The 60,948-nt window shown below is 43.5% G+C and overlaps 1 protein-coding gene across 1 annotated transcript; it reads right to left on the minus strand.

The window, feature by feature from the left end:
- Positions 1-10,568: 10,568 nt before the first annotated feature.
- LOC133349274 (angiopoietin-2-like) lies at positions 10,569-54,779 on the minus strand. The gene is made up of 9 exons (XM_061562635.1): positions 54,093-54,779; positions 38,870-39,010; positions 36,619-36,740; positions 34,597-34,829; positions 33,445-33,572; positions 30,205-30,306; positions 28,985-29,151; positions 13,921-14,051; positions 10,569-11,971 (listed from the first exon to the last, which is right to left on the minus strand). The coding sequence occupies exons 1-9, from the start codon at positions 54,393-54,395 to the stop codon at positions 11,811-11,813; spliced, it is 1,488 nt and encodes a 495-aa protein (XP_061418619.1). The 5' UTR covers positions 54,396-54,779; the 3' UTR covers positions 10,569-11,810.
- Between the last annotated feature and the right edge of the window lie 6,169 nt (positions 54,780-60,948).

Here is a 60,948-nt window from a genome sequence, read left to right on the forward strand (position 1 = left end):
AACTCCCCGCCCATTGTTAAGTATAGTGGAGCGCGTGGATGAGGTTTACATTGAGCCGACTCTTGCTGGATCAATGACACGTCTGCTCGAGTTAGGAAATTGTTTTATAGGATGACTTCTCGTATTAGGAAGCCGTTTTGCAGCTGCCAACTAATTGCCAGTAAGATTACATCCCGCCAGACACCCAGGTTTACACTTTTTCTTTTTAATCCCCAGGCCCAAAATTGCGCCAGAATGTCATTCCTGAATCCTCGGCTCCCAGTGCAGTCGCTATGTTTAATTAGGCAGCTAACGAGTCATTCTGTCACTAAATGATCTCTCCCTGTCTGTCAGGGCCTAAGCCTCACTCTGCGCCATGTGTGGGTTAAATTTCTGATATGAATGCGCCGCATTCATGAGTTGTTGTAAGCTTTCTGCCAGGAAGAAAAAAAACCATTCTCCCTCTTCTGCTTCAGAAATATGAGAATCGTTTAGTTGCTACTGAGGCCACCCTCAAGATTTGAATTAAATACCTGAAACTGTGGGTATGAAAATTAAGGGGGGGGGGGGGTGTTGGAAACAATAATACCGTACAAAATAAAAACCTCTATGTTTTGTAAGAGTGTACAGTTATGAATATTTTAGCATAGAACAGTTTAAAGACTGCTTTATGCTCAAACTTGTATTATATAGAACCAGTTGTTATTAAACAGTCTATAAACTGTGTGGGCATCTATATAATGTATTGTCTTTTAAAATCACTTATTTAACAAAATATATATATTTTTGCATTCTGACCACAAGTACTGTGGTTAATGCAGACAAGGTTCACTTTGGTGTTTTAACATCTTAACACCTGTTTTGTTGCCAGAAAAAAAAGGGAAAACCTATTCTCAAACTATATTCCTTAAGTGTTTTGTTTAATAATTTAGGAAGTCAGTAAATACATTCAAATACCTAGTAGATTAAATATAAATTACAATATTAACTATTTTATTATAGAGCAAAACAACCTCTCATATTTAATATTTTTGGTTTTCATAAATAACATAAGACAAATGTCCAGGAGAGATAACATGTTTTTTCCATTTTATTTGAGATTTTGCAAAAAGAGTCATGTAAATGGCATATGTATTAGAAAAATGCAATAATAACACTCGATATTGCAGTCTTAAAAGATTGATGTTGGCGCTTAGAAACTACTGGCATGGTACTTGGAATTTTGTAATAACACAATGGAGAATATGCTTGTTTTATGCAGTAAATCTGGATCCGTTCGCAGACGACGATGACAGTAGCTCAGCAGCAAATCAGCGTCTCGTTTTCCCAACAATCATACTGTGGGGATACAATTTGACAGCTTAGATAGATGCACCCACTTTAGCAAGCCCCTTTCTTGCCTGCAGGCAGCCGAGCAACAGTTGGGTTCAGTTTGCAACCGTGCGAAGTTGATTCGAAAAACAAAAGAAAATGGCATCTTGACCAAGAATGTGAGTATACACAGGGCCTATGGTGGTCCGCAGTGTTCTTGGCGCGAAGTTGCACATTGTGTAGGGCACCGCTCGCTGGCCGAGTGTCCTAAGATGTGTAAGACGATGCGAGATGGGCGCGGCCATGGGAGGGGGTGGTGGGGGGGGTGGACATTTCGTGCTGTGAAAATAAAAAAAAACATATTAGAAAAAAAGTTGAGGGTAAATTGCAATCTAATTACCTCGCACCGACGCTAATTGACAATTAAAGAATGAAGGCGCTCCAGTGGGCTCCTTAAGCCTGTCTGGCTAATCCATGTCTCTGTTTGCATTAACTTTGCAGAGGATTATGCAGGGGATCGCAGTAAATGCCAAATGTCATTAGGTTCGGCCTGCTTTCAGCCACGATTCCGGCATAATCTGGGGGGCCGACACTCCGGTGCTCGCATCGTGCCGGCCAAGCAATGTGACCCACGTCTAGATTAAACAGCTGATAAAAGATTTAATGAATATCTGCAGACAACTTTTGTCATGGCTTCTCAGGCGTTCTCAGCCCAGATTTATTAGATTCCCCGGTGTTCTTGGGCCTCCTTTCTCGCGAAAGGGCCCTGCTGTGAATGAAATGAAAGCAATTCAGGGTCAACAAAGGCTCATAATCCCGTGCAGTGGTCCTTTAAAAAGCCCTAATTATCTCAGTATTAGTGCAGCGAATGGAGGAATTCCTTTGTCTGTCATGGAACCGGCTATTTCGCCTGCGTTTTCACGCGGTGCGAAATGCGCGAGTGTGAAAAGCGGAGGCAAAAGCACAATGTCTCACAATATGAGCCTTAGGCACTTTCACCATTGAGTGTGATCATTGCTGCTGAATCGATAGTGTTGGGGGGGGGTTAGCTGGTTGTTGTTGTTGTGTTTGTTTATTTATTACTATTATCACTGTTTTTTAACTTTTCAAAGCATTCAATTAATTGAGTACAAGCAAAGGAAAGGAAACGTTAGGATGTGCATGCAAGTGAAAAATGCCAAGATAAACCCTTTTAAGTTTGCAAAAGGTATGTTGCTTCCACTTTATACGTGTCATTGTATGGACATTGTATAACGCCGTGTTTAAGCTGTATTAAAATTGTATTATCGAGAGACTTAAATATATTGCAATCGTTTGTCATATTCAACTCTATGTTTGTATATTGAACTTCTTTTGCAGCATATGTAGCCAAGCGTGCTAATAAGATGTGCGGGGGAAGGACAACAAACTAAACACAAAAAGCAGTTCTTAAGAAATGAGTTTTCAATCTAGATTTAAAGGTACATAGCTCCAGTGGCTTCCTAATATCGGAAGCAAGAGCGTTCCAGACGGCGCATCTGCAAGCGCGTGATGCAGTGACCGCCTTTGTTCGATGGTTAGCCAAAAGCCGTTGCGAGGATGAGCGGAGTTCGCGATGACCGGAGTCTCGGGGAGGATTGTTTCAGGGCGCGTGATGATGGTTTATGCTCCTTGACGACATCAGCAAGGTATTGGGGTTCATCACACACACACTTTGTGTAGAATGCATTCGTTCGGCAACCGGAAGCCAATGCAGCTTCGCGAGCCACCAGACGGAGACGGTCGCATCGTGCAGTGCCCGTCACGACAAGTGCCAATGAATGTTGTACAAGTGTTCAATGTTCGCATATGCAAGGAATACATTTGCTGTAATGTATGTACTGTTTAATTTAAGTTCGGAGAATGTTGTGCCTTCGTGGTGTTTCATTGAATGTGAATGTATAGAGGAATTTGTGCTTCAGATTTCAGACCATCCACACAGAGCCAGGGCTTACGCAGTTTCGCGTAAGTCTCTGTGGGCTTTGTGCGCGTGTGTGTGCGGCGACAATTTTTGTGAAATATTGACAAGAATATAAAAGAGTAAAATTGCAATTGAAATGGAGATGTCCGCTTAACAGATGTCCATATATGGTGCTCATATCCGTATACATTGTGGCATGTGCAGTACGGTGTTATACTTAGGTATTGATTTTTACTTTAACTCATAATTTTAATTTGCGATTCTACCTGCAATGTGCTGTGCACTTCTCCTTGGGGATTTCAGAATATGTTGTATTATCGTTTCAAACGTCCTGACAGAAATAATCATTTATAATAAAATAAAAATATCTAAAATTGGTCTTTTCTGCGATAAATTGTTCGGTGTTCTCTGATAAATTTCAATAACCGGAAAAGCACATTTACGATTTCACACGTGGTCCTTTACTTTCCCGCTTGAGATTAAATAAAACAATTGGGGACACGATTGCTGAAGATATGACCGCTCGATTGCCCATTAGGGGTTAAGAGTAACTTGGGATGCTATCAGTTTCAAAAGGTCAACACAAACATCATTGCCCCACAGGACCAACAGCGACATAAAGTGGGCTAGCATGCCACATAATGTGTGTATAAATATAATATCGTACACATGTATACATGTACGCGGCATACAATTCATGTTTTTGTATACCCATACTGCCGATAGTATATTGTCAATTTAATATTTTATTAAATGCGATATCTTATATTTCCAGACTATTCTATTCTCCTGTATGGAAATATGTTGAGGGGACAAATGCCAACGTTGAGGTCTGCGAGCCACGAGAGGGTTTCATGAGAGAGTTTGTGTAGTTTTACGAATCCTCGTCCCTTGAAGGAGCGCAGACGACAGTGGTTTACTCCGTGGGTCCATCGCTTGGGTTGCAAGGCTGATGATAAACAATACAATTGTTTTTTAATTGTACATTTTCTGGATAGTTTTAATTGTAATAGCTTTTAACGTCGTGTATGCTGTTAAACAAAATAAATGTTTCTGGGAATGTGATAATGGAGGTACGTGATATGGGAGTGCACTGAATATGTGATCATGACAGAAGGATTTTGTTTAGCCTTGTAAACAAAAGCCAACAACAGTATGTCCCAACAACAGTGTAATTAATTGCCAAGTGGCGTTACCATTGCAACATATCTACGATGTTGTGTGGCACGGATGAGTTAAAGATGAATTAAGGTGGGTCTCTAAGTCTGATGGCAACATCACAATGTGATTTGCCGGTCATCCCAATGTGCACTTCCACGCAGTCTGTCGCCACCTAGTGGCCAACACACGTTCAGTCAGTCCAACGGGCACATTTGACAAATAGGACATTTGAAATATGTTCGTCGTATACTGTAGTTTTTTGTTTGTTTGCGCTGTGCGTGTGAAATAAATGCCATAAAATTATAGTAATACTTTCATTGTTTTATCTGCATATTTTAGAGTATTTTATAGTTTGTGTTTAAGATGTCAATGACCAGACCATCCTGAATGCGCTCGCCTGGCCTGGGGTCACATCGCAAAAGCTCCGCACAGTTCCGCCAGGATAGTGTTCAGATTGGCAACCACCGTATACTAACGGGTGTTATGGGCTACGTGGTGGGAAGCAGAGGGCATTGTTGTACTGTACTTCTGTGCTCCTACATCATGAATGATACCTCCCTTAACCAACCTGCACGGAACAGCGTGATAAAGTATGGTCAAATAATACCCATGATGTGGGAAGCTCCTCATCCATGTACATGAAGATGTGTTTTAGAACCTGATTTTTTTTCTACATTGCTGTTAGCTTTTAGGTAAACCGAAGCAGCTGAATTTCAAATAGAATAATTGACCGCAGCTTTCAAAAGAAAAGTGTGACATTATCCACACGTGTCGGCACATTCTGTTTGAAATCAGCGCTTTCCTAAATTCTCAAAATGCTTTTCCATCCTGCGGTGCTGCCATACACTATTCCCGGAATAAAAGCCGAGCCCCCCCCCCCCCAAAGGGGACAACATGTCCAGCTCAGACTCGAACACATTAAACATTTCGGCAGCATCTCCGCAACATATCAATGGGGTTCCAACCACCCAGGCTGGCGGTGCTGTCGACAAAGAAGTCCCGCGCCTGGACACCTGTACTTGTTCAATTCCGCTGAATGGAGTTTCATTCATCGTGCGCATGATGTAAGAAACAGACTTGCTCCTTCGCGCTTTTCTCTCTGTGCATCCGTGCACACTCGACCGGATTAGCGCACTCGGTATCCGGAGTCACGGTGCCGCGTCTGCACGCAGTGGCCTTGTAATCCCAAGTTTTGACTGCGGCTGCAGCCGCGTTGAGCTTTCGCGCACACAGAACACACACAACGTCTCCTTCACATGTCTCTCCCGCACCTCCGGTTAGCACGGTTGGCTACGCACGGTGCAAAAGAAGTTCAACCTACACAACCATAATAAAAACGTGTTATTTTACACAATTCGTGGCTTTCTGGGGCAACGGAACTTCATCCGACATTGATTCAGCCCAAGCAAAACCTGGACTGGCCTCTACGTTTGTAGCGCTCGTTTACTCAGGGAAGCCTCACTGAGTCTCAAGACTCTTTCGGGAATCGGGGGGTCAATGTTTCTGCTGCGTGTAATCCCAATTGAATTAGTTTGCAGCTGATTGTTCAGCACTGGGATGTTTGACCAATACCACAGTTACATTGCAAGTATTTATTTATTTGTAGCTACGAGAGAAAACAGGAAAACACGGAGGAAAACACGAAAACAGGAATACATGGAGGAAACTCATGCAGAGCAGAGAGAGAAACTCCACACGGAGAGGTGCCCAAGTCCATAATTAAACGCAGGCCCTCCTTGCTCTGTGGCGAAAGTGCCACCCCTGCATCTGACCAGTCGTCTTAACAATTAACATGTTTGGTTTTCTCTGTTAATACTGCCCTTGGTTCTTAAGGAGGAAACCCATACAGCTACTTTGTTACTTTGTATGGAGTACGAATGTGAAACAAACAAACCACGCAGATTTTAAACCTACTTACTCTACTGCCTCGTCCAGGCACCCTGTTGGCTTGCACGTGGGCTCCATCTCTCTGTGATACACCAACTCTGACAAATCTCTTTCCACAGTGTGGGACTGCATGTATGCAGTACCTCCAAAGGGTAGCGAGCATGTTGAACGAGAGACGAAGATTCATGTTCGTGTCTTTGAAATCACGCAGAAGTGAAGTGGCCACTTGGAGGCAGCAAAATCAAAGCTCTGCGCTTTGCTGAGCAGCAGTGGCTCTGGCTTCTAAGTGCAGGAAGGAAACGAGTCATGAGTAATTCATTACATTCTGCGCATGTGAGTTTTAACTTCTGGTGAAGAGATGTGTCTGTTCATCATCATCCATGATGCTCCACGGTGGCCAGATGTTAACGACCTCGCCGGGTATACGGGAGGTCGTGGGTGCGATCGCGACGCTGACGCCTGTATATTTGGAGTTTGCGGTGTTTCTCTCCGGGTCCTCCGGTTTTTCCCTCCACATAGGACAAACGTGCATTTAGAGTGATACATTTCCACAGGATAAGCCACTTCGTTGAGCTATCGTTTGCGGCAAGGTCGCTTCTGATAAAGAGCTGTCCAGTATAGCTCAGTGGGCCTTACCTGGTCAAATAAAAAAAACATTGTTTAGTTTTTGTTGTTGTTATTGTCTATCGATTGCTGGATGCAGCTCCCCCGCCCCCTTCACCTTCCCCCTAAGCTGCCTGCACGCTTCACCATCCCCGAGTTGTAATTCTACGACTGCCATCTGCACATGAACCGATTTCTTTGATCCATTTCCTCGGCGGACGTCCTCTCGGATGCGCTCCATTCCTCGGTGCCCATTGCCCGTTACGTTCCTCGAAGTTGCAGACGTTCGGACAAAGTCACGTGCATTCGGGTCGTCTGCGTAAAGAAAGAAAACACACATCTGAGTCAACTTCCTCCTGATTTTCTGTGAACGGTTTCGTATTGAAAACCAGGAGGGCTGTACTGCGTTCTGTTTCATCCCTGGCATGGCTGATAATTTACGGCTGAAAGTTTGTGGAATGAAGTTACGGAACAATTCCTCACTCCCCTGCTTTGGTAAACGACGGTCCAAGCACGTACGACGATCGCGTCATTTTATTGAGATGGTCCCCCCCCCCCAGCCCCGTTATGGCTTGATTCCCCACGTCCCCTCCTGAAAAATAACAATAACTCGGGAATTGTGTGGCGAACCACGCCGGTTTGCTTGACAATAAGCAGCGTTGACATGACGAACCCAGCGGTCTCACGCACAGCTGGCGAACTCTATCTCCTTGCGTGTGCGGTGATAGCCAGAGGCCGGCACGGGAACTGGGCGACATTGAGTGGGTTCCGGCGTTTATAATGATCTCTAATAGCCAGCTACACGATCCGCACGGTTTTCCAGGCACTGCTGCGTCACGTCTCAAGCCGTGGCCAGAAACAGTCACCTTCAAGCGCGGTGCATGGACGCATAGAGACAAAGGTCCCCCGTATAAAATGAACAGACTCCTTGGGGCAAGTGCCCTTAACGAGCACCTATGAAGGCACGACACAAGGGGGTGGTTGGCCAACGCCACGCCGAGTCGATTTTGCCTCCAAAGATTCAAAACTCGTTTCTTTAGAACTCATTTTTGTGTTGAATTTGTTGTCCTTCCCACAAGTTAGCACAATTGGCTACGTACGGTGCAAAATAAGTTCCACATTCATCCGTACGAAGTACTAATTTGAGGCTGAGTCGACCTAAGGGAGGCTCAGATAATCGTCACTGGTGTTGGCCGTGAGCCGGAATGGAACTTGGGTCGCCGGGGGTTCGTAGCGCGAGGCGCTAACCGCTGCACCACCGCTCCCACGCACGTACACTGGCTCAAGCCACACGCGCACCCCTTCCCCTCTTAACCCCTCCAAGGAACACCCCCGACCCCCCCCCCCCCCCCCCCCATGGGAAAGTAATGAATGTGCTTCCTCCACGCAGCATCTTTAGCTCGGGGCCCACTCCATTCATTCATCTCTCGCTCTCTACACACATGGGGCATTAACTCAAGTCCCAACTCAAAATAGCAGCCTGCGTGGGCTCACACAAATTATTCCCACTGTCTGTCCCAGGTATGAGGTGATGGGTTTCTTTTTTTTTCTTCACAGTCTGTTTATGTGAAACATTTTAGATAAAAAAATTTTGAGAGATTTGTGTGCATTTTTTTGGGTGACTTTTCACGTAAGTTGCAACGGCGTTGGTTGTAGCCACAGTATACAGACACGCTTCAGTGACCCGCAGCGACCAGCGCAGTGAAGTATGGTCAAAATAAGCCTCATGACCTCGACAGGCCTGGGGAGGGTCTCATCTAGCAGTGGATTGACGATTGTGCTGTGTATGCTTGTCCATTGGTTTTTAGTAAACACCTTGACTGCCCCTCAAACACATATTAATACTCTTCCTACTTAACGCTACATTACGATTGTGGGTGTACAATGAAGAGCTTACATTTTGCATTGTGCCGCACAATTTATCTCTCAAGTGCCATACACTCTGCAAAGTCACTAAACAATGCGCAGCGCAACACCGATGTAAATTTTTATCCAGAATAACCCACTACGTGCGTACCTACTGTATCGATTACATATTGCTTAAGCCAGGCGTAATCAACCGACGGTAATCACAAGACCGAATTGTAGACCAATTTGTGCTTTCACCGCGAATCATTTGAGCCACACCTGGTGCAGAGAATGTGAGAAACTCGTGTTGAAGCGCCCCAGACTTGGTTTGTAGTTCAGCGTCGGCCCCGAGGGGCAAGAACTCCGCAGGCCGGAGCCGTCTCGGGTAAAGCCAGGACACGCGGTCCACCCAATTGCCGAACTCTCGCTGTAAAATGCTGCCCTGCGCCTGCGATCCAAACATTGTGATCGCTATTGCAGCCTGCAAGGTGTTTCTGATGTTTTATTGCCAACATACGAGAGGGCATAAACTCTGTCCACTGGGGTCCTTTAGTCTTCCCAGCAACATTTTCAGAAGTCTAAGGCGCTGGACTTTAAAGAAAAGCAGATGCAATGATTTGGTCTAACCGCGTACATTTTGGTTTCCTGAGCATTTTATTGATTTGGAAAACATCCAAGTCATTCTCAATGTAATTATTTACTGATGTTATTTTTTTTAGATGTTTTATAAACTATCATGTTACTCTCGTACTATTTGACGTTCGTTCTTGGAAGATTGATTGTATCTGCGAGCAGATGGGACACTGATTGCTTCAAGGATTAAGGCATTCTGGAAACCACAGAAGGCAATATTGAAAACATTTGGTAACAAAAAAAATATTCACTTACCCCTGCATTTAATATTTTTGTCGAGGTAAAATTAACCCTTGTACATCAAATAAGGAATGCCATTTATCACCCATGTCCTTTACTAAAAGCAAGACACAAATCTCACGTAAAATAACTTACATCAGAACTTGACTATCACCGGAGTCATCTTAGAGCGGTGGTTCTTAATCTTTACTGCAGCCTTGCAACCGCTATGGTTCTTGATCGTAGACAAATTTTGACCTTAAACTTTCGTGACTGCAGAAATTCATATTCTATGTTTTCTTTCGGTAAAGTCAGGTAGATAGAAGAAAAAATTACAATACAATAATAAAAATAAAAAGTGAATAAAAAATAATACAAATATCACGACGTTTCGATCGCAACACAAGCAATCGTTATTTTGTATATCTACGTGACTTTACCGAAAGAACCATAGACTAATCGTAAACAAATTATGTTAATAAATACATTTGGGGTTTTATGAAACAACGCAGTAGTCCTTATGTGCCCTTGCTTAATTTTAGTTTTCAATGATTTACCTTCTAAAAAATCTGGCCATGTCTCGTAGCCCCAGAAGGCATCTTGCTCTCCCAGGGGGTGCTTGCACCCCAGGTTAAGAACCACTGGCTTAGAGCAATGATCTCATCTCTTTTTGAAAAAGTAACACGCTGAACAACCTTAAAAGACATATGTGGTATTACTTCACTCGGGGGTGGACCGGCGGCACAGTGGTTTGCGCAAGAATCTGCCGACCTGATGTTGATTGCCGGGCAATTGCTAACATCAGTGGTGAGTGATGTCTAAACCAGTCCTGTGCCCCCAACCTTCACCCACATACACCGACTGGTGTGGTGGTGAAGTATGGTCAAACGACTGCCACGACTGAAAAGCCAGGGAACGCCTTCATCCAGCAGTGGATTGATAAAGACCTCTAAATACAATAATTTCACAATGACAAACTTTATATATTATATATTTTTATTTCTTTACATATTTTTTATTTTGCATTTCGTCAAAAATGTTACATTTTAACTTGTTAATTGTCACTACATTAGAGCAAAGGTTGTTTTAAAAAGTAAAAAAAAATAAGTTAAAAGCAGGCAACGTGCTTCTGGAACTGGCTGGCTTCAATAGTCAACACTTTAATCACGAGATTTCGAAATTGCTAAATTCTCAAAGAAGGAGTCGAGGTTTACTTAGATGAACATGCATCGCAAGATGAGGACACCCATCAGGTGCAGCAGAAGGGCTGAAGTCCCCAGCAGTCAACCTTTCTGTTCTTGTTCCTTGATACACAGTTCCCGAGCCCAGGCCAGATGTCTCACTTGTCGGTACCACCTGTCAGTTTATTTGACCAATAACAGTGAATTATGTGAAATGAGTGAGTTATCAAATAATTCACTCGTATTAGTCATGTAAATCAATCGGTACTGCTTACGTTTTTAGGCGGTATCAATTTCTGCTCCGGCCCATGGGCTAACAGTACATGCTGAACTTGCAATAAGTGCAAGGCTCACATTGTTTATTTTGTACAAACATGTGCACTTCAGTTTGCTTTCATCCAGAGAAATCCACGTGTTTAAAATTAAGAAGGACCTTTGGAATATGCTTGAAAACGTTCATGCGTTAATATAATGTAACCCCAAACCACAAATTTAAATAAACAAAAATTTAAAATGTATTAAAGCTTCCACGTCGTGGGATTAATAATGCAATCAGTATTTTTTTGTTTGTTTTCATTTAATTTTGCAGTCCCACAATGCCAATGTAAGTGCTCGCAATTACAGGAACGTGAAAGCATTGCACTGCTCTTAACACAGTAAAAAACAGATCCACGCACAGACCAGTCGTGATGTCCATGAGGTTGACACGCAAGTGTGGCAGATAACCTCACGTTAAGGCTGGACATGTAAACACAGTAGCTGCTAAAATAGCATGGAAAGTGTGCGTGAAGCTTACAAACAAGCAACGAATATTCATCTATAAATTACAATGTGTGCATCGTTAGTAATGTCAGATCTATAATACGTATCTTTACTTCGTGTCAGACTTCAACATTATGTTTTAGTAATGTACATACAGTATATACCTTTATTTTTAAATATTTTTTTCATGAACGTAAATGCTTCAATTTTTTTCTTTAACATGTTATTCGCCTGAAGTGTTTAAAAGTTTTGCTCTTTGTCGAGGTAAAGGGCAAATGGAAGACTGCTTAAAAGTCCTTGGGCCGGATCATCATGGCCGTCTCTCTCAGGGAGTAGTTGACCCCTCTCCAATAATGCCACTTGACCCCGTTGATGCGACCTCTGTACTGGCCACCACCGTAGTAGGCTCCGTTGAGGTTGGAGGGGCCGCAAGCATCAAACCACCAACCTGGAACGAGAACACACAACACGCGTCAGCCGGCTGGCTGGACCGAATTACCGACCGGGATTATCCATTCGCGTCAGGCGCAACGTGTTGCCGAGTGCGGGCTCCTTGTTCGACGATTAGCGGGAAAGGGAAATTTTGCACCGATACGTGACGGACAGACTGGTAAAGATTCTAGATTTGAAGCTTTCGTGACTGCAAGGATTCATACTCTTAGGTTTTTTCGATAAAGTCACGTCGGTAAAAAATAAAATTAAAAGTTAATAAAAGTAATAATGGAAATAAAATAAAATAATAAATCACGACGTTTCGGAAGCAACACAAGTCTCCGTCATCAGGTGGGACCGTCACAGCTAAAATTACTGCATCAAGTGAGGAAAATTCCAAAAGACCAGCCCTTAAATACAAGTTAACGGTCCCACCTGATGACGGAGACAGAGACTTGTGTTGCCTCCGAAACGTCGTGATTTATTATTTTATTTTATTTCCATTATTACTTTTATTAACTTTGAATTTTATTTCTTACCTACGTGACTATACCGAAAAAACCTAAGAGTATAGACTACTAAAGCTCTGCTAAGTTTAACAAATGTGGTTACTTTTTCACCCATTATCCACTTCAGCTTTTTTTTTTACTTTCCACTTGCTCTGTTTTTGATTCGCCTTTTTACTTTTCTAGTCCTGTATAATTCCACAGGTACATTTAAAATTAATAAGTGGGAAATTCAAAGCGACATCAGTAGTAGTAAATCTGCAGTTATTATCTATTAATAGTTACATAGCACACATAGTAGAAACATTAACAACAAACCATAATAGCGTTAGGCATATATTGACATTTTCTATCAAATATTTTGTGGAAAGCACCTCAGCTACACATAAATTGGGCATCAGCGTTCTATTGGATGACGTGGCTTCATGACTTGTACTTCCACTTCCTGTTCAGAAGAGTCCAGGGTTGGAACAAGACTCAGCAGGACCCTGTTTGGCCAGAAAACGATGAGCCCTAGAAGGGGCAAAGCTGGTTCTGAGTTTGCATATTTAAGCAAATGCTGCTGACGGACAAAGATAGAGAAGGTCAAGAGGTCCATAAACTTAAACGTATTTTATATATTGACGTGGAGATTTACAACTTAATGTGATCAAATGTATTCTTTGTTTGGTAGGGCTTGATGAAGACGCCTTCCCAGTACTCACCCTGCGGTACTAATTGTGGTGTCCATCAGATGGTGTTCATTTTACTGACCCCTGGAGGGACTACACCCTGACTTGGACTTCAACTGAGACATTCGCAAGTGTTGTCCTCTACCAATTGTGCTACAAGAATCGCTGCGATCTACAGCCCTTTGTCAACACACTGCTTGGTGAAGACCCCCTCAATGCAGAGTTTGACCAAGCGTGACCGCTAAGGGATGCGGGATGGTGCAGTTAGGGATATTTGCTTCACCCATCACTCGCCCACCGATGTTACCAGGGCCAGGAATCAAACGCGGGATGCTGGGTGCATAGCACAGTGCGATAATTACTGCATCGCCGCTCCTGAGCTACACGTTGGTCGTAAATAAGTTGTAAATCAACAAATGTTGTGGTAGAGTGACGATGCAGTGGTTGGCCTACTGGACGATGAACCTGGTGACCTGAGTTGTGTTCCTTGGTGGTTTCCCATCTCACCATTCCACACCAATCAGCACTTTGAAGTATGGGGTCAAACAACCCCCCATGCCCAATACCGCTTGGGGAGGCCGTCATCCGAAGGTGCACTGACAATGGCTGACGACGACAATTACAACACTCCTTATTTTTCGAGGAGTGTCTCATCGAGTCTAAATACCGCGATTAGCGTGGTTGGCTACGTACGGTGGGAAAGAAGTTCAACATACACGCACACACACGCGATCCGAGCGGCCCCGGACCCGCTGCTGTGTTCTTTTTAAAGAGGCTCTTGCGCTCACCTCCACTGCTCATCTGGGAGCACTTGCAAGCGCAGGCGTCGTTGTCCGCGTCTCTGGTGCTGAACTCGGGGTTGCTCATGCCCAGGCTGCTGAATTTGCCGGCCGTGCCCGAGTAGCCTCTCGCGTGCAGCCTGGCGGAGCGGAGGCACGCGTCGAATACGTCACACCAAGGGTACACGTGCAGCCCTCTTTGTCAATCCACTGCTGGATGAGCGAGCGAGAGAGAGAGAGAGCCTCCCCAGTAACGGTGGGACACGTTGGGCCAACGTGACCACTGGGGCCCCCATGCCGTGCGAGTCGTAGATGTTACTCGGTCACACTGAACAACGATTGGTACAGGTCGGCTGAGGGGCCATACATTCAGTAGGTACGCATGGAGGGGGGGGTCTACTGACAATGTACGTACGCATAGGTAACGGGGGGGGGGTGAAGCCTCGATAATAATGCAGCCATCTGGGACTATCTGTTTGCTTAAACACGTTAATATTATTAATCATTGATCGATTAGATATTGGCCGTTCTATAGGATTCGGGGGCGGGGGGTAAAGCGTGCGTACGTACGCAGGTGGGGGGGGGGTGTAAGACGTACGCGTGCGTACAGGTTTTTGCGTATGTACTAAATGGATGGCCCCTAAGACGAGGGGCATTGATATTGTCAGAATAAGTACTGTAAAAATGATGTTTTTTGGAGCACTGCCCTCTGCTGCCCACAACTTAGCACGACAAAATATAACTGCCTGACTCAAGTACCGTGGTCACCCACGCAAGCATTATCCAAGCTCAAACCTGCTTAGCTTCCAAGCTCTCACGAAATCAGGCAACTCTTATACATTCATTGATGGCTTACAGCTTTTGCATTTTTGTAACGGTAATATCGAAATGTATTACTTTAGTGATCGCATCATTCTGTTAATATAAGTTAATTCTTTTGGTGCATGATGGTAATTCATGAACAGGTTTTGCTGTACGCAAAACTGATTTGAGTAAGCACAGACCCCTTAGACACTTCTCACATGTGTATCATTTTTTTACAAAGATAATAGAGAACCACGTACATTGCTCAATTGGAAATGTCAACTACTCATTGCTTACGAATTGCTCAATTTGAATATACATAGCAAGCATTGGCCCCTGGAAAAGAGTCGTGAGACTCAGCGAGGTTTTCCTGAGTAAGCAATCATAAGAATACATATTATTAATAAATAAAAATAAATCAAATGGTCGATTTAGTACATAACCAACTATGACAGCAAACTGGTTTTATAATCGTTATTTTTTTACCATTGAACACGCATACTGTACCATCAAGTTCTAGAAAAGACAATCCATAACCTACACTATCATGCACTGCTTTTATGGACCAGGCAACGGCATTTGATTCAGTGGAAGCTAATGCAGTCGTCCAAGCTCCACATGGAGCAACACCTTATAAAAAAAAAACATAACCATTCATGAAACATGAAGTAATAAAATGTAAGTTAAAAGAGGAGTCAAACCATTATATATTATCTCACCAAGGCTATTCACAGCAGCACTAGCAGTTATATTCCGAAAATCTCACCCAGTCAAGAGCGATGAGCCACATGCAATTATTGATAACGTAACAAAAAAGGCTACAAAGAGTGAAGAGGTTCAAAACGAAAATTTCATCAAAAGAAAAAAGACAACTGGAAAATGGATCAGTGCATGTATAATACCAAGGGGAATCATTGCAGATGGACAAGGATCTAAGTTATGAAATAAAGATGTGAGCTACGTCAGTATGAACTCTTTTGGAAAATGGAAATAGGAATGAAAAACAGCGTACCAGTGCACATAACGAATAACGCTTTCCATCAGTGCGTATTATGTGCCATAACATACGGATTGCAAACCTGGAATGTGAACATGAATTATTATATACACAGTGTGTGTGAATGTATTCTATAAAAAAAAAATGAGAATTCACATGGTCACGTTTCGGATGCCCGTGCCAGGTCTTTGAAGTGAATTGTGTGAGACGCTATCGATTCAGTGACAACTTAACAACATATTCAGAATCTGTATTTACACAGGAGGAGGAGGAATCCGATGAGCTATGAAGTTCTTTGCCACATACGTCCAGCATGGGCGAGTTAGCAAGTTACAACGGCGAACATTACACAAATGGTATTCAAATAAACAATAAAACGAATACTTATTGTTCACTCGGGAATTTTAATGATACAGAAAATGGGTCAAGTGCATCGAACAAAATGCAAACTTTAATTGCAGCAGAGCTACTACATCTCAGCGATGCGAATGGTGAAATGTGTGTTGGCAAATTCGCCTTTGTTTTGTAACAACAAAGGCCCATGGACAGTGAGTTGTATGAATGAGATCATACAACTCGCTGTCCATTTTAATTATTCAACTTGTTCACGTTTTAGTTGGCGGCATTTTGTTAAAAGATCAAAAAATATGCGACGGCTGTAATAGGTGTTTTAAATTACAAATTTACCTCGTTATGCCTATAGTTATGATTTTCATTACATCCATGAATCTCAATGTCATTATATGTTAGGCTGACGGACATGTCATTTTATTTTACACATTTTGTTTGCATGTGTAGTGAGTCATTTCAGAGACACTATTTAGGAGGCAACAACGTTTATTCTACAATTACGTAACACCGTTACCCACGGGACTAAATACACCTATCTCTCACTCTTGTTGCACACGGGACCACGATACACCTATTCCTCTCGTATGCGGGATAACTATAATCGGGTCAGAGCAGCCAGCGTGCTGTCTGACCCACGATGTCGGAGACGTAGACGTAGCACTTGGGTTCCACTTCACCTGCAGACAGCCCCGATATACGATCGGAGCTTCCCTTTTATCCTTCTCGGCGTGGCCTGGCTCCACCCTTGGCCGTGCCTACCTCTGGAATATTCGCGACGGTTCCAGGCGACACCGCACCTGTTCCCTCTCTGGCACCGCCCTGAAGCACGCCCCCTTCGGGAGCCCTCCAGACGTTTCCCAGCTACTCTCCCCGTGTCCCCTCGTTCACCCTTGGCCCACTTTGCTCACCCCGGCCCATCACGTGCCCCACTTGCCCCCCCTACCGCCAGCCGCCCCAACCACACTCCACCAGTGACCGACTCTGTGGCGATTCCTTGCGGCGCTGGCGGAGGCTGTTATCCCCTACTGCAGGGGTCCCCAACCCCCGGGCCGCGGACCGGTACCGGTCCGTGGTCTGTTAGGAACCGGGCCGCACAGCAGCAGGAGGTGAGAGCGGTGAGTCCGCGCGTGGCCCGCCCCCATGATTGTATTATTCACCACTTCCGTCCGCGCCTCTTTCCGCACTGCGCACTTGTCTCAGTCACAGTTTTGGTAAGCCCCCAACAAGCTGCTAACCCCTAGTAGCCACAATGAGTAAAAAACAAACGTCGCTGGAGAACTTCTTTGAAAAGAGGGAAAGACCCAATGATGACCCCCCCCCCCCCCCCCCGGTCCGTGAAAAAATTGTCTTCCACGAAACCGGTCCCTGGTGGCAATAAGATTGTGGACCGCTGCCCAACTGTGTCGGTTGGACTCATCTGGCTTCCTCCTGCGAGCACCCAGTACCATGGCCCGCGTGGCCCACGGAGTGGTCCTGCACGGTGTGTTCGCCTCTGCGCCCGTTTCTGCGGCGCCGCAGTGATCCATTTAACATCACTACACATGTAATAGTGTGCGTATCTGCTGGTTACATCTGAATATGATTTAAACACTTGCTCCGTCATAATATAATCCTCATGTAAGTTTCATTCACACTATAATTTTTTTCCCAAAGAAGTTTTGGCTATACATGCACGAACACCCATGAACAAACACGCATGCACATATTAGCATACTTCCACTTAATCAAATCCTGAATCATAGATGAGCCCTTGTGGAAATACAGAAAATATGAGCTTTTTGTTGTTGTTGGAATTACACTCCAGGCATGATATTTAACATTCATGCGTTATGGTGCTAGATAACCAGATGGGACAACGTTTTAACCCTTTACATGTTAACAACTGCGTTTTGCTATTACTTTGTGTAACCGAGTTAGATTAACGAATAATGTTTCTTGCAGAATTTAAGAAGTATCCTGTAAAATTGAGGCTGTATTGAAAAGCAAGAGAAAAGCCTGCCAAAAACAAGACCCAGTTCATGTCATGCCAAGACTAAGGCTATAGAACCTCACATATAAGGAAAAGAGATGGTAACAAATAGCTTCCAGACCCCAAAACGAGTGTATCTGTCAATGCAAGCTCATCTTCCCAGTCGACACACATATTTTATTAAAATCAACCTCAGCCAGGCCCTCCTAAAAGGAGACCAGAGACAATGCAGATGATTTTTCGGGTAAATACATTTACTGATATTTATGTTTGCGTAATATACGTCCCTCTGTTAATCCACTGCTTGATGAGGGCCTCTCCTCACCGTGTGGACCGTGGGGGTTATTTGACCATACTTCACCGCATGGCTCACAGGGTTATACCTAATACATGAAACTGAAATAAATTAACTGAAACCACGCTGATCACTGCAGATTTGGTGAAGGTGGGGAGGATTTTTGTGGGAACAGAATCCAATGCAATAGATGTTGCTGCACTGCTCTCTACTGCCCACAGCATAGCCCTTCGACGCACGGCAGCCGGCTATCCAAGCACGATCCAGGCTCAGACCCGCTTAGCTTCCAATATCTGACAAAAATTGGGTGCATTTCAAGTGATCCGGTCAAAGGCATTATTATTGAATTGGTCCTGAAGCTTCTTGACCAATCTTCACCTGGCTGGTCAATGCAGGATTTGTGAAGAGAAGGTTGGGTCCCAGGACCAGCACGTGCATCACTTGCCACTGGTGTTAACTGTGGTTGGGAATCAAACTCGGGTCGCGAGGTTCATTTGCGCAGTATGCTAACCACAACGCCACTGTTTCACTCCTTCCATCTAAACATGTACCGTCTTAGACTTGCCAAGTCCCCATGTGTGCAGTATGCATGGGACCACGATTAGAAAATGACTTATGATTGGTTTGCTGTGACGTAACATGTATTATGCAATTATTTTAAATGGAGTGCTCTACAATAATTTTAAAGGGACAGGCGGTGAGAAAATATGTACAAATGCAAGGGAAAATATGTACTCATGGAAATCATCATCTCAGGCATTTTAAGAGCTTACGTTATGAGGCCTCCTTTGCCAGTTCCAAAACATAATAATAGGCTTCAGTTTTGTTGCCAGAAAAAAGGGGAAAACACCTATTATTATTTTAAGATATTCTCCATACTCTCTGGTTCTTTCAGTAAAGTCACGTAGACAGAAAAAAAAACACGACGTTTCGGTCGCAACACAAGCGCCCGTCTTCAGGTGAGGAAAAATTATCTGCTGTAGGAGTTAGGACACAGCCAAACTCCTTCCCCCCCCTTCCCTCTCCTCTCCCCCTCCCCTCTCCCATCCCGTGCCTATATAAAGCCACAACAGCAGATCATTTTTTCTCCCCTCAAGACGGACGCTTGTGTTGCGACCGAAAGTATGTATTCCTGCAGTCACGAAAGCTTCAAATCAAGATCTTCTCCATGTTTTAAATATTACGTTTAGCGAAATATATTGTAATTTTAATCATGCATATCACCATGAATGCGCCCGATCTTGTCTGACCTGGGGAACTAAGGTGTGTTGAGCCTGGATAGGACTTGGGTAGGTGAGCACAGTTCACAACAGGTGCTATAGGCTACTGCGGGGCTATTGTGGGCAGCAGAGGACAGTTCAGCACAACCCATTGTCACGTGTTATGTGTTATGTTATGTTCCCACATACATGCCCACTTGCTGTAGCCAACTCGCACCGACCAGCATGGTGAAGTATGGTCAAACAAGCCCCCACGACCCACATGGCAGTGGATTTACAACGGGCTGTCCTTGTCAATAATATGTAATGAATATTACAATATTGCAACCTGCCATAATAACTATTATATAACTCAAAACATAATTTGCGTTGTTATGGAGAATATAAATAACACATTTAAATAAGCAGGCAATATGTCTCCTTCACATATTCAACTCTCCACATCAAAACTAAATACGTAAATAGTTTCCTACATCACCCATAAGTCACATGGTCTTCTGAGAGTACATCGTTTCAGCAGCGCTGATTTCAAAACAAGCAAACTATGGACCGGTTTTGACACACATTGTCTCATCAGAGGATCCAGGCTTGCTTGACTCAATGCTGGTGAACTGTTGATCTTAGAGGCAAGGACCCTCGCTTTCCGATATGGGTCCGAGTTCGACGCAAAACGACATAATAACCATTCGAGTCCCCTAATACTGAAGCTTATATCTGCAGTACCTAGGCTGTGTGTCGCAATCTGTCCGCCGTGAGTGTGAAGTCTTGTGAATGACAAATGCTTTAAAGTTACGGTCATTTATGTCATGGTGGCACTCTATGGATGTCTAGACTCCTCCCATGAAATGTTACGCGGTGTTAATGCAGTGATGTCACTAGAATGTTATGACAAAGCAATGGCCAGTGAATTTAAAGTATTTATTTTCTCATTTAAAAATGGTGTTGAACTTTCAAACTTTGTGTTTGTACAGCCTGGGACACACAGCCTGGGGACGTATCTGCACGACAGCTTCACTTATGTAGAATAAATAATGACGAAAGAAACCCTGCAAAGATATGTCCCCCCCAATATATTGCTATAAAAATGTCGATGCTATGTAAATAAAAACAACAATTTGCTAAACCTTGGCCACACTATCTGGACTTGTCTTCATATAAATCAATGCATAGATTTCTGTTTATATTGTTGTGGTTATGGTTGTACTTTATTAATCTCTCATCTCTGCCATTACATACAATGAAACAAGAAATGGTAAAACAAGTAAAAACAGAGCAATGTAATACAATACACTATTAGACGGTATTGTAAAAATAAAATAAAAGTCCACCTCACGTGTAGTGAATTTTTTTTATATTTTAGGCAGGAAATTAGTTTTAAAATTTAGATCTTTTTCTGGGTTGGGACGCCCAGACACCCTGGAAGATTTGGTCCCCCTCAATGTTGACTCCTTGGCTACGGCCTTGCGTAAATGTATGAGTACCTGTTGATCTTTGTTTTTACTATTCATATAGCTCCTTTTTCAGAAGCAGCCTGGCCACGAATGATAGTTCAACAAAGTGGTATCTCATGTGGAAATGTATTCTGTAACGATTCCGCACACATTATAACATGTTGTTAAAAGTTACATTTAAATGTGACTTAAATCTTCTGTCATGGACCAAATTTGCCCTACATTGTAAAGTGTTTGTCACCTATAATAACACTGTGTAACCATTTTTTTTGTTTTGTTCCTGGGTAGTAAGTGTTATTTACTAATTTCTTATGCCTCAAAAGTACAGAAAATGGCTATTATTCCCCACAAACTTTGGTTTGTGACCAGTACAGTGATATTTAGAAATTTACCAATTTTTCAGAACATTCCAGATAGATTCAGTGCTGAGTAACTTCTAGAACATTCCAGAACTTTCCAGTAATATAAATAGTAGTATAAATACAGGAGCCTTAAGCCCACCAGTTCAGTTTCATTCCAGCTGCCTAAGTGGATACATATCTGCATTTTTCTGAGATGGCATCAAGAGGCTGCAAGCATCCAGCAGATGCATTTTGCTATGTCTGCGGCCAATTTATCAAGACAAGAGCGAAAATGTACTCTGTAGAAGCATCTGCTAAGATGTGTGAGGCCTACAGGGCATATTTCGGCATGCCTGTCGGGGATCAAGACAAACCCTGGACACCTCATTTCACCTGCAAGCAATGCAAAACAATCTCTGGAAGGTAGGATGTACAATTGTTGCTCGGAATTTATGTTATAAAATTTGTTAAAAATGTTCAATTGTAAAAGTTTTTCATTTTAAAATGTGAATTTTCAATATTATTGAAAAAATATATCATATAAAAAATGTTGCGAGAATCTCTTACACATTAGTCATGGGTGAAATCAATTTATTTTTGTAGGATGGTACAGAGGGGAAAAGAGAGCCATGAAGTTCGTTATCCCAAGAATTTGGCGGGAACCCACTGACCACTCAAGCAGCTGCTACTTCTGCATGGTGGACCCTTCCAAACGTCGGACTGGCAAGAATGCACCTGCTATCACGTATCCGGACCTTCCTTCATCAATCGACCCGGTGCCACACTGCCATGAGCTCCCCATACCCACTCCTCCGGAGAGAGAGTCTTTAGAAGAGAGCAGCAAGTCAGAGAGTGAGGAAGACGTTATAGATCCAGATGACAATTTCAGAGGTGGAGTTGAGGAGAGAAACCCATACTACTCCAACCAAAAAGACCTCAACGACTTGATCAGAGATCTTGGTCTCACCAAGTCCAATGCCGAGCTTTTGACGTCTAGGCTCAAGCAGTGGAACTTGTTGGATGAAAGTGTGAAAGTCGCAGATCAGAGAAAGTGTCACCAACCTTTTTGCAGCTTCTTCACCCGTCAAGATGGGAAAGGTCAAAGCTGGTGTCTTCGTCAGACCACAGATAAAGAAGATCCTGGAGTGCAATGAATTCCCCAAGAAGCTCACTAGTAAGGAGAAAGTGGCTTGGAACAGCTTTGTCGCAGTGGTTCGTGGCTTCATGGGTAATCACAAGATCGAAAACTACGTGGAGCTGGTTGAGACTGGTGAAGAACTATGGCACAATGGGCTGTAGGATGTTCCTAAAAGTCCATATCCTTGATGCTCATCTTGATAAATTCAAGGAGAACATGGGAGCGTACTCGGACGAGCAAGGCGAGTGCTTCCACCAGGATATACTGGACTTTGAACGCCACTACCAAGGACAGTATAACGAGAACAGGATGGGAGACTACATTTTGGGGCTGATTCATGAAAATGATTTACAGTATAATCGTAAGTCTCGAAAAACTACTCACTTCTAAATCTTGTGTAGTCATTTTTGTATTACCTTAGTATAAATACATGTTAATTTTGATTCATATGTTGTTTTTTATGACTTTATGTGAACAAAAAGACACAAATTCGCCCGTTTTCTCATTGAAAATAGTAAAATTTCTGGTCACAAAAGCAACGTTTGTGGGAAATAATAGCAATTTCTATACTTTTTAGGCATAAGCAATTACGAAATCACATTTACTACCCAGGAACACAAATTGTGTTACATAGTGTAATTTATTTTAATTATTCTTTGGGTCTTTTGGAAAAGCCACGTAGATAGAAAAATTATAAAATTGATACAATATCACGACGTTCCGATTGCAACACAAGCAATCGTCATCAGGTGAGCTCTATGGTATAGAGTTTTGATGGAATTCTTCTGGGATGGTGGTGGGAGTCAGGTTTTAGGTAGGCATCCATATGGGTGGCTTTCCTGTAGACAGTGTCCCATTGAGCCATCAGGTCTCTTTTCGATAAAAAAAAAATCGCAGAATGGTAACTTGCCATCCTTTTCCACCTCCATGGTGAATTTGATGGCTGGGTGTATGGAATTGATGTGGTTGAAGAATTGGTCCAGAGCTGGTAGGCCATGTGGCCAGATGACGAACGTGTCATCTACGTATCTCTTCCACAAGGAAGGACGTAGGGTGGATGCCTGGATGGCATCTGTCTCAAATTTTTCCATGAAAACATTGGCTAAAACTGGAGATAAGGGAGAGCCCATTGGGGTACCTTAACTTGTTTGTAGAATGTTGATTTTTTTAAACTCGATTTTGTGCATTTTACCATATCTAATTATCCCATTTAAACAATATACCCATTAAACAATTATGGCTGATGTTCCATGATCCAACATTTTGCCCACACATAACATTCTAATTGACCAGTCCCTATAAGAAAAGCACATAAGAAAGTAAAATAGTCATTGTAATCCTGCAACATTTGTGTACTCGTTGTGAAGTATAGATATTGCAGTATAACTGTAAGTCTTGCTTGTTGTTTGCCCTACTTTTATCAACTCTACCTGAATCCTCGTGTAGTTTTATTCATTTTCCCTTCATCTTCCCCGTGTTTTCTTTCTAACAAAAAAGTTTGTGTTACCTTATTGCAGTCTCGCCTGATTCAAATAAAGTCTTCCACTCGGTAATCTACGCGGGGAGCATTAGCCAATTTAACACGAATTAAACCGCACTTGCGAGTTATACCCAAAGCACCAGCATGGCCAAACAACCCCCATGACTGACGCGGCTTAGCAAAGCGTTCGTACGTCACGTGATCGACCGAGCACTGTGCGTTACAGTACTCGAATAGTTATTGTCATCATCATTACTACCTCACTCGTACTTTGCGTTGCATCTGGGAAGGGCTGTCTTGCTTGATGCCTATTAACTAAGGCGCCTGTGTGTGCGCACTGATGTCAAGCACACTTCCGTTGGTACACGCTGCAGAAATTCAAACTTGGAGCTTCTCGCCAGAGCGTGTTGATTTACTTTTCCCCACGTGCCCTCCTCTCTGGACTGAATTTGTACTTGCGAACTAGCACCTCGTGCCGGTCGTAACAGAGATCATTTGTTATCTCTCCATGCGAGCGCGAAGAGTTAGTTTTCGTTGCCAATTGTGTTTCATTATGTAAGCTTATTTACCGTTTAGATTTGTTTTCCATTTCGCTGTACTGTTTTAGTTTCCAAATTCCACATTGCATTCGTATTAACTCCGATCTGTTACACCATCAATAACGCAATTTGTTGCTGGCTTGGCGTTTTTAGATTATTTAGAGTATTTGGCTGCTATAAATGTCCACGTGATAAGCCACTTTGTTGAGCTATCATTTGTGTCCATGTCGCTTCTGAAAAAAATGCTAATAGCTCAGTGGGATTTTCCTGGTAAGATATAAAACAGTTTTATTTGTATATATTTCTTAAGAGTTGCTTATCTTTGCTTTACTTTGCACTCCGATCTTGTTTTGTATTATTTGATGTTCTGACGTTTTGACCCCCTGCCCGCCCCACTGGACATCTGTACAAAACGCTTTATAGCTCATCAGATTCCTCCAGTCTAAATAAATATATTCTTTGGGTCTTTCGGTAAAGCCACGTAGATAGAAAAAAATATAAAAATATCACGACGTTTCGATCGCAACACAAGCAATCGTCATCAGGTGAACAAATTGCGGGAGAGCTGCTGAGGCAGGATGTTATAAAGGTTTGAGATGGGTGTAGCCCAAGGGTGGTCATAAGTGAAGTGGGCGGGGCTAGTGGTGACATTAGCATGTCAATGTAAGACGACGCTGCGGGGGTCGCCATTGTATTGTGAGAGGTTAGCATGTCAATCCTACAGCAACACCTTGTGATGTCACCCTCGTACATATGAATGCAATATCCAGGTTTTTGAAGAAACTTTGGCTTTTTGTAGAACAAATTCGTCTCAGAAATCAGGTCAACCGTCGATTGTCGAGGGTGATGCAGAGGAACGGTGGCTCGGACAAAAATTAAATAAAATAGGCATAGATGTGTTAACCACCCTTCTGCGCTCTTGCACAATGTGTGGGGGGGGGGGGTTACTGAAGCAACGTACATTATGCATTTGCATTATGCGAGCCCTTTGAACTTGTCCTTCATGTCTATTGTGTTGATTAAAATTGCCCTAGCAACGGTAATCCCTATTGAAGTAGGCAAGGCATTTAAATAATGTATTATTTGATTATTCACTTCCACGCAGCACTAAGACCATAGCTATCCTTTATATAAGGAAGGAAACAGTAAGCCTTCTCCACAAATCTGGCTGTCGCCTGATGAAGCTAGTTGTAATTACTGGTGAAACGTCGTACTCTGTTTGTAAATGTTGTGGCTTGCCTCTCCAACACACAACCGGTTAGTGCTGTAATCGTGACGAATTGGCCACGTTCTATTTACGTGACAACCCTTACTAGTCGGCTGTGTCGGGTGGTGGGGGGTTTTAACGACACATTTATATATTTACGCGATCTAACCCAAAAACCTCTATTATGGATATTGGTTGCGAAAGCTTACGTGTTAAAATGAAAAACCATGTTACGATATAAACACAGGTGTATTGTTTGCCTACGTAGAATAGGGGTGCGAACATACACAGAGTGGTTTATTTTGATTGCCTCTTCAAGCAAGTGGCTTGCGTGTTGACAAGTTTGCGGTCATGTTGGTACTGAGTTACTAATGTTCCCACGAGTCAGTTGCAGATAATGAGCCAGTTGTGTGCATACACATGTTTTTATTCTTCTTGTAAACACGGTTGCTTAGTAACCTGGATAACGAACCCACGGGTAATCGAGAGTTAACTTTTATGAGAAGCAACGTACCCTGATGTCTGTGCATACAAAGTCCCAAACCACTGGACCGAATCAGCGTTGCAGAGCAGTTATCCACAAAATCTGAGCGCACCTCAGGGCCTCCCGTGACTCAATGCTTTCAATGCAAATTGTATTTTATTAACGCGAGAATATTGTACATCTTGGTTTGGTTGAGTTTGGAAATCTGCAAATGTGGGACGATAGAAAAATTAACCATAAACTATGCGGTGTTGTCTTCTTGGGCGACCAACAATGCCATGTGTTCTACATTTGGCAATCCTATGAGATATTTAGTTTGGCCATGAAAGTCGATGCTCCAGTCTCTATTTGCACATTATTTCTTGAGTTAATATGCAATGGCAATGACACATTTGATTTCTTTCAAAGATGCGTATGGCTTAATGTGGAACATACTGTACAGTTTTTTTAAGACAGATCCAACAATGACATGTATCTATATTTACACCTGTTGAATCAAAGGCATAGTTTCGTCTTCTATTTTGTCTATCGGGTAATGCAAAGCTTTAAAAAATGTGCAACTTTTCAGAATGCAGTACCATTAGATCGAAGAACGTTGCTTCCTGTGCAAAATGACAGTCTCAACGTATCTACATCATTAATTACAACACACTTGCAAAACATTTTGCAGCTGCTGCAGCTAAAGTACATTCCCACACGATTGAATGAGCGGTGCGCACAATTTAATCATATATATGTGTACGTGTTTCACAGGGTGCGATATTCATTGCGTAAATTCATCCTGAACAAGTTGTGTATTTAAAATGCCCGTACGTGTGTTGTTACGTGTTGGCTTTGTCCACGTCAACTGCAACCCTGGACCCCCTTGCGAATGAGATGTTCCATCTCAAGGGATTTTCCAGGTGAAACATTGTTGTAAAAAAGTAGTAGTAATAATCATATGAAACTTTCCACAATGTACGTCAAGCAATGTATATATATGTAGTGGCATCGGCGGATGTCACTGCATGTTGTGTGAAGCCGGCCTGTGTGAGGCACGACACACGCCGCTCACACCACCTACAACGTTGCAGTGGGAATGCAGTACCGGCCTTAGCGGGGGCCGGCTGAGATCGCCGACCAAGGATGGATGGCACTGCAGGTTAGGGGGCGAGAGTGCCAGGGACGGTGCAGGGGTACACAGGGGGCCATGGCACTCCATGTGAACCCAGAGGCCTGGTGACCAGAAGTGGCTGGGGGACCACGGGACCAGGACCAGGTCCCTCTCGAAGGCTCGAGAAGGGGGGGCATGGCTAGGGGCCGGGTAAGCCCCGCCACGGGCAATATAAGCGGGAGCCCTGAACGGGTGCAGCTGGCTGTTGCAATAATCAAGACCGAAGCCGTCACCTGGAGAAGAGCTGCCCGACTACAAGACCCGGACCCGAGCCGGGGTCCGGTCCGAGATAGCCACCCCGTGTGAGCGAGGGTGAGCTAGACCGGAGGAGATAACCCCCTAAGGTAGCTGGTGAAGGGGCAGATGTACCACTTCGTGTTTGGGGCTTTATTGTTAAATAAACGTGTTGCATCTAAGAAGTCTCTGCCTCGCTGGTGTGAACTACTGCATATATATGGTTGGCTTCACTATTCTGGCAAATCGCCCGATGATGCTGGATGTAATTACCAGCGAAACGTCGTACTCAGATTGTAAATGTTGTGGATTCACTCTTCAACATACCGGTGGGTTGAAGTAGTAACTATTTGGCGTTTTGTTTACGTGACAAATCCCTTACTGATTAGCCGTGTCAGGTGGCGGAGGGTTTCGACACATTTATACTTATGCGATCTAACCGAAAAAGCTTCATTATGAAAAATATCTCTAAGTATTTCATGGAGCCAGTGATAGGTCATTGTAGGAATGGTATCTAACCACTGGCAGTGCGATGATCATGATGTGTGTGCATGAAAATGTTATTGCCGTAGTGTATACCGAATGCCCAAGCAGCTTCTGTTTGGCCGGTTAGAGGGGGCTAAATGGCCGCGGCACGGGCGAAAGAAGAAAGGGACTGATGTGGTACAGAAGGATGTGGAGGTGATTGTACTTTCCGATGACTGGTACCAGCAGTGTCAAGATCGGCCTCTGTGGAAGAGGTTCATGAAGGATGCTACTGGGGAGTTGGAGACAGTCACCCTTTAGCAACAACGGAGGGCAGAGGAGCGACGCTCACAACAACGAGCAGAGCGCTGGGCGGCTAAAATGCAGAGAGTTGCCACAGTGGGGAGCACAGTCGGTGCATCTGCCAGTCATCTCAGGCAACCCATGGTACCTGGGTCTGTTCCGTGACCTCATGTCAGTAGGTCTTCAAACACTTGACGTGGCTTCAGAGTGCACCTAGCATGGCACAAGGGCGTGATGATGTCACTGCCACTTCGTGGTGAACGGTTGTTGTTGTTGTTGTTGATGCCCGTAGTGCATGTGAGTGGATATCTCTTCACAATTATACTCGACATCACTGAGGCCAAATTATCCGCAACTCCTATTATTCACACCTAAAATCGATCCACAAACATTTTTCTTTATCTTTTTTCTTCTATTATCCGCACTTTTTCACAGGTAAAAAAGGAGCCATGCAGAAGTGGTCAAAAGTGAATCCTCTTCTGTGCGTGTTTCCACAGACAACTGTGTAGGTAACAGGAGGAATTCACAGAGTTGATGACGCATAACCGAATCCGCAACATTGCCCCCTACATCTCCGCCTGAAAAAAGGGGAAGTGCTGCATTTGTGCACAAAGACAACGTTGTCCCCTGTGGCCCTCTCACCTGAAGTTGTGTGCCTCACTCTCGATCGCGAAGCTGTTGTAGAGAGAGAACGCCTCGTGGCCTTCCCAGTCTTTGAGTCCGACCCTGAGCACGTACGACTTGTGGCTGGTCAGCTGATGGACCACCTCGTTTCCTAGCCAGTGCTCGCCCACGGGGTCTCCAAATCCCTGTGTGACACGTGGAAAATACGTTCCTAATTTAGCCTTGGTAGATTCAATGCAAAAACTTAAAATTCACACAAGGAAGGTTGTGGAGATGCACGCTTGCAATTGCATTGCGAGATAGAACAAAACACATAGATTAGACAGCAGACGCTGGTTAAAGACAATTTGGGCATATTCTTTGGTTCTTTCGGTAAAGTCAAATTAAAATAACAAAAATAATTATATTTTATTAACGTCGTGAGTTTTAATATTTTTTTATTTTTTTATTTTTATTTTAATAATTTCTATCTACGTGACCATACCGAAAGAAGCAAATAATATGAATTCCTACAGTCACGAAAGTTTTAAGTCACAATTTGAGCAGTTTAGAAAAGAAAGAGGGCTTAACGGCAGGACTCGGCACTCGAGGGGGGACGATAGCCGGTGGTCGGGACTAACGACAATGGCAGCCGATGGTCGAACTGCACCTGGGAGGACGTCCACTGTGGAGAGCGAGCGACGGGATGAGCATTATAGTAGTAGGTTTTTACCCTTTCAACTGGTACAAAAACTGACACCTTTATACAAGGCATCATGTTTGCAATAACCACAACACAAGCAGTCAAAATGCAAACAAAAAGAAACAACTCTGATAATGATAATGATATGCACTGTCCTTGAAGTTGATTGGTCCACACCCGAGACAGCTTTTCTTAGAGCCTAGTCTCCATTGGTGTTGGACCAGATGACGCCAAAAGGCGTACAACTCAGTACCAGTCAAAAGGGTAAAACCCTATTACTATATTTTGCCACTGGTAAAGGAGATGTCTCATAGAGGAATGAGCAAGGTGGATGGTGACACTGCAGAACCATGAGAAATGCTGACGGCTTGGAGAGGCCCTCATGGAGCAATGGGTTAAGTATCGATGGTGGTGATGATGAAATTAATATGGAAGGTTCTGTGTTTAAAGAAACCCAATTTTTTGCCTGTAAAATACACAGGGAGGTGACAGGGACAGATACAAATACAGTTATGTTTAGGTCAAATTCTAACCAAATGCGCCCATGTAATCTCACCAATTTATACTCCTTCCAGGTGCGATGAAAGTCCAGGGAGCCATCTTTCCGGCGCTGGAGTACAGTCCACCCACCGCCATCAGTCTCCATGTCGCAATAGACCTGGACAGTGCAGACGGGGGACCAATGCAGACAAAATTAGCATTCACTTTAACACGTAGGCTTTCGCGAACCAATATTAATCATAATAAAGGTTTTTGAATGAGATCGCATACATATAAATGTGTCTTCAACCCACCACCACCCGACACAGTCCAATTAGTAAGGTTTGCCATGTGAACAAAATGTGGCGATTAGCTATTACTTCAGCACATCGGTGTGATGGCGAGTCAACCCACAGCATTTACAATTCAGCATTCACCCACTATTTATAATCTTCTTGTTTGTTCCCTTCCAGCATCAACACGACACTGTGCTTTTTTCTTTCTTTCGTATTATTTTTTTTTTAAGCAACTGACAACAGAACATCATTGCGATGTGAGTTTGGCAATCTACTTGACAGCATCAGAAGCTGCTTGACGTATCGTGTCCGTACCTCCAACAAGACAACCTACACTTGCTTGAACACCGACGGAGATGATAACTGAAAAGGCTACAGATACACCTCTAATATGTCTGTAATGTTTTCTGTTTCTGATGTTTAAATTCTGCATCTTCATTTTGTTGCACCACGTCCTACGTGGACTCCATTCCCCTCCCAGGACACTCTTCCCCAACAACCAGGGCTTTCTGTTAAAGGCCCCAGTTAACCTTTAATAAGGGGCCATCCATTTAGTAGGTACGCAAAATCTGTCAAAACTCAACCCCTTCCTCCCCTCCTTGTACGCACGCGGACTTTTTACCCCCCCCCCCCCCACCTGCGTACGTACGCCTGACCCCCCCCCCCCACCCACCTATAGAACGGCCAGCAGAAACGGTCAAGGATGAATACTATGAACGTGTTTGAGCAAACAGATAGTCCACCGCCGGACTATCTAACTCATTTGAAGACATTATTATCGAGGCTTCACCGCCCCCCCCCCCCCCGTTTCCTATGCGTACGTGCATTGTCAGTAGACCCCCGATACGCAAGCGTACGCATTTGGGTGAACTCCCCCTCCCCCCTCCATGCGTACGTACTGAATGGATGGCCCCTAAGCGGGGAGGTCGCTCATCTCTGCTTCCCCCAAAGTCTGGGACTCCCCTTCTTTCTCCAAGCCTCCCACGCTGCTCCTGTTCAAGGCCAGGCTCAAGACCTTCTCAGACGATGACTGTTTCTTTTCTTTCCATAAAACGAACGTGGCCCAATGTGTATGCGCAGCATCTTGAGATGCAGTTGCATTTAAACGCCATGCAAGTCCAAATCGTTTCGATTGCATTTTTTTCATTTTAACCAGGTTTCCCTTCACGACCTTCTTCCGGGCAATTAAAGTAAGGAATTTGTATTGTATTGTACATCGAAGTGTTTGTTTTTATAGGCTACGACCTCCACTTCAGGATAGCTCCTCCAGGCAGTGGCGTGGCTATTAAGTGTGAAGGCGCTGCGACTGCCCTGGGGCCCACAGGTCAGAGGGGCCCAGAGGCACCGGGCTACGAAGAGGCTTTGGGGGGATTGGACCGGGGGACGCCATTTAATTCTCCGCACCAGGGTCAAGACCAACAACTTTATGCCACGACCTCCAGTTTGCAAATGGATTGATTTCTTGGGAGGGGCCTCCAGATGAAAATGGGCAGCAAAAGCTTTTTTTTACAGAGAGGATTTTTGCTTTGTGCCCGTGGCTCTTGCGTATTGAATGCAGATGCCTTTGTTGGCCTCATTATCTGCGGAAAATTGATGCTTCTTTCAGAGTGTGGCCTCGAGTCTTTAATTCACGTTCACAGGCGTGCAGACAGCAATCTCTTTGAATACGAGCCCATAACACGCATGTTTCTGGGTCAAGCCATGGAGATTGTCAACCAGGGAATGATTCTCTATGAGACAGCCTACCTCACCATTTAAAATATTGGTTCAGGCATGCGTTAATACTTTGATTCCATTCGGAGCAGAATTGGTTTATTGAGTCTAGATTTGAAGCTTTTGTGACTGCAAGGATTCATATTCTTAGGTTTTTTCGGTAAAGTCACGTAGGTAAAACATTAAAATTAATAAAAGTAAAATAAAATAAAAAATCACGACGTTTCGGAGGCAACACAAGCTTCCGTCTTCAGGTGGAACCTCACCTTACCATATGAATAAAAAGTGTGCTGTACTTGGCCCTTCCCCCCTCTCCAACCATTATATAAACGGAGTGGTAGCTCCTGCAATCTCTCATTTACTTGATACAGCTGTCGTGGCTGTGACGGTTCCACCTGAAGACGGAAGCTTGTGTTGCCTCCGAAACGTCGTGATTTTTATTTTATTTTACTTTTATTAATTTTAATGTTTTACCTACGTGACTTTACCGAAAAAACCTAAGAATATGGTTTATTGAGGTGTCACAAAAACATTCACAACACAATGACAAACAAAATACTTACATTTTGTATAAGGCACACAGTAACACTTTGCTTTGAGTGAAAATGAGAAATTTTATGATATGCATCATAGATGATGATATAATCATTTACAGGTCTTTGTCAAATCGGTTAATATATTTTTATAACCCTTACAATGCATGCGTCGAATCGCGTGTGTTAAAAACAATAATGTATTATTTATGCGCATTCTCTGCAAATTATATATAGATGTTATATGTAGGCTAATGGGGCAAACAAAACTGTACAAATTAGACCAGAACTAGAGATGCGATACAAACGAGATGCGAGAAACTTGAAGATAAAAGATGAATTGCTGCATAAAATCTCGACCTTGAACAGTGACAATCCATCAGATTGCGACGAGGCTGAATCATTGCATCCCCACCTTTAACACTTTGCCTTTTCTGCCCTCATCATTACCCGAATGATGCCCATTCATCAAATCGACAGGAGGCTCAGGTGGGTGTGGTGGTTTGGCGTATCATTACATTCCTCTATAACTGCATTCCGGACTTATTGGGCAAAAGTGGGTGGCGATTTAGTCGATGCGTGAGTCCTGTCTGTTTTCTGTAACAACTGGCACGATTGAGTCACACCAGACGCTGGGCAGCCTCGATGACGCCAGTGCCAAACCAATTTAGTACCAGCGTTGGCCAAACCAAATTAGTACCAGCGTTTGCCAAGCTTCTCGGCCCCCCACGATGTTGTGTGTGCGGTGCGCGTGAGCAACCAGCACCAGCTCACCTTGACGGGCTCGCTCATGTTCCGCACCGAGACGCTGTAAACTCCACTGCTCGTTTTCCCCAAATGATAGAGGTCGGCACAGTCCTGGAATTCAGTCTTTACTTCGTCATTGGCGCTTTGCTGATTCACTGCGAACAAGCAAAAGTAGACAAGGGGCTTGGAAACGGAAAGAAAAAAACCTCCACCGCCGATTCTTGCATTGATCATGCGAGCAGTATCTGCTCTTGCGCATGTAATGGGCAGTCTATAGCCGGCTATTATCTATATGGAATGTAATGTCTCGTAGTTAAGGTGTTAAATTATTTTTGCCTACCTTCTGGACATTAAATATATTTTCACATTTGTCATTAGAGACGAGGATTGCACACCATTGTCCTAATTACATTCTTATGTGGCTGGCTAATCCTTAGCAAATTTAGACTGCATTTGCTGGATAAATAATACATGGGCATTTCACCAAACGCATCTAAGATGGCATGCAAACTCATGAAGCATTGTGTAATATCATGGGTAATGGCAGATAAAAGCATAACTCTGTTGCCTCTCTCCACATATAAATAATAATTATTTTATTCCAGAAGCCAATAAGCCAATGACTAAAACATATATTTACGTGTCAGTGGTTACACAGAACCGGGTTCTGCTTCACCCTTACCCATTCCAATAATGATGTACACGTGTACATCATTACACATGTACATCACTACCGTCATTGGAAAGGAATCGGAAAAAAAATTGTCGGTCAGAAGACGTATCGAGGCTGCCACAAAGCCATGCGGGAGGGCGTCTGGCACAGTTGGGTGCCAGCTATCATTGCGTGCAGTCGTGTCGCTACAGTTCTTTGCGGTGAGTACAATGTCTTGAAAAACAACGGCGCTACGCCTCTTTAAATAAAGTTAATGCTAACCACTTGCGCGTTCCGAGATTCCGCGGTGAACGAGACCCAAGCCGCAACTTGCAGACGTCTCGGAACAGGAAAGTGTCAACATAAAATTGAATAACCTTGTAAGAACAGTGCAATAAACAAATATCAAGTAAATGCCCCTTTTGAAGGTGATTTTTAGATAAACATAAAAGCCACGGAGGCCACATTAGCGGAGGATACTGCTGCGTCTCATTGCCCGGATGCGGAAAAACCCAGAGATGTGTCACCTGCTGCATGAGTCAGCATGTTGAGGAGGCTGTGCAGGGTGTGCATCATCTCCTGCTGCTGCTGCTGCAGCAGGGAACTGTTCCTCTCGGCCACCTCCAGGTGCCTCTCGACCTGCGACACGACGACTGCCTGGTCCTCCACCACCTTCTGGAGCTGCCGCTTCTCCTGCACGATCAACTGGAGCTTCATCTCGTGGCTGTCCTGCATCGCTGTGAGCCTCCCTTCCAGCACGCTGGGCAAAAAATAATAAAAATGAACAGAGTCGTACAGCGGTGACAGTACTGCAGCGTCCTCCGAGGCGTTGGCGACCAGACCTGGACACAGATGTAGGAGTCGTTTGCTATACAAAGCCAAAGGAAAGAAGAATGTTCTGTAATCATTTTTACAAAATGTTATTGCAGAATCATTTACCAGGAATGTAAAAAAATATATATATATGATACGTTCACATAATAACTGGGCCTTAATTTGCCTCTCTGCATTAAAATAACATTGTTTCAGTCCATCAGCCCTTGGGCCTTCCATGAGACCCATAAGGTAAACGCCAGTCCATATTTCTCCGTTTAAATGATGCTTCTCTATAGCATTGATTTGGGAAGCCCACGGGCTGATGGGCAAAACATATGTTGAAGTAGGTAGACACACGGATAATTCTATTGGTTTATTTTGACCCTCTACTCAGTGGCTTGTTCATCACTCACAGATTAACACAATTGTACGGATAGACGTCAGACACCTAACACCATACGTCACTTTTAGTCACATTAATTTGTTCTACTTCATGTCCCAAGGCTAACGGATCAGGGGTGACGTGTAATTAGGGTCTGTAGCTTGAGTCCCGAGACAGCTGATGGATGTATAAAGTTGACAACAGCTTCTAGCTTCCCCTGTAGGACTTTCAAATCTAAGCAACATTTTCCACATGTGTTTTTTTTTCAAACTCCATAATGACCTGAAATGCACTGCATGTAACATAAATGCTGCCTGTGCTTAGAGATTATGATTTTTTTCAAGGCCAAGTCACTTATGTGTAACACGTCATAAATGTCCCCCAGCTAAATGGCGTGCGACCCAAACCTCTCAACGATGCCACACTTGAGTGCAGATGGTTTGTCTCAACGCCACATTTTATGCTGTGCAATGTAGGGGCGCCGCGGTGGCTAGGAGATGTTAACTACCTCGCTTGGTATACAGGAGGTCGTGAGTTCGATCTCGACCCCGACGCCTATATATTTGGAGTTTGCATGTTCTCCCTGTGGTCGCGTGGATTTTTCTGAGGGTCCTCTGGTTTTTCCCTCCATATATAGACTAAACATGCGTTTTAGAGTTTTTGGCTGCTATAGATTTCCACGTGATTAGCCACTTTGTTGAACTCTTATTTGTGCTAGCCAGGTGTCTTCTGGAAAAGAGCTACATAGCTCAGTGGGGCCTTAACTGATACAATTGTAAAAAATGTTCATAGTAAAAAAAAATGATTGTAGACACGGGCTCCATTGCTGACGTGGCATGAACCCCATCTTTTAAAATTGGGATATCAACATTCTGCACAATAGTACTGACTTCTCGATGACGTGATAGCATGTCCACCATCTAATAAAGAGACGTCTTGCGTCACCGGAGGTTAAACTTCTTGATACAACAACAAAACAACGAAATAAACGTGAGCTTTCTTTTGATATCTTGAAAAAAAGGCTAATCCTGGCTTTGTGCTGGAGAAAGAATGGCAGATTATTAGGGTGACCCAACTCACTCCTCTCTGCAAGGTGCTGATTTTGTCACGGTAATTTTTAGTGAAATCGACGAGGGCGAAAAGTAAAAAAATCCAAGGAAGGTTACGGAGAGAGGAAATGAGGCCGCCCACCGAGAGGAGTTCAAGGAAGTGTCCAAGTCGAGTGTGTTCATACAAGCATTCACATCTGTCACCCAAACTTTACACACTCCCTTTTTTTAATTCACAATTTCCATGATCACCCGTGACCAAATCGTAGCCTTACTTGGATGAGCGCATCTGCAGTAGTTACCTGTTTTTCTCGTGCAGGTGTTCAATCGCTTGTTTCTGCATCAGCACCTGCCTCTCCAGCTTGTTCATAGACAGAGCGTTTTCTAAAATCTTCATCTCCAACTTTGATGTCTGATTAACGAGCTGCAGAATGTAAAATGAGACAGACTGTTTGCACATTTTCAATTCCTGTGGGATGCATTGTATATAAACGTTCATGTAGAGTCTGCAGCCTAATGCCATCAGGCGTGTTGTTATTGCCAATGATGGCACATTGTTTAGCCATTGTGTACACAAGTGTTGCATCCAATATTATGGCATCTTCAGAAGGATGATGTGTGCGTGGAGTGGCATGACGTACACAACGAGCTTTACCATTTAGTCAGCTTAACACGTAGGCCTTCGCGACCAATATCATCCATAATAGAAGTGTTTTGGGTTAGATTGCGTAGTCACCACATCTTTGCCTCTACATTAGGAACGAAACAGGTGGACTTCTCCATGAATCTGGCTCTCGTCTGATGATGCTGGTTGTAATTACTGGCGAAATGTCGTGCTCAGATTGTAAATGTTGTGGCTTGGCTCTCCAACACACCGGTGTGCTGTACTAGTAACGAATTGGCACGTTCTGTTTACGTGACAAACATTGCTAGTTGGCTGTGGTGGGTGGTGGCGGGTTTAACGACACATTCATATATTTACGTGATCTAACCCAAAACAAATTACCATTTAGCGTTGGAGAGATGGATGCAATTGAGGATGGAGTTGGCGGGCACCGAGTTAGGTTCCTAGCCTCTAACATCAGTGGTGAGTGATATACGAACTGATCCCCCCCCCTCCCGTCGTACCAAACCGACACTGCCAGTGCGGTGAAATATAGTTCATCAATTCCTATGGCTGACACTGTGCATAGAGGCCTTCATCTAGCAGTAGATTCACACATGAACGTGTATATTTTTACTGTTTAGTGCAGGCATCAATTCAATCGATCATTAACATTCTCTCCTACAGATGACACATTCTATAATGTGGCTATTTTACAGTACATACTTGTTTATAATCCAGAGTGTTATTTGCGAATGTGTTTACATTCCATAAATGGAAATGAAGCAATATTTAGAATTCTTGAAATTATTTTACGTACAACACAGGGATACGCCATAGACACGGAGCATATGCTTGCAAAAACCATTCCAACATCAACGCCACATCTCGAGAGAGTAGTTCAGATGGTTCAAATGGACAGGGGTGCAACCATTCTCCATTGTTAGTGGTGGATGGAGGAAATGTGACAAAACTTAGATTGAACCATGCAGCCCTGAAGTAACATCTCCTTTTTAAAAAAATTATAATTGTATTGGTTTGGTTACGAGGATGGTGTCACAGTGTAATGGGTGGCACACTGGACTTGCAATTCACAGTTCACCGGTTCGATTTGACCCCGGTACATAGCGGTTTCAACAATCGTACAAGTTTCTTAAACACCTCCGCCCACCCAGCAGTTTAAGTAGAGTGACCACTGCTAGTTGCTCGGCAGATTGTCTGGTGGGGCAAAGTGCGAGCACTTCCACCTCTTGCAAGAGGTCTTGCTGGACTGAAAGAAGAGGCCGAATACCCTCTATGTTGAACTTCTTCTTGAACTTTTTTCACACCGTACGTAGCCAACCGTGCTAATTGGGGGTATAGAAGGGGTTCTCGAGTGCTTCTTCTCGTGAAAGCCCTTCTGCCAGAAGTGTGTGCAAGAAATATCACAGTTGCACCTTTACCATTATATTCTGATGGTGGCGAGATGTTAACTACCTCGCCTGGTATGCAGGTGGTCGTGCGTTCCATCCCGACTCTGACACCTGCTGTATTTTGAGTTTTTGTGTTCTCCCTGTGGTCGCGTGGATTTTTTTATCCGGGTCCTCCGTTATTTCCCCCCACATTTAGAAACACGCGTTCAGAGTTTTTGGTTGCTATACATTTCCACGTGATAAGCCACTTCATTGAGCTATCATCTATGGCCAGGTCGCTTTTGAAAAAATGCTAAATAGCTCACTGAGTCTTACCTGGTACCATGGTAACATAGTTCAATCGTTTCAACAGTTTGGATTGGACAGTTATACGCAAGAATGCCACGACCGCTCTCAACGGAGGAGGCAGACGTCAAAGTGGTTAATGGTTAAAACACACCGCAGCAGGAAGAGAGGACAGCTGCGAGCTCTGCTCTGCCTCTCCCCTCCTGCCAGGTGCGGCTCTGCGGACACCGTGCTGGCCGCCTCACCTCTCACCTGCATCTCGATGTTGGCTATCCACTGGTTCTGCTCATGGCTGTAAGCGAACAGCATCGAGCCCACATCTCCGGCTTCTTCGACAGAGAGGTTGTGCAGGAAGCCTGCCTTGCCTGCGTTCTCTTGCACGCGTGTCTCCAACTGCATGTGTCACACGTCCCAAACAAACGGCACGGTCCAGAAGGTCATTCTTCATTCGTATTATTGTTTTACATTTGTTTTTATATTTTTTTTAAAAATGGGCTTTCTTGAGCTCTTTAAAGTGGAAGGCCCTTCCACCATCAATGCAGAGAGCCGTGTTAGTGAATGCAGGGCTGAATGTTTACTTACCTGTTGTTTTAAACAAATTACTATAATTGTGCATATTGGCGTCATGAAATGAAGCATCCATTCAGATGTAAAGGAGAGCCGACACAAGGTTGCAGGAGGTTCGTCTCTTAATCCTTTTCTCCCATCCACACCTGTCCCCAGCCGTCTCAATCTCGTTCCCGACAAAGCTCCCCTTCTTCCCGCCCGTTCTCCCCTTATATCTCCTCGCTTACTCCTCCCCCTTCTCCTGTCACCGTCCCACTAACCCTCCTATTGGTGGGAATCCTTCCTCTGACACCCCGACACAGACAATTCACAGAGCAGTGCAACCCATGTGGCAAGAAAACGGCCCGCAAATCCCGATATTTCACAGGACTTCTGAAAGATCCTTCAAGTACGGAATTTTTTTTTATTTGATACAGAAGGGGGCGTACTTTCCCACACGCTCTTCCAAGAAGTTGTCTTATGCCAGTGATAGCCATATTTTTTCACGCTCGCTGCTAGAACTTAGCCAAACCATGTGGATTTATTGGTTACTGGGCTGAGGCGATGAACTGGCTGCACAGACCAGTTTCAGATTCATTTCAGGATCTCAGGCAGTGCCAGCGAATGTATCTGAGCCACTTCCCCCAGCAGGTTACCCTCGAGCAGTGGTAAAGTTTCGATTTAAAGCTTTCGTGACTGCAGGGATTCATCTTCTTGGTTCTTTCGGTAAAGTAACGTAGAAGGGAAATAATAAAATAATAACAATAAAGCATAATAAAATACAATTCTCACGACGTTTCGGCCACAACGCAAGCAGCCGTCCTCAGGTAAAGACAGGTCTGTCGGAAAGACAGCGTCTGAAGTGGTAAAGCTATGTTCTGCAAAGCTCGCATTATGTAAGCAGTTGGTGGCCGTGTTTGCATTTAAAGGGTTGGCACAAGATGCTGCATGCCTCTTACAAATAGAATGTAAACATTGTTTAAACAAAGAAAGCACTCAGTTGTTTAAAAGTAGATAGAAATCGACGGATTTGACAGTGACAAAAATGTGGCATTCAACCAACTGGTTTATGCATGGCCATCTGCGAGGGTTTATATCATTCAAATTAATAAACAGTTCAACATTTACTCAGTAATTGTTTGCCAATTTGTGAGCTGGGTAAGGCTATCGGCCAATTCTTGGTCAATAATGATCTGGTGGATTTAACAGTTGGACCACCACGAGCACTACTAAGCTCTTGAAAGCATTTTGTTAAATAATATTTTAATGGGCGACATTTGTTAGAGTATTGGATTAAATGTGCAGACCCTACCATGTTATTTTATCATGTTTTGCCAAATTAATTTGATTCAAGTATTACGTGGATTTTTTGGTTAAATTCAAAAGCAGCACAATGCCTATTGTGCTACAACCCCTGATGACAGGCAAACATTACAGTGGTGCAGATGAAATTCCAAGAAATACCCATATACCATACTTTATTGGAATTTCTGTTTAGTTTTACCAGTTATTTCGGCATATTTTAATGCAAGGGGACATGTACGCTTTCCCTTTGACGACATTCCACAATAGCTTTAAACAACATTTACAAACTGTTGATGAAACGTTCCGAAGGAAAACCAGAGCTAAGTTGTGTTATTCTTGTAATGCCCATGTCCTCATGCAAACTCGAGTCTTCTGTGCGTTGGTTAATTTTCGAAGAAAAAAAATCGTGAGTGTTCTTAATGTACCATGTGTTTTTGTTCTGCCCTGTGTATTTAAAACGTATAAACTCTTAATGGTGGCGGCTGCAGTGTAAATATATTGGTGGGGAATGGAGGCGCGTGGGGCGATGTTGGTGGTCGATAACCATTTTGGTAGAGTAACTGACAACTGACAAGGGCGTACGCAGCGGGGCACAGCAGGCAAGGGGTAGAGGCTGGCCTTGCCCCGACAATGCCCAGAAGAAGACAAAAACCTCAACATCATCCCCTATCTGCCGTGTTCATGTACAGCGCACAGTGTAAGTATATCACAGCGAGCCCTGCAGCGGAAAACCTGCACAAGTCACTCGCACGTGTTCACCAGAGGCTATAAGTGTACATCAGCTTTTTTACGTCCAGTTTTAAGCAGCCGTCTTTCAGAAATTGTACTTAATGTATGACGAAATGTAAAATAACATGCAGTTTTATAAACGTGAAAATGTGTTGTTATTGTTTTTTTATTTACCCTTTCTGTGGTGAGGCCCAAACCCAGTTCTAATGTCCAGCTGCCACTGTTAATAATGCAGAATTTAGCACAAAAACATTTAATTGCAAATAATACCGCATTCTCTATTCCTAATCGTATGGCAATATGTTCAGAACCTAAACGACAATGTCAAGGTCTGATAACCACAAAAGGACTTCAGGATAGGGTTTGTGTCATTTTACTATTCCTCCATTGAATGAGCGCAGACTACGGTGGTTTTCTATAAGGTCCATAGTTTGGATTGGATGTGTGGCACAGGGTGTGAGGTGGCAAGGAATTGCTATACATGGCCAACATCGCAGTCTTCTGATTTATCTTTCATTTTCCATTCATGAAGGAGACGTGCGCATCACCCTGTTGATGTTCTAATGCAGTTGATGGTTACACCAGTGCCTTCGAGGATTGTCAATGCTGGGGGGGGAGGGTGATGTTTGGGTCTTGAATGAGGGAGAGAGATTAGCGTGAAATTAGCTTCTGTCGCCGCATAAGAGTATCGTCCCCGCAAATGCGCACAACAGCAGTGTTAATGGGAAATTAGCACTATGTTTTGATGAGAGAGTTCTTCTGGGCCGGATGATGGTGGGAGTCAGGCTTTAGATAGGAATCCGTGTGGGTGGCTTTCCTGTAGATGGAATGTCCCAACGAGCCATCAGGCCTCTTCTCGATCAAAACATCCAGGAATGGTAACTTGCCATCATGTTCCATTTCCATGGCAAATTTGATGGATGGGTGTATGGAATTGATGTGGTTGAAGCACTGGTTTAGTGCTGGCTGGCCATGTAGCCAGATGATGAAAGTGTTATCTACATATCTCTTCCACAGGGAAGGACGTAGGGTGGATGTCAGGATGGAATCTGTTTCAAATTTCTCCATGAAAACATTTGCTACCACTGGTGATAAGGGAGAACCCATAGGGGTACCTTAATTTTGTTTGTAGAATGTACCATTCCAGATGAAGTAAGTGTTGGTAAGGCAGTGCCTCACCAAAGTTGGTACATCAGGATTCAGTTCCTGTTCGGACCAAGTCCTCAATGATTGCTATGGTTTCAGGTACAGGTACCTTGATGAACAGAGAGACTACATCAAAGCTGACAAGCAAATCATCTGGAGACAGTGAGATGTCCTTGATTAGAGAAACCAAGTGAGCTGAATTAAGTACTGCTGAGGTGGTCTTGCCCGTGAATGGAAGCAGGGTCTCAGACAGAAATCGTGCCAGTTTGTAGGTAGGTGAGTTGATGGTAGAAACGATAGGACGGAGTGGAGTACCTTCTTTATGTATTTTTGGAAAACCATCAAATCTAGGTGGTCTAGCAGCCGAAGGTTTTAGAGAGAGCTGCTTGGTCGGTTCGATTAGAGAAGTCGAATTAGTGATGATATCGTTGGTTTCGGTACCCAGGTGGTTGGTAGGATCTTTGTTGATTTTAGTATAACTGCCATCATTTAGAAGGTCCTGGATTTTGTTGTTTGTGATTTTATCCAAGATGACCGTGGCATTGCCCTTGTAAGCTGAAAGGATGACAATGTCATCTCTCTTTTTCAATTGAGCGAGTTCAGAGCACTCGTCCCTGCTGATGTTACTAATGGGTTTCTTAGAGTTTTTGAGGATGGCGGCGATTTCAGATCTTGCCACTTCTGCTGGAATGTAACCTAAACCTTTGAGGGCTACGTCAACCTGGGCAATGATATCATCCACTGGGATGTGTTTGGGGGTGACTGCAAAGTTCAGCCCTCTAGCTAGTACCGATTTTAGGCTATCGAAAATTGGGCTGTTATCTGATTGATGACAATCTTGTTAACATCTAACTTTTCCTTCCTTTTAACACATTAAAATGCACGTTTGGTTGTTTTATAGCATCATCTTGCCACTAATGGCTGCTCAATTAACTTCATAATTCACTGTTTTCATTCACTTAACCTGCCTACTAAAAAAATCCTACTTTATGAACAATGCTCAACTAAACTATGCTTTATTTAAATGTTATTAGGTCAGGCTCACTGAGCTATACATCTCTTTTTCAGAAGCGAGCTGGCCACAAATGATAGCTCAACGAAGTGGCTTATCATGTGGAAATTTATAGCAGCCAAATACTCTAAACGCATATTTCTGAATGTGGAGGGAGAAACTGGGGGAACCAGAGAAAAATCCACTCGACCACAAGGAGAACATGCAAACTCAAAATATACGGGCATCAGGGTTGGGATCAAACCCACCACCTCCTATCTATTAGGCGAGGTAGTAAAGTTGCCACCATGGCCCCTGAGATTTTGTGGGATACCAAGTTGTTCCATTGCATTTAAAACTTCATTTTTATTGCTCTGTCCAATCGCATAATTTAACATCTTTGTTCATTTAAACGGTCATTAAAAACCCGTATTATGTTAATTCGAATTGGTTTAAAAGCTCCTCAATATGAGAGCATGGCTTTTTTGGCCTTTTATGATCGCTTAAGAGCCAAAAGTGCATTATTAGAGCCAGTTTGTGGATTCATGCTTTGGCAACATTAAAGTCACGTCGGAATATTTACAAAAAAAATCATGATCCATCTGCAATAAACATTTATTCCAAAATGTGTACACATAAGCAGCATATTTTGCTTTACTAAAACTCTGCGCTGTGTTAGAGTGCAAAAATAAGAAAGTTACCCCATGCATCTCACATGGAATGCAAAGAATTGGGGGGGGGGGGAGGAGAGTTGGTGCTCATGCGTTAGAAAGGAACATAACCTTTGACCTTGGTGGAAACAGGGCAGCACAGAGGAAGGGCTCATTTTCAAGGTCAGCACCTTCACAGTGTAGCAAATAACTTAACCTTCTGGGTGTTTGCTTTGCAGTTGAGAAGAGAAGACGATGGTTATCGTATCCATTCTCTTACTGCTGCTGCGTAGACGTTTTGAGGTCGTTAATAGCGGGGATAGAATCGTATTACCCCCCACAGTAAGTTCATGAATTGCCACAGTTCAGGGTCGTGATTCTTTGTTTTTGTTACGTTCTGGTGAACAGTAGCACTTCCGGCGGCTGTTGTTCACTGGGAAACCCACTGCATGCAAGATACATGATTTTTTTTTATAATATTGATTCTCACACATGCTATTTAATGCATATTTATCTTATCTTAGCGTCATTTATAAAGCTTAAGAATCAGCTTTCATGTATGACGTGATCCGCTGTTCCACTCCCAGTTCAGAGGGTTCGACATGGTCTTACTTGCCAGTTTACATCTTATAATTGATGTTATTTTTCATATTTTCACTCATACATCAAAGCCAGATTTGAGAATGTTAAGATTTGAAACCAATTGAGAGCCCCATCGAGGTAACTCATAACATTTTAAAAGGAATTTTATTTTTACAAAGAGCAGAAATATATGCGCATTAAACGGTTGTGAAATTTCGATTTAAAGCTTTCGTGACTGCAGGGATTCATCTTCTTGGTTATTTCGGTAAAGTCACGTAGAAGGGAAATAATAAAATAATAATAAAACATAATACAATACAATTATCACGACGTTTCGGCCACAACGCAAGCTGCTTGCAAGCTGCTTGCGTTGTGGCCAAAACGTCGTGAGAATTATCTTATTATGTTTTATTTTTATTATTTTATTACTTCCCTTCTACGTGACTTTACCGAAAGAACCAAGAAGATGGTTGTGAAATTATTTTGTAATATTTGCATTGGACATATATATGGTAAGCATTAATATGAAGGATCACATTGAATGTATGGCTTCTGTAATTTATTGAACCCTCGTCCATTATCTGACAATAAATGTTTTAGGGGAGAACAAGAAATAATTTGGAAAGCACTGCCAAGTCAAAGCAAAAATCAGAAAAATCTCCCAAACATTCCCAAGCGTCTTAAAACCATCAAACATCCCGAACCCAAGTCCTAACCCCAATCCCTTGCTATAAGATGTATTACCAAGGCAGGGCGTGAGGTTGTTTTTGTTTGTCAGTAAAAAAAGTTCTGTTCGCGTGAGCGACAGCAGGAAGACCCCGTACCCACATTTATGTTGCTATTTTTTGTTATTCTCCACGGAGAACGACAACCCTCTTCTGTGGGTGCCAGGCACAAAACGCTCCTCGTGTAGCAACGAGGAGCATCTTGCCCCCCCCCCCCCACCGATCCTCCCTGGACCACAGCCGGAAATTCCACAAGCAACCAGGCGGCATTGAAAGCATGGCAAAAAATGCAGCCCTCTGATCTATACATTTGTTTATTTGCCACTTTAAAAAAAGTTGCATAAAGTGACAGATGTGGAAAGTGTGGTCAAACACATGGCACGCTGTGGAGGAAGCGTTGATTAAATGTTGTTTTTAAGTAGGTTCCAAGCTATTTACATATGCCGATCGAGTATACATTTGCAATTATGTGCAGATCAATGTACGTTTTTATTTATGTAATATTATTATTGTACATGTGTTAATTGTTTTTAATTAATGAGGGGTTATTGAACTCTAATTGTTCTGCAATGAAGAAGACCCATTGCCTGAAACATCGCCTATCATAATATATATTTTTTTCTCTTTAGGGCAAATTATGTTTTGTTTGTTCTTCTGCAGCACTACCAACGCAGTAATATGAATAAAAAATATACTAATAATACGCGTGCTTTCTATAAACTTGTGAATATTTACACTCTTTTTTTACTGAAACAATAACAGAACAATTGAAAACTCGTTGCATGTCATTGCAAAATGCAAAATGACATGCAACTGGAATACATTTAATGTACATTTTTACTTAAAGACTGCTGATGAGTGAGTTGAGTTCTTATTGCAACTGGAATGGCTTCTAAAATTTGTCATAACTTCAGGGATGATATGCACCGAAAGACTGAAAAATAGTCATTGTAGTTTTTATACAACACGGTATCCATGTTAGCGCAGTGTAGCATTGCTTTTACACAATCAAACCGCACGGACCCAGTTTCATTAGGCAGAATTACTTCGATTTTTCCCACATATTGATGCACTTTCCCAAGGGGGAGACTTAACAATTTGTGACAGAAAAAAATTATTGTAAATTTGGCAACAGGGGGAATCGTTCTGTTGTTTGCCCTTGCTGGATAAAAAAATATATATTGGCCACATTGTAAAGGGCATTGGACAGACGCATGTGGGTTTTTTTCCACACAATGTTGAAATCATTTTATTTCTTTATTAGTATTTTTTTTTCTAATGTTGCTCGGAATGTTCCTCCAAACGTTTTATGATCGGGGTTCCCTCTTTGCAAAAGAGGTATGTTTCTGGATGAGGTTATCGTTGTTTTTAAATGAAGGAATGTGTTTATTTGGCAGATTGGTTAAGTACATTTGATGAAGTACATTTGGAAAATTGCATTAAGAGTGTAGTGTATATGTATGTATCTTTGCCGTGTAGAGTGCAAGTGTGTGCATATTGTGTATATATACTGTATATATACACACAAGCAGTGGTAAAATATGGAGTCAAGTATTCTTAGTGTCCACTTGATGATTCACGTATCCCCAGTGATTTAATAAGTTGTCATGAATTGGGGTGAGTATTCTGGGGGGTTTTTTCAACTTATTTTTACAGTTTTGTTTGCTCCATTAGCTTAAGTGTAATGGCATATCATTGCATATAATTTATGTAGATCAGAAATTGCATTCGTATCTTATGCACAGGAACTTAAATGATCAATGATTTTGCCAAAATAATATCTTAAAGGTGGCCTATTGCGTTGCACGTGAACGTCAGCGTGACCCACATATGTCATGTACCCTTCAAGGCAGCGTGCCCTCCTCTATTTCTCATCGACGTTTAGGGACTGCGTTGACAATCACAGGCTGGGCTGAGAAATACCAAAATTGTCATTAACTGTGTATTTTCACGTAAAAAATTCCATTGGCTACAATTTCAGCCAATGGCTTTTTTACAGTGGTAAGGAAGACGTTCCATAACTTTTAGTTTTAAAATATATATATTTTTGTTACAATGCGATGCCCAAAAACGACTGTCAACTTAAAGGCCAGTTGGTTGAGGAGGTTGCTCCATATTACTCAGAGATCCTGGGCTCAAATCCAGGCAGCCGCCTCTGATTAAACTGTTTTCTCAAGGGTAGAGGAGTTGATGGTCACAATTTTCTACGACACAATAAAACATCGCATTAACATTGGTTCTTCATTTAATTTGGCTAAACTTATAGCTCCGGTGGGGGGAGGAATTACGAAACAATTACAAAAATAACAAGTTACCAAAAATAATATATGTTGGGTGACACCCTTATAAGTGAAAGCAAATGAGTAACTTTAACATGTTCTTGGTTCTTTCGGTAAAGTCACGTAGAAGGGAAATACTACTTGTGAAATGCATTTCACAAGTAGTACTAATCCCATATCTGCATTTCCCATAAATATGCTAAATTCCTATTGATATGCAAATTATTTTGTCAAGGCGCTCTTCCCCCTCCAATATACGCTCCAAGCCTGGGGTGTTTCATTCAGACGCTGTCTTCCCGACAGACCTGTTCTTCACCTGAGGACGGCTGCTTGCGTTGTGGCCGAAACGTCGTGAGAATTATTTTATTATGTTTTATTTTTATTATTGTATTATTTCCCTTCTACGTGACTTTACCGAAAGAGCCAAGAAGATGAATCCCTGCAGTCACGAAAGCTTTAAATTGGAACTTTAACATGATTTTAAACTGAAGTGGGTGGGGGGAATCATACTTTGTTCATGACCATACAGATATATGATCGTGAGATGCAAACTCATTGTTGGGGGCTGGTCGGTGTGACTCAGTGTGACTCAGGCTTCCGAGAGGAGGGAGAACGACGGAGTACACCGAGCGCCGTGGTGGCCACCTCAAACAAATCCCTCTTCCTCTGACGCCAGCAACCGGAACGCCTCCCCCGCCCGCCACTCCCAGCTGAGCCCACATTTACAACAACATGTTTTTCCTGCATTCCAAGCCAGACGTGACTATTACCCAGCCACTCCCGAGAGGGAGGGCTGACACCTGTTTGTTTGTTTGTTGGAGGGCTTCAACTTCACCGTTGCAACGAATTCTCCCCGCCGGCAGCTTGGCCAAGATGCACCTCTCGCGTTTTCAACTTTGTTTCACAGGACCAATGGTCGCTGTTCTGACAGCGTCCATTAACATTTTTTTTAATCAAGCCAGATGCTTCACTAATGTAAAACATATCCATATATATTCTCGCTGTATGTTAGTTGAGTTCGTGAAAAATGGGATTTCTAATAAAATCCTGCATCGGCATGTGTGCATGCAATATAATTTCGGGAAGATATTTTGCATTCCAATGGGGAAATATTAACCCTACAACATAATGCTTTTGTACCAAATAAATACGTGATGGAATTTTTTTTATACATATCATGTTTTCCCCCTGGGGTTAGCAATTGTGCCGTGTCTGTCCAGATGTTGTTGTTTGTTGCTATGGTGATAGTGTTACGTTTCACTTTAGACACACCACGAGACAAAGTGCAGATAAGTCCTCCTTCATGTTCGTGGTTCCATGATCTTGCCTCAAGCCATCTCACAGATCTGCATAGTCACTTACGGTCATAGGCACGATACATTATTTGACAAATTAACGTATTGACGGTGCATCGGTGCGCGGTATTAAAAAAACGGCCCTTGCTGGTAAAATATATTTATGTATTTCCCCACGATTCGAAACCCAGAAAATCTCGTGGGTTGGTGGTGATGCAAATTCAGTTCCCGTGATGTCGAAGCGGTCAGTAGACGAACACGAAGCTGCACAGTGTGTTGCCGTGGCTGAACACGAAGCTGCACAGTGTGTTGCCATGGCTGAACACGAAGCTGCACAGTGTGTTGCCGTGGCTGAACACGAAGCTGCACAGTGTGTTGCCGTGGCTGAACACGAAGCTGCACAGTGTGTTGCCGTGGCTGAACACGAAGCTGCACAGTGTGTTGCCGTGGCTGAACACGAAGCTGCACAGTGTGTTGCCGTGGCTGAACACGAAGCTGCACAGTGTGTTGCCGTGGCTGAACACGAAGCTGCACAGTGTGTTGCCATGGCTGAACACGAAGCTGCACAGTGTGTTGCCGTGGCTGAACACGAAGCTGCACAGTGTGTTGCCGTGGCTGAACACGAAGCTGCACAGTGTGTTGCCGTGGCTGAACACGAAGCTGCACAGTGTGTTGCCATGGCTGAACACGAAGCTGCACAGTGTGTTGCCGTGGCTGAACACGAAGCTGCACAGTGTGTTGCCGTGGCTGAACACGAAGCTGCACAGTGTGTTGCCGTGGCTGAACACGAAGCTGCACAGTGTGTTGCCGTGGCTGAACACGAAGCTGCACAGTGTGTTGCCGTGGCTGAACACGAAGCTGCACAGTGTGTTGCCGTGGCTGAACACGAAGCTGCACAGTGTGTTGCCGTGGCTGAACACGAAGCTGCACATTGTGTTGCCGTGGCTGAACACGAAGCTGCACATTGTGTTGCCGTGGCTGAACACGAAGCTTCACATTGTGTTGCCGTGGCTGAACACGAAGCTTCACATTGTGTTGCCGTGGCTGAACACGAAGCTTCACAGTGTGTTGCCGTGGCTGAACACGAAGCTTCACATTGTGTTGCCGTGGCTGAACACGAAGCTTCACATTGTGTTGCCGTGGCTGAACACGAAGCTGCACAGTGTGTTGCCGTGGCTGAACACGAAGCTGCACAGTGTGTTGCCGTGGCTGAACACGAAGCTTCACATTGTGTTGCCGTGGCTGAACACGAAGCTTCACAGTGTGTTGCCGTGGCTGAACACGAAGCTGCACAGTGTGTTGCCGTGGCTGAACACGAAGCTGCACATTGTGTTGCCGTGGCTGAACACGAAGCTTCACATTGTGTTGCCATGGCTGAACACGAAGCTTCACAGTGTTGCCGTGGCTGAACACGAAGCTTCACAGTGTGTTGCCATACAGCACTCAGCCTGGTGACGATTGGCTCCGTATCCAAAGGCAGATTTGACTCGTGCCCATGGACGTGGTCGGACAGTCCCTCGCTTCAATGGACCAAAATCGACGGTCAATATTGACCTTTTTTAGCAAGTCTCAGTAGACTCAATACACCTTCGAATCACGTCAAACTTGGCGACAAGGTCAATGAAAGACCGATAAGCAGATTTGCTGATTCCGATTTTTTCTTTAAACTGTTTTATGAGGACCGGTGTGTTGTGCTGCACCGGTGTATCGCCAATACGTCAACATACAATGCCTGCCTTGGATGAGCAGTGGCACGGTGTTCAGTGCACTGCTCTATGAACTTGGCAGACCAACGTTGATTCCCGGTCCTGACTAACCCCAGCGGGGGATATCTAGACCGGTCCTTGGTGCCCCTAGCCATCCACCAACACGCACGGACCACCCTGGTGACGCTTGACTGACATGGCGTGGGGATGCGTTCATTCAAAGTTAATTTGACAAAGTGTCTGTATATTTCTTGACTTGAAGCTTTCGTGACTGCAGGAATACATACTCTTTTTTTCGGTAAATCACGTAGGTAGAAATAAAACAAAATGCATGACGACGTTTCGATAGCAACACAAGCCATCGACGTTTCGATAGCATCGAAACGTCGTGATTCTTTTTGTTTTATTTCTACCTACGTGACTTACCGAAAGAACCAAAGAGTAGGAATACATATTCTATGGGTCTTTTACCGAAAGACCCATAGAATATGTCTATATATAGTAACACCTGCATTTCACGACAGTTATCTATTTGAAAAGATACTTCTCTACGTATTTACCTACCAACCTTTAAAATTGCTATGACAATCCACTATTGGATGAAGGCCTCTCCATACTATGTCGGCTATCCTGGTTGTTTTAGCATAATTAACCACGCTGCTCAGTGTGCGTTGGTGAATAGGAGGGCCCAGAACTGGTTCGGATATCACTACCCACTGGTGGTAGCCATCGCCGGGAGTTTCATTTGCCACTTTATTTATAACGCAGTGGACTAGCCACTGCATCACCGCTCCCCTGATACTGGACCTGGCGCATATCGAGTGTAACGAATGAAGCCCAATACATCTGTGGAAGTCATACGACGCGTGTGGAATTTGTTTGTCTGCTCATTTTCTTGTCGTTATTGTTGTAAAAAAAAAATGTTTCAAAGTAACCACCGCCGTCCAAGAATAGCTCCACTACAATGGGGCCCAATATAGACGGGGACATGAAGGCAACTCTGTCACTCGCCAGGCGGGCGGGTGAGGCCCAGAGGTGGCGAGGCCCACTTCTTTTTTTTGTGGTAATGGCCACGATCGTTTTCCACCGGTCCTTATTCCGTCAAACAAAAAAATTAATAATAAAAACAACAACTTTGGGGAATAGTTGTGTCCGGATCGCAAATACAAAGCAAGGACGACTGTCGTCTTTGTTTGCTCCTCGCTTTCCTGTTTTTCTTTATATTATAAATGTTAGTAAACTTCCAATTGCAGGAAGCATCTGCTACTATTGTACCTAATATATGAATTATTTTGTTGGATTTTTTTTCTTCGTCACAGATCCAGTAAAGCTATTTTTGCTTTGGCGGGATTGCCCCAAGAGGGAGCATTGAATAGACCTTTGGTTGATTTAGCACCAGCCTCAAATGACGTCATTTGGACATATTTGCAACCAAAATGAAATAAAGGTGATGTTTGATCTGCAATATATATGTTGTTATAGCACCGCTCCACAGAGAAGAAATGTCAGTAGAACTTAAACAACCTTCTTCGTTAATTAAAACGCTTATAAAAACAGACTGTGAATGTATGAAAGTTTAGGTTCATACTTCTAAACAGACAACTAGTATGAGCACATAATTGCTGTTGTTCAGACAATGTAGAGGTTGGCTCGGCTTTGAATTTCATTTGCCTGTAAGAATAAAATAATTTAAGCAAGGACAATATTTCCAGACCCTCGTTGTTTTAGGAATTACATTTTATATTAAGATTCACAGAGAAGAAAGGGTCTGGCTGAGCGTGCCAGCGAATCGATGACACACGCAACAGCATGCCCGGGAGTTGCTCAGTTAACAGTGGCTGAACAGGAAGTATCTCTTGCCGAGCAAATTAGCACTCCTTCCTGCAGCAAGGTGATGACTGCTTAGCCAATTCCCCATAAGAGTTGTGCCCAGACCTGGCATTGGCCCTCGCCTTGAGATTTGTGGAGGCTGCGAGGTGTTAAGTGACTCGGCCCATTAACAACAAACAAGGTGCACGTGCGCCTTCACAATACAACGACATGTTCTGTGCTCAAAATAAATAGGGTAAAGTCATGGTGGGGTTATTTATTTACCTCAGGTCTTGAAGGAAAAATTAATAGCTGAACCTGGGTTTGACTTTTAAACAATTTGACTTTGGCCTCGCCTGTAAACTTCAGTGGAGTCAAATGCTTAGAGGTTGGGAAGAGTGGGCAGACTATAATATATTCGTTTGCCGGGAAAAAAAATTGTAACAGCTAGGACAATATTTTAAACCGTATTGTCGTTTTGCGAGAATTACATTGGAATATTAAGGCTCACAGAAAACAAAGGGCCTCAGTGAAAGAGTTATTTTACTATGGAGGGGTGGCTCTCAGCTTCAGACTAAATAGAGTATATTTGTATTTAAAAACGCAAAAATTGTCTTTCCCACCTGATGACGAACGCTTGTGTTGCGCCCGAAACGTCGTGATTTATTTTATTTTCTACCTACGTGACTTTACCGAAAGAATCAAAGAATATGGATTCCTGCAGTCACGAAAGCTTCAAATCTAGATTGTTATAGTTTTACATGCTATAACAAAAGGTCATTACCCAAAACATCACCTCTTATATATTTGCCTTTAAAGGCAGCGTTATTTATGAATGTGTAAAGTTTGTTTTGCTATTTGTGCTTGTGCACCAAAGCCAAAACACAGTGTCCACCAAATAATGTGTTCAAACTGCATTACCTTCCCTTCCAACGCACAGCGAGTCTGTCGAGCAGGGCACCTTGCTCATACCCACTGACACCCCCAGGTTTCACGGATCAGGCAAGAGAATTGCCACCTCTGCGGTATAACAAACTAACTGAGACGTATCACGGGAAGAAGGCGATCGCACAATACCAGATGGGGGGAGGACGACATGTAAACATGATGCACAGTCTTGCGTGGTGCATTATCACGCAACTGACCAAAACCATGATGCACAGTCTTGCGTGGTGCATTATCACGCAACTGACCAAAACCATGATGCACAGTCTTGCGTGGTGCATTATCACGCAACTGACCAAAACCATGATGCACAGTCTTGCGTGGTGCATTATCACGCAACTGACCAAAACCATGATGCACAGTCTTGCGTAGTGCATTATCACGCAACTGACCAAAACCATGATGCACAGTCTTGCGTGGTGCATTATCACGCAACTGACCAAAACCATGATGCACAGTCTTGCGTGGTGCATTATCACGCAACTGACCAAAACCATGATGCACAGTCTTGCGTGGTGCATTATCACGCAACTGACCAAAACCATGATGCACAGTCTTGCGTGGTGCATTATCACGTAAATGACCAAAACCATGATGCACAGTCTTGCGTGGTGCATTATCACGCAACTGACCAAAACCAATTTATTTTTTTACGCTTCGACAAAAGCTTGCCACAATTTCCTGGGGTGGAAATTAAACAGAAACCACGACAGGTGGCAACCATACCAGGCGCTCACGTACGGATGCGCCCTTTGGCACGTCCTCACCTGCTGCAGCCACCGAGTGGCATTGGCCACGGCCGTCTCGAGCAGCTGCAGCCGCTGCAGGGACGCGTCCCCGTCCAGCGGCGGGGCGTCCCTCTGGATGCCGTGGCGTGCCTCGGCGTCTTCCCCGCTGCCGCAGTCCGAGTCGAGCTCCGGCAGGAGGAATGTGTAGGTGCAGCCGGCGTGTCGCAGCCGGTGGTAGCCCTGCCTCGAGGGCACGGGGTTGTGCGGCCGCTCGGAGCCACGATCCAGCGCCGCGCCGCTCAGGAGGAGGGTGCCGGCCAGCCAGAGGCAGGAAGACCACATCGTGTTGCGCGCAGGCTCTGCAAAGGCTGTTCTCAACCAGATTCCTTTTTTTTTGTACACGCGGCGTTGGACTCTTAAGGCGAAGCACCACGGCTGTGTTAATGATTATGGAACAAAAATTGCCGTTAAGATGTTTGCCCCGGGGTTTCTTTTTTTTAATACGCACGCAATATATATGTTTACAAAGGGCAGTGCTTATTTCACTGACATAAATTCAACTTTCCACAAAAACAATTTAAACAAAAAATGTACAAATACCCAATTCCTGTTACGTAATCCGACTTTAGCTGGACATTTGTTCGTGGTGCATGCCTGGTGGAATGTATTCCTGTTTGCACCATGACACGGAGGAGCATGCAGCTAAAAGCCCCTTTTGCCAGCTGAGGCAGAACATATTTATAAACCTCAGGGAGGGGTTGGGTGATTCGCGGCGAATGGGGGGGCCTTGGTATTGTGTGCCTGGGAGTTCCGACTTCCTTTCTCCCGCCCCAGGAGGTCTGGGGCACTCATCATAGGCCGAGTTCCCCAGCAGGGCTGCGGAATGTCCTCACCCAATTTCTCTCGGAGGGTAACAGGGCCGGGGGTAGACTGACGCGGTTCATACGCAAGCAACGCAGACGCGCGTCGCGTCCTCAGTGCTGCCACTTGCAGAAAGTGCCAAGAGAACTGCTTCTGTTTGTGTCCTCTGCAATTGTAATGCGGGATGGGTATCTACACCTCTACATGCATGACTTTACGTATATGTTTTTACGTTGTACATTCTGCATGTGTACACGTATGTCTACCACTTCGTAATATCACTGTGTCTGCTCAGTAATATTACAATTACTAAAATGCGTTTGTAACCGAAAAAATAAGTGACCTATGTTTAGCATAATACAATGACTCATTCAAAACAATCATATTAGCAGGACTGCTGATGGGAACCTGTTGACAATTACCATTGTCACTTGGTAATACTGATTTGTTACTTGCGAACCATGAAAAAGGCAAACTAAATATTGTCTCTAATTAAATTGCAGCAATTTTAAATGTCACCGCAGCGTTGTTGCAAAGCGTGCGCTCTGTTACACACATCGTTACGCAATGTGCGCGTAGCCCTCTATCTGGCTCAGTTCTGTTTATCATTTCAGAGCTTATAAACAGAACCACGTTATGTTTATAATCACGGCCGGGCATGGCTAATCAGTGCGCTTTTGAAAAAGCAAGACGTAAAAGAAATGCAGCATTCTGGTTCAGCCCTTTTGGACAAGTCAGCAATCTCAGGGTAACGTGGCTTTCTGGGGAAGAATGTGCCAACCCACACACTACTGAGGGGGGGGGGGGGGAGATATGCCTATCATCATCAAAAAGTGTTTTTTTTTGTGAAGCATACGTCGACATCCAGCTGCAATGATTAACATCAAGGCAACTGCCCACACAAGACGTGACCGTGGTGACTGTTGCATTTTTACAGATACGTAAAAAACACACACACTTAACAAAATGGCATTCACAGAATTACCTACTGAGTTTTCTGGGTTATTATTTCACCGCAGCACAAACTTGCTATTGATTACCCTCAAAGGGATATTTATTTAATTAGGGGTAATATTAGTCTTGCTGTGTTTTTCTAAAGATAATGGCACCAGAGCAGCCCCTACAAAGGCTGTATCTGCCAATGATTAATGGCGCCTGCTACAGAGATCACATTTGCCTTAGAACTTGTGATTAAAGTTCCGTAACTTCTGTCCACAGTGTCTCGCCCGCTGACTGTTCAGTGACGGCGATATCGAGTGTGCAGCCTGTGCAACTGCACTGGGGTGCACAGGCTGGAATGGGAGTGTGGGGGTAGGCGTTGGTCTATGGAGAGAGGGGAAATTGGGACAGGGGGCCCCGTTTAATGGTATTATACCGAGGCCCGTGCTAACCACGCTACACCGCTGCCTCGATTTGCTGAAATAATAGCCATTAGTATGTTTGTCGAATTTATTTCGCGCCCTACGTAGCCAACCGTGCTAATCGGAGGTGTGGTAAACCTTTGACACCTCATCATGTAACTGTTGGCTGAATACCTTTTACTTTCGCTTGTACTTATGCATGTTGATTTGTATTAATATATGATGGGTTTGATACCCAATTAATTCCAATTGTGCTGTCGGAGCCTCTTCGCAAATATCACAGAGTGCGCCCCGTTTAAGAGATTGGCTTCTGTGAAATTGTTTGTCGCATGATAGTCAAACCGATATTTTTAATTCTCACAACAGGAAGTGAAAATCTTGACTTAAAGCTTTCGTGACTGCAGGATTTCATATTATTTGGGTCTTTCGGTAAAGCCACGTAGATAGATCAAACGAGAAATAAAACAATATCACGACGTTTCGATCGCAACACGGGCAATCGTCATCAGGTGAGAAATATCGCGGGAGAGCTGCTGAGAATATATATTCGATCGAAACGTCGTGATATTGTTATTTTTTTATTATTATTTGATCTATCTCCGTGACTTTATCGAAAGACCCAAAGAATAGGAAGTGCAAAGCAACAATTTAGGTGATGGACTTTTTGAAAGCCAATGCATTTGATAAGCCGAGTTTTAATCATAGGTGGCTGTCCAGATTCCAACCTAGGGTCTCAGGCGGTGTTGGATAACTACTCTGACGATTGACCCATCCGGCCACCTGTTAATAAATGTTATTTTTTTAAACTGCAGAGGAATGTTTACAAGTCTGTGATGAACGTGGATGACTTAACAATGCTCTGATTCGTTTCATAATGCATTCCGTGTTATTCGGGGTTGGGTTCTTGGAATTGGAATTTTTTTCCAAAGAATAAAGGGAAATATTTCCTTGCGAAGTAGAGATGGTAAAATTTACAGTAAAGGAGAGATAGATTTTCCCAGAAAGGAATCGACCAGGGACTTGAAGACAAATTCCGGCATGAAACTGCTAAAAGCAGAGTCCTCCATCTCAATAGCAGCAGCAAGTTTACATATATCACTATGTCACAGCCACGGAGAGATGTTTTTTTTCCAATGATGAAATTGTTGTTAACGTATTTCTGCTCCAACACTTGTTGGACTTTTCTCAAAGGGATTCAGGATCCCAACTTTATATGTTGTTCAATGCCCCATAGCCACAGTGGCATCTTGTCCAAGTTTTTGAACGTGACACGTGTTGCAACCACTGATGTATCTCAACAGAGATAAATCAAACAAACAGGCATCTCAAATTCTAAATGACCCATACTTTTTTTTTAACGGTGCGGCATCCAATATCTGAGCAAAAAAAAAACATTGTTCGCAAGCTGTGTTGATTTCCAGCAGTGAAATCTGATGCAGCTTTTTTAAAAAAATTCTAAAATCTGCCTTGTTTAGGTGCGACCAATAGAGATAATGGAACAGTGAGTGGCGTTGTGCCAGAATTTGTATGATACTATCTGTTGCACACACTTGACACAAGGGAATTATTGTTCAAAAACCTGTTGCGGATCATACAGCTTCAATCTAAATGGATGTAGGTGCCAGCGTTGTGTCTAGGTCAAATAGAAAATCGTGGAAGCGAAAACTTCTTTGGCATTATTTTGTAGGATTTTGAAGTGAGCAAGAGTACTTTGGCAGATTTCAGTGCAGGAAAATACAAGGGAAATTCCTCAACACCCACGTGCATTGCTTGATAATCGTTCAGTGAGATGCATCAGTGAACAGAAAACATATTTGCCTGTTCTGACCATTGTTTATTTTCCAATTACCTGTTGTTGCACTGTTGCCAACTATTTTCCATCCTTGTTGAAATATACCAGCTACTGGTCACTTTGCAATTCATTGTAGCCGAATGTCTGTGGTTGCTTTAAGATTGAATCGCTTACAAAAGTAGTTCAAATCCAGTGAGTAGTGTGTAGCCGATTCTAACTCTATGTTGCACCCAGATATGTGCAGGCGTATCTGCTATTGTTTCGATACCTGTTTGCATCAAATTATAACCAGAAACTGCTGTGTGTGCTTGTGAAAAACAATTACAATCACATTACCAGCTGTGCATTTTGCAATATGCCCAAGACATTACTAGGGGCCTCGTCCCAAAAGTACGATGTAGTACAAACCTCATTGCTATGTAATCATTAAGCCAGTGTACCTGCCCTGTTCAGCAAGTCTTTATCCAGCACGGCAGCTGTTATAACTAAGCCATTGAGAATTACATCTCCAGAGGGAGCCTGATCTTAACATTGATCCTTCTTCCGTTCTTCTAGTTTTTGTCTATGGCCTTGTGCTGGCGAACTGCAATGTAAACGTATGCTGGGTGATTACCTCCGCATGATATATGGCACTGATAGAAGGCGGTGGTGGAGTGTGGTGCCCGGATACGACCAGTGGTCCGCGACTGCCCCCCAGGTGGTTCGCGGCATTGTGATGTAAACTTAGTTTGATCCGGAAATAATTACAATGTTTATTCCTTTTGTTTCGGTCATTAACTAATATTTGACGGATTATATTTAATAAGTAAAAAAATTAAGTTAGGAAAACTACACTGATTAGACGACCCGAACCCTAAGATCTAAATGCCACCCCTAAAAAAAAACTCTGGCTGTGTAGTTTTTTTGTATGTTCCGGTAAAATGAATCGTTTTGTATCACTGGTATTTAAAGTGAGAAGTGAATGTGTTTTGTCACCATGGGTGGGGAACTTGAGTGGTCCGAGGGCCGAACAAGGTTGAGAAACACTGATATATGGCAACGTTAACCGCTCTATTTATTTTTACTAAGACCAACTTTTCTTTTCAACACAAAGTATTGAATGTTCAAACAAATATATAACAATAAATAAGCTTATTAAAACAAAATAGTTTTGATGTCGTGCCGATGTGTGGCCTTCACTGACTGTAACTTTTTAGTTTTTCACGTCTTAATATAGAGCATGGTTTAAAACAACTACTGTACGGCAATGGTTGTTAAATAATTTAGTTTGAAGGAAAATAAAACAACACTTAATGTTGATGTTTTAACTTTATACACTGTTGTCATTCATGCAAATCGCATCTCACAATTGCTGAGGAACCACAGACAAGCTCGAAGGCAGCCACGCGGTGATGCGGCACCAACAATTGGCCAAGTTCTGCAATCCTCTATACATTAAGATGTTTCCAGCCATATACAATCAAAACGGCGATACCAAATAGTGGCAGTGGATGGGTTGTGATCGTGAATTAAAACAATAATTATTTATTATCAAAGACATGAGAAACACGACGCACAGACTTGATGTTTAACCGTAATGTTTTGTTTTGATGATTAATGCTGCAATTTAACTTCTTGCACGAGACCTTGTTGAGTGTCAGGATGCGTGTAATTTGACAGATAATCCTTGGAAAAAACACGTATGGCCTTCAGTAAGCTGATACCAATGCATCTGAAGCCTGTTAGATGAAAGCCACCACAGAGTGCATTGTCATGGGGTTATTTGACCATACTTCACCAATTCTATCATTGTAGGTTAGTCAAGGGGGAGAACCTAAGGCCAAATCAGATATTTACTCGCCACTTATGTTAGCCATGACCGTGAATCGAACTCGGGAACCCGTGTTCTTAGCACGGTTCACAAACCACTGCCACCTTTAGTTGGTTATGAAAAGAAAAAGAACTGCAATGTACATTACTGCACGCGTTTATATGTTAATAGTACTTAAAATGTGTTCCTCATGTTTGGGAGGAATGAAGCATCTAAAGTCAAGGCAGTGATTCTATCCAAGCTAAAGAGAATGAAGGCAGCAGTAATGTTACACCGTGACTCCTTGCACTGCTGTGTGACTCAAACGTTCGGCCAAGTCTGGCGTATTGTCGCAGCTGTCCTAAACTTTTCTTATGTTTTCGATCAAATCTAAACACTGAAACATGCCATATAAAAGAGCTATTTCAAATCTGTTATCGACTTAAACGAAGAAAAACTGTGTTCCAATTAAAATTAATTACCGGGAAGGCAAAACGAGGGAGTACATATGTAATAATCCTCCCGGAGACGGCTTCGGAATCAGTCCTTTATTTCCACTTCCAATACACTGGCTCACTCACTCTCCGTTGCTGGCAGACAACGGAGAGAGGACAGACTACACACTGAGTCCTCTCCGCGCACGTGGCAACCCCCAGCCCCCGTCCGCGCGTGACCCTGCTCCTGTTAGTTTCAGTCTGCTCGCGATCGCTCTCTCTCACTCGCTCTTAACACCTCCGTCACGTGGTTCCCCCAGCCAATCGTTCATGGACAGCTTTGACCATTCTCGATGGTTCCCTGTCAATCCCGGGACCACGCCCCTCATCCGGCTCCCCATTTGCTGGGACCCCGAATGGCTGGGCCAATCACTCCTGATGACCTGTCGTGATGATGCATGGGCCATGGTCCCTATCTCAACCCTTATTGGCTACAAGCAGGACCGGCAAGCCCATTCCCACGTGAACCCTCTATGGCTGTTATTACATCACCCCCCCCCCTTGGTGAAAAAAATTCAGCCGTCTCGGCTGGGAAAAGGGTGAAGAACCAATTCCGCGACATCTTATTAGGGCACCAAGGTGCGTTTAACGATTTGAG

Source organism: Lethenteron reissneri, chromosome 29, assembly GCF_015708825.2.
Source record: "Lethenteron reissneri isolate LAM-NWPU_2019-01 chromosome 29, ASM1570882v1, whole genome shotgun sequence".
Taxonomy (NCBI): Eukaryota; Metazoa; Chordata; class Hyperoartia; order Petromyzontiformes; family Petromyzontidae; genus Lethenteron; species Lethenteron reissneri.

Excerpts from the sequence above, each read along its gene's own strand:
- LOC133349274 (XM_061562635.1), bottom strand. The coding sequence starts at position 54,395 with ATGTGGTCTTCCTGCCTCTGGCTGGCCGGCACCCTCCTCCTGAGCGGC. Across the intron at positions 33,573-34,596 it reads CATGCTGACTCATGCAGCAG|TGAATCAGCAAAGCGCCAAT; the intron begins GTGACACATCTC and ends GCTTGTTCGCAG. Across the intron at positions 14,052-28,984 it reads AGTGAGGCACACAACTTCAG|GCTGCACGCGAGAGGCTACT; the intron begins GTGAGAGGGCCA and ends CCGCTCCGCCAG.